Source organism: Arachis stenosperma, chromosome 2 (assembly GCF_014773155.1).
Source record: "Arachis stenosperma cultivar V10309 chromosome 2, arast.V10309.gnm1.PFL2, whole genome shotgun sequence".
NCBI classification, from domain to species: domain Eukaryota; kingdom Viridiplantae; phylum Streptophyta; class Magnoliopsida; order Fabales; family Fabaceae; genus Arachis; species Arachis stenosperma.
In genome coordinates, this window is record NC_080378.1 from 104,277,514 (window position 1) to 104,345,068 (window position 67,555).

The 67,555-nt window shown below is 37.5% G+C and overlaps 3 protein-coding genes across 3 annotated transcripts; 1 reads left to right on the forward strand and 2 right to left on the reverse strand.

Moving 5' to 3' along the window:
* The first annotated feature begins 28,506 nt into the window (after nt 1-28,506).
* Nucleotides 28,507-31,671, forward strand: LOC130960419 (pentatricopeptide repeat-containing protein At1g63150-like). The gene has a single exon (XM_057885809.1). The coding sequence runs from the start codon at nt 28,630-28,632 to the stop codon at nt 31,288-31,290; it is 2,661 nt and encodes an 886-aa protein (XP_057741792.1). The 5' UTR covers nt 28,507-28,629; the 3' UTR covers nt 31,291-31,671.
* A 14,248-nt stretch (nt 31,672-45,919) lies between these two features.
* Nucleotides 45,920-52,043, reverse strand: LOC130960211 (solute carrier family 40 member 2-like). The gene is made up of 8 exons (XM_057885541.1): nt 51,741-52,043; nt 51,137-51,287; nt 50,394-50,590; nt 49,755-50,213; nt 48,956-49,127; nt 48,152-48,289; nt 47,328-47,438; nt 45,920-46,236 (listed from the first exon to the last, which is right to left on the reverse strand). Exons 1-8 carry the CDS (start codon nt 51,866-51,868, stop codon nt 46,090-46,092), a joined length of 1,503 nt encoding a protein of 500 aa, XP_057741524.1. The 5' UTR covers nt 51,869-52,043; the 3' UTR covers nt 45,920-46,089.
* Nucleotides 52,044-55,368: 3,325 nt separating this feature from the next.
* On the reverse strand, nt 55,369-60,394 carry LOC130959932 (uncharacterized). Its single transcript, XM_057885343.1, has 4 exons — nt 59,648-60,394; nt 58,517-58,586; nt 58,327-58,414; nt 55,369-55,626 (listed from the first exon to the last, which is right to left on the reverse strand). Exons 1-3 carry the CDS (start codon nt 59,861-59,863, stop codon nt 58,365-58,367), a joined length of 336 nt encoding a protein of 111 aa, XP_057741326.1. The 5' UTR covers nt 59,864-60,394; the 3' UTR covers nt 55,369-55,626; nt 58,327-58,364.
* Between the last annotated feature and the right edge of the window lie 7,161 nt (nt 60,395-67,555).

The following is a 67,555-nucleotide window of genomic DNA, read 5'->3' on the forward strand; positions in this document are numbered from 1 at the left end:
GACGTCCACGAGCTTCGATCTGCAAGTGTAAAGGCGATGTCGTAGAGGAAAAGAGAATGGACGGCCAAGAGCTTTGAGCTAACCCTCTGTTTGTCACTGCCGGCGACGAGGCACCCTCTGGCTGACAAGAAGAGTTCGGCGACGGCGGAGGCGGTAGCTGCTGTTGCTGCTGTTGCTGCTGGCTGAAAGAGAAGAGGGGCTGCTGGCTCAGAGCGAGTGAGAGGAGGGGTAGTGCCGTAGTAGGTTAGGATTTTTTGCAAGGTTCTGAAAACCAAACCGGTCATCGAACCGCTTTAGTTACTGGTTTACTGGTTTATAGGTTCAACCGATTCGACCGTGGTTGAACCGAAAAAAGTATTTTATAATAAAATAGTAAATAAAATATAAATAAACACACCAAACCTATATGACCTTATCAATTTATAAACTCAAGTTTTTTCAAAACACTCTTAAAATATATATTTTCAAGCACTTTTGTCATTATCATCTTCAACTTTACACTCATCACTCAATTAAAAAATCCACAACCCTAATCCTCTATTATTTCTTTTGGAAAAATAAAATCCAGGAAATCATAGCTGTAAGTAATTGAGAATATTTGTGAGACTCAACACCAAAACATAGAACAAGTATACATATAGAGCAATACCAAACAATCCAATTCTCAGTTCCATGAATCATAAACAAAAGGGTGTCTAAATATCCACAGAATCAATCAAATTCAGCATTAAAAAGCATCAAAAACCAAATTTTACAATTAAAGAATGAAGTAAAAAGCATTAGAAATGAGTTGCTTGAAGCCTTGAACCACCGTCTTCCGCATAAGAGAAATACACTATCATCATCATCATCACTCCCAAGACCTCCAACAATAGCATCATCTTTATGATTTCCTTGCTCGAAATCAATAACATGGGATCTGCTGTTTGTTAATTTTTTGAAAGCATCAATTTGGTTTAAAATTAAAAAACAACAACAGATAATCACCCTAAACTCTGAAATCAATAAATCTATCAACAAAAATTCAAAAATAGCACACGCAAATTAAAAAATAGCAGCAGCAGAATAACAAATCTCAATTACAATATCACAGCAACCCACTACCCAATAATCTCAACAAATAACATCCAAACAATTAATCATGCTTCAACAATTAATCATTTAATCATGCTTCAAGCAAACAGTTTTTCAACAATTAATCATGCTTCAGCAAGCAATCAGCTTCAACAATTAACATGCTTCAGCCTTCAAGCAATCAGCTTCCACAATTAATCATTTAATAATGCTTCAAATGGGTGTTGACCCGTATACGAATGATGTTGCTGAATGAAATGATGTAGAACTAACAATTAGTCATACTTCAAGTAATAACAGCAAGGTTTAGAATTTAGAACTAACAATTAATCATACTTCAATAATTATTATTACAACAAATTAGATTTATACCTAGGGTTAGTGGAAGACATGGAAGAATGCAGCTGGCGGCGACAAGAACAGTGGTTGGGGTGGAAGGGTCGAACAGAGCTGGCACCGGCAGGAAGACACTCACGACGGCAACTGGCGCTGGTGGTGGCTGCGATTTTGACGGCTAAAAGGAAAGCTGGTTGCGCGAACGGAAAGCTGCCGCCATGGGTCTGTGCAGGTGAGTGACTTCCACAAACCTTACGACAGTGGCAGTGGCTGGACGGAGTTGCGCCGGAAGCTCGCGGTAGAGACTGAACGTGGTGAGAGCGAGAGGTGAGAATGGAGGGCTGGAGGGGGGCTCGAGAGTGGGTGCGTGCAGTGTGGGTGTCTGGGTGAAAGAGTCTTAGGGTTCCTTTTGGGGGCAAGTCAAAACGCATTTTTTTTTGTCAAAATTTAAAAACCGGCTGGGTCACGGTTCGAACAGAGCTGGCACCGGCAGGAAGACACTCACGACGGCAACTGGCATTGGCGGTGGCTGCGATTTTGACGGCTAAAAGAAAAGTTGGTTGTGCGAACAGAAAGCTGCTGCCGCGGGTCTGTGCAGGTGAGTGACTTCCATGAACCTTGCAACAACGGCGGTGGTTGGACGGAGTTGCGCCGGAAGCTCGCGGTGGAGACTGAACGTGGTGAGAGCGAGAGGTGAGAATGGAGGGCTGGAGGAGGGGCTCGAGAGTGGGTGTGTGCAGTGTGGGTGTCTGGGTGAAAGAGTCTTAGGGTTTCTTTTGGGGGCAAGTCAAAACACGTTTTTTTTTTGTCAAAATTCAAAAACCGGCCGGGTCACGGTTCGAACAGAGCTGGCACCGGCAGGAAGACACGCGCGACTAGGGGTGTTCGCGGTTCGGTTTGGTTCGGTTTTAAGGGAAAAAGTCATCCGATCCGAACGCTTAATTTATGTGCGGTGCGGTTTGGATTGGATGAAATTTTTTTGGAAATTCGATCCGATTCGATCCGATTACAAGTGGTTTGGATCGGTTTGGATTTGCGGTTTTTTAAATAAAAAATAAATACATATAACACGTCTCAACATCAAATTTTAAATAATCAACAATGACATAACAAGTTTTAACAATATCTTAAAAAGCCAACGATCACATAACAGTAGAAATAAAATTATAGGTTAGTTAAAATAAATAAATAAATAACATTTTGAACATAAAATATTTATTAAATAATAATAATACATGAATAATAGAAAAATGTATAACAAATTGAACATGTTATAAGTATAATTGTAAATATAATAATAAAATAATAATATTATAGCACATTGTGCGGTTTGGATTGGATTGGATCGGTTATAAAAAGTAGATCCGAAATCCAATCCAATCCAGCGGTTTGCAAAAAATAGAATCCAATCAAATCCGAATTAGTGCGATTTTAATCGGTTTTCGGTTTGGATCGGATTGGATGAGCGGTTTAATTTGAATCGGTTTGGATTTGAACACCCCTACTCGCGACGACAACTGGCGCTGGCGGTAGCTGCGATTTTGATGGCTAAAAGGAAAGCTGGTTGTGCGAACAAAAAGTTGCCGCCGCGGGTCTGTGCAGGTGAGTGACTTCCACGAACCTTGCGACAGCGGCGGTGGTTGAACGGAGTTGCGCCGGAAGCTTGCGGTGGAGACTGAACGTGGTGAGAGCGAGAGGTGAGAATGGAGGGCTGGAGGGGGGCTCGAGAGTGGGTGTATGCAGTGTGGGTGTCTGGGTGAAAGAGTCTTAGGGTTCCTTTTGGGGGCAAGTCAAAATGCGTTTTTTTTTTTGTCAAAATTCAAAAACCGGCCAGGTCACGGTTCGGTTCGACCGACCGATTTTCAGTCGGTTTGTCGGTCTAATTTCGGTCTTTAAATTTGACGGGTTTGCCTATTATCCCAACCGTGTTTACTAATGGTTCTCGGTTCGAACCGATTTTCAAAACATTGGTTTTTTTGTAAGGGAGGGGGAACCGGGAAATTAGGTATTTCCGTCTTTATATGATCCATTTTTTTTTAATTATAATTTTGAAAACCGTTAAAAACCGACCAATTTTATCAGTTCACCAGTTAACCACAGATTCGACCGGTTCTTTCACCGATTTTTGTCAGACGGTTTTCCACATCAACCGAACCGGCTAGAAGACCGATTCCTAATTAACCCGGTGGAACCGGCCAGTCCAGTTCAGTTTTCAAAACACTGGTTAGAAGTTAGAATAGACTCACTAAAAGTAATTTTTTACGCTTTTGATTTATAAAAGTAATAGTATTAATGTCTGGTGTAATTTTCAAAACTAAATTGCAGCTTTCTAAGAAGCTATTTAGGAGCTTATAGCAAAGTTAAAAAAAAAATTACTTCTCTCATAATACTACTACTTTTTATCACATTTCTATAAAATACACACTCTTAAAATAAAAAATTCAGACACAAAATAACTTATTTATAAACTACTTTTAATATAGTTATTTATTGTTTAAGCTATTTTTTAAAAAGAGTTTAATTAAACTATTTATCCAAACTGAGCCTAAGAAGATAACTGAACATATTTTATATTATAACATTTAAATACAAATTTTTTCAAATTAATAAATATTGTAAATATAAGGATTTTTTAAAATAAATAATTTAATTCTTTTTTTTACCGAAACATATAATTTGTAGCGTATTTACCAATTTATATCACATTAATTTATCTCATTTACACTATGAATGCATCTCATTTACACTGTAAACGAGATGTGTGTATTATTATAAAAACAAGAATAAATACTATTTTGGTCCCTAAGGTTTAGGATTAAAATAAAAATCGTCCCTAATCTAATTTTCGATTTAACATAGTCCTAACGTTTTATTTGGTATTAAAATCATTCTTTCTATTTATTTTTTTTGATAGAAATGCCCTTTTGTTTGTTACGGGTAGTTATGATGATGCGTGCGCACAATGTTGTGTTTTTCTATACTTTTTCATATAAGAAATAAATGCATAATGCTTAATTATGAAGAGTTTTGGTGTTCAAATTGGATATTACTTTGATCCTTTTTATTTCATGATTCTTGTAGAAAAATTTGAGGAAAAGAGAAGCAAAAGCACAAGGAGGAACTAAGAATTGAAGACAAGTGTAAAGAGAATTCGTGGATGCTGTTAACTCTGACCTCTTTGTACTCAAACAAAAATAACATGAGTTATAGAGATCCAATTGATGTGATTTCAGTGGCAGTAGAAAGCTAACTTCCAGAGCTTTCTAACGATGTATAATAGCATATACTTCTTCTCCAAACTATTCGGCCATATTGGCGCCTGACTTGGTGAATCCCAAATTAGGCGCCGGAGGAAGACAAAAGCTTATAATGCGTGCTGCCAAGGCAACGCCTAACTTGGGATTTTCCAAGTTAGGCGCCAGGAAGAACTTAAGCATAACTCCATTCGGCCAAGGTAGCGCCTAACTTCACTTTCTTGAAGTTAGGCACCAGTTCAAAAGGAAGCAGTGGTCTCATTCATCCAATTGAAGTTGTACGAAGAATTTAATTAATTTTTTATTAAAATTTTTATTTTAATTATAAATAGGAAAATATATTATTTAGTTTTAGAAAATATATTTTACATTAATTAAGATTAGATATAAAAGAAGAAGAGATCTTGACCTAGGGCCTCTCCAAATTTTAATTCCGCACTTTTACACTTTTTTTCTGTTAGGGTTTGTTTTCTCCATGAACAATTAAACCTTCATTGTTAAAGTTAGGAGCTCTGTTTATTTCTATAGATTGATATTATTACTTTTTCTATTTTAATTAATGTCTTGATTCAGTTCTAAGGATTGTTCTTATGAATTTGGGTGGAATGGAAGTATGACCCTTATTCTACATGAGTTCTTGTGAATCTCGAAAGAGTTATCTCTAGAGGATCGTCTCGCTTGAACAACAGCTTGAAAGCAAATTCCTCCTAAATTGCTAATTACATGAACTAATTAGGATATGTGACATAAAATCCTGTTAACTCTGGGTAATTAGGGTTCCTGTGGTTATGAACCAGTTTTGAACTTAACCCTCTAATCGGAATCAAGTGACCAAGGAATTGGCGGTTGATGAATGTTAGAGGAGACTAAAAAGATCTAAAGAATTAGGGTTTAGTCACTTATGGTGAACCATGGAATGAATCTTGCATGATTCAAATAGTTGGTAAGAAATATTAATCCGAAAATTTGAATATCTCTAACACCTTAACTATCATTATCATATTATTTTCTTAACCAATTTTAGTTTATTTTTATTTAATTTTCTATTTTTATGTTATTTGCTATTAAACCCCTAAATTTTGATTGTTTGACTAGAATAATCAATTGACTATTGTTGCTTGATTCATTAATCCTCGTGGGATCGACCCTCACTCACCTAAGGTATTACTTGGTACGACTCGGTGCACTTGCCGGTTAGTTTGTGGTATTCAAATTCTGCACCAAGTTTTTGGCGCCGCCGGGGATTAATTGTGATTAATAACTACGATTTGATTGATTACCTAGATTAGACTTTTTTTTGTTTAATTTTCTTATTTTACTTTTACATTATATTTTTTCCTTTTTCAAATTTTTTTATAAAATAAATGAAATTAAAAAAACAAAATTTAAAAAAAAAGAAAAAATTAATATCTCTTTTTGTTCTTTCTTCTTAACTTTTATGTTTACTACATGGTGCATTTAATTCTATTTGGTGTTTTGTGCTAGGAAAAATAATAGACAGAGATCACATGATTTACTACTCACACCTAAGGAGTGATTCATATTACTGTGGATGGAGGAACTACTCGAATTTTGGTTGAAAAAATCAAGACTAAAGAAACTTCAGTGCTCCATGTTCCAACTATTAAGAACCACCATCTCCATATTCATATCAAGAATCACCACCTCTCTATCCATACCAAGAACCATTATCTTTCTACTCATAGCAAGAGCCACCATCTCTTTATTCATATTAAGAACCATCAGCTTTTGAGCTTGTCATGAAAGAATGCATACATGATATAAGGATGAGTTTCAAATATATAGAGAAATATGTGGAGTTGATTATCAAACTTACAATGTTGTTGACCCTGTTTTAATCAAATGTCCCAATGGCACTAAAACAATTACCAATATTTGTGGAACAGTTGTGCTATCATAGGATTTTATTTTAACCAATGTTTTTTATGTTCCCTCTTTTAAATTTAATTTAATCTCTGTTTCAAAGGCCACTGCTGTTCACATTCTTAATAGAGTGCCTAGTTCTGTTCATAAGAACCTTTCCCCTTATCAACTTCTTTTTAACAAAATGCCAAATATCCAACATCTTAAAATGTTTGGATGTCTTGCATTTGCATCAACTTTGGTTGCTCACAAACAAAAACTTGACAAACAATCACGAAAATGCATTTATTTGGATATACAATCTGGCACTAAAGGTTTTCTTTTAATGGATGTTCATAATAAGCAATTCTTTGCAAGTCGAAATGTCACTTTTTATGAGCATATTTTTTCTTATGTTGACTCACAAAATACTGCATCTTCATCTCATTCCAGCCATACTTTACCTATGCATCCTCAAAATACCGCTTCTTCCAATGATAGCACATATTCTCATAGTCTAGATAATTTCATCATTCCTGACATTACATCTAGTACCCCTCCCATACACACATAGCATGATACATTTCATTCATCACAGAATCATGATAATGCCATAACAAGTGATATACCACCTCCCACACAATCCACAACTAGTGAAAGTGCTTGTTCATACCCTGGGTCGAGCTGTCCGACCCGGGATGTTCGACAGACAAAGCAACCGTCCTCTTCAGGACAGGACAACCCGACCTCTCCTCAAAGAGCTCGGCCAAGTTGACGATTGGATTTTTGACGGTTTAGAATTTCACAAATGAATTCTCGTTGCAAGTATAGTCTCTAAACCAATCGCTAATCCTTTCATACAAAAAGTTGTTTGTCACTAAAACAAACCCCTAAATTTATAAACCGAAGTATTGGACCTCGGGTCGTTCTCCCTAGGATTTACAATAAAGTGTTTTGTTATTGGTTGTGAGTTATATTTGGGGTTTTAGAGGAGAAACATGAATAGTAAATGGTAAGAAAACTTTATTAACAAAATGGTCTTGGCAAGATTTGGTTGTCAAGGGTCTTCATCATTATCACTAGCCACAAGTATGGTAGTTGCAAGGATTAATCCCACTTAGTCATCCTTAAATCAATTAACAAAGGAAAGTCAAGCGAGTTATATCAATCCTAGTCCATAAGTCCTAGCTTTCCACTAATTGGATTAATGAAGGCTAGAGTTAATGGCTATCAACTAGCAATCAATTGGACACTAGTGACTCAAGAAATCCTAAGTTACCTTCTCAAGCCAAGAACATAAAATCCTACTCTAACATCCTCTCAAGCATTTCATCAAACACTTGGAGGGTAATGAAAGAAAGCATTTTTATTTGTAAGAATAAAAGGAATCAACAACCAACAATTACAAAGAATTAATAAAACAACAATCAACAACATCACAATCACATGAACTATCTCAAATTGCATTATTAAAAGAAAACAAAAGAACAAGAATATCTCAATTACAAAACCTAGAAACAAAATAAGAGAAATTACAACAAGAGGATAGGGATAGAAAGAAGAACCAAAGTGTAGCAATCACCACTTGAAGGTAGAAGTAGAAGGAGACTTGAATTAAACCTAGAATTATGAGATCCTAATCTAACCCTAATTCCTAATCCTAGAGAGAAGTGAGAGCTTCTCTCTCTAAACTAACTCTAACTCCTAAAACTAAGCTAATGATCAAAAATATCTAAAAGTATCTTGATTCCCCTTCAATCCTTGGCTTAAATAGCATCAGAAATGAGTTGGATTGGGCCCACAAGGCTTCTAAAATCGCTGGCCACGTTTTGCTTTAAGTGAACCAGGTGGCAGCAACGGCGCGTGCGCGTACTTTGCGCGTGCGCGCCACCATACGTGTAGTAACTATGGCAAATCTTATATCGTTTCGAAGCCCCGGATGTTAGCTTTCTAACCCAACTAGAAACGCATCATTTGGACCTCTGTAGCTCAAGTTATGGTCGTTTAAGTGCGAAGAGGTCGGCTTGACAGCTTTCCGGTTCTTTCATTTCTTCATGAGTTCTCCAACTTTTCATGCTTCTTCTTCATTCCTTTAATCCAATCTTTGCCTCCTAAATCTGAAATCACTTATCAAACATATCAAGGCATCTAATGGAATCAAGGTAAATTATATTTATCTATTTTAAGACCTAAAAAGCATGTTTTCACTCTTAAGCACAATTAAAGGAGAATATACAAAACCATGCTATTTTATTGAATAAATGTGGGTAAAAGGTGATAAAATCCCCTAAATTCAATACAAGATAAACCGTCAAATTGGGATTTGTCAACCTCCGCACACTTAAACCAAGCATGTCCTCATGCTTAAGCCAAGAGAAAGCAAAGGGCATCAACATTTATTCTAGGTAAATGAGCTATATGCAACCTAAACTATATGAATGCAACTAGATGCAAAATGGTTGTACCTACTTGGTTAAAAATAAATCAATCCTCCAAGTCATACACGCACAAGTAGGGTCAAGATCATATAACGATTCATGAATCCTACCAATTCAAATATAAAAATTGAAGTTCAAATAGACTTGCAAGAAGAAAGCTTATGAAAGCCGGGAATCATGAAATTGAGCATCGAACCCTCACCGGAAGTGTTTGCACTCTAGTCGCTCGGTGTTTGGGGTTGATTCACTCAATTCTCCCCTAATCATGCTTTCTAAGATTCGTTTTTTATCTAACAATCAACAATTATTCAATGCATGCATACATGTATCATGAGGTCTTTTCTTTAGGTTGTAATGGGGCTAGGGTCAATGTAGGATCATATATGGCTAGTGGACTTAGGATTTGAATCTTTGATTAACTTAAACTTTCCCACCTAACCTATATAATGACCTATACAATTAAGTACTGCCCTAACTACCCATTCCTCACTTTTTCACATACTCATGCATTTTCTTTTCATTTCACAACACTTATGCATTGATTCTTATTTGAGCATTACTTTGGGGCATTTTGTCCCTTTTTTTTATTTCTTTCTTTTTCTTCTTTTTTTCTTTCTTTTTCTATATTTTTTTTCTTTTCCATATTGTTTTTTTCTTTTTTTTTTCATTTTCTCATTTTTTATATACAAGAGCATCAATGCATAAGGTTTTACATTTGATCAATACATGAGTATGTACCCAATTCCCAATATTTACACTAATAATACAAAACTACCCTTTTATTCACCCAATGTCCCAAGGTTCCCACACATGAATGATACTCACACACACTAGCCTAAGCCAATCAAAGATCCAAATTAAGGACATTTATTGTTTTTCGCTTTAAGCTTGTAATGTGCTAAAATTAAGAACAAGTGGGTTAAGCGTAGGCTCAAAATTGGTTACAATGGAGAGTAAAAGGTAGGCTATTTGGGTAAGTGAGCTAATGAAATGATGGCCTCAATCATATAAATACATGAATACACAAAATAATGGACATAAAGAATCAAACAAATCAAAGATTACAATCATAGAAAGAGAATAATGCACACAAGAAGGAAAATAAGTGGTTATAAGATGTAACCACACCATTAGGCTCAAATCTCACAAGCTTGTGTTCTTAGCTCAAAAATTCATATTCCACAAGATATATATAATTCAAGCAAGTTCTATGAAAAGTTTTCACTCAAATCAATTGGTGCCCTATAGATAGAAATCTTGAAAAATTTCATTATTTTGACTAAGCTTATTGTGTATATATATGCAATAAGGATCCTAAAAACCTAAAATGAAATGCAAAAGTGTTGGGATTAGAAGTTTGTCACCCAAGATCGCCGAACGGTCAGACGACCTCCCCACACTTAAAAGTTTGCACCGTCCTCGGTGCACGCAAAGGAGAGCAAGGTGGATGGGTTGCTACAATTGATGAGCTCCTTCAAAAGGTTGTGCGGATGACTTGTTTGTTGCCCCATTTAGAAACTTTCCTTTCCTTCCGTATTGGTGGCCAACCCAAAAGGAAAGAAAGAAAGAAAATTAAGCCTATAACAAAGATATCAAGGCAATTAGAACATAGGCGGGGGCTAATGCCAAATAAGAGTATGATTCCCTACTACATGTTAGCTAAGCATGTGAGTGAGAAAACAATGTAAGCTAAGGCATATCATTAAGCTCGATGCAAGAGTAAAGTTAAAGCATGAAGAGTGTATTGAGCATCAAGTTCAAATGAGAAGAAGTGGGTCATGAAAGACAAGATGAGGTCATATCAATGCACAAGGACACAAGAGTCATACAAGATGAAGCATTGATTTAAAAGTTTCATCACCCAACAATATCAAACAAGTCAAGAAGCACCAAAATAATGTAAGGAAATCTCAACAATTAAGTCTAAGAATCCAACACCATTATTAAAATGACTTTAAAAAAAACGAAAACATGCTATAAAAACTAAATGAAAATGGGAAGAGTAGAAGTATGCGAATGTGATAAGCAAAAGAAAATGGAAGGGGAGAAAAAAAAAACTCCTTTTTTTTTTTACCGACGCGTGCGCGTCATGCACGTTTACGCGTCAATGGACAGATTGGTTGAAGGACGCGTACGCGCCAGGTGCGCGCACGCGTGCATCGAGTTAGGCCGGAGGCATAGTGTCGGCCCAAGTCTGGCACAACTCTCGGGTAAAAGTACCGAGAGTGCAGATTGTGCAATCGACGCGCGCGCGCACAGTGCGCGTGCGCGTGCATGCCAATTTAAGATCATGTGCGCGTACGCGCCGGGTGCGCGCACGCGTGCATAGACTTGTGCCTTAGGCCCAATGTTCGCACAGTGCAGGCCTAACTCTCGGGTTTTTGGCCGGAGGTGAAATTTTGCATCCACGCGTACGCGTACAGTGCGCGTCCGCGTGGATGGTCGAAAAATGCTCAGGTGCGCGTACGCGTTAGGTGCGCGCACGCGTGGATGGTGTTCTGTTTTTCAAAATTTTTCTAAGTTCTTGCACCAATCCAAGCCTTTCAATCCTCCAAACAACTACCAAAACACCCTAAAACCTTATTTATCATATCATACTTCTAACTAAACTTAACAAACCAATAAAAACATGAAATTAAACTAATTCTACCAATATGTACAAAGAAAGAAAATGAAAAGATGTTACCATGGTGGGGTGTCTTCCACCTAGCACTTTTAGTTTAAGTCCTTAAGTTGGACATTTGAGGAGCTTATTGTCATGGTGGCTTATGTTTGTACTCATCCTTGAATCTCCAAGGATCTTTGCTTCTCAATTGGTTGACAGAATTTCCAACCATCTTCACCAAACTTGGGTGAGGTTCTCCCCAAGATATGAGCTCCCAAAATTAGTCTTCATGTTGTGATCCGGGATCCCATATCTTATTTTCACACCCATCTTCTAGTTGATCATCATGATTCAACTTGGGTGGTAGGCATATAGAATTCTCCTTTATGTACCAAATTCTCCTTCTAGATCCATACAATTTAGCATTCCTCCAACCATAGTATTTATGCCTTGAGGGTTTAACCTTAATGAGCCTAACATTCTTTTTCCAACCATTACACCACTCCCTCTTACTCTTCACTCCACAAAGAGCTCTAAGTTGACCATCATTTTCAATCAACCCATATTCAAGTGAGAAGGTGAAGCTTAGGGATAGAAATTTTACCCACTTGAATGTTATGTTAGGTGATGGTGGCTTGGGAAGGGGGACCTCCCCACACTTAGCCATTGCGATGTCTACGCTCTTGTGCTCTTCCCTTGTAACTTCCACCTCTTGACAACTTATATCAACCTCAACCTCTTCCTCTTGGTAGCTTCCTTCCAATTTAATATTGTCTTCGTGGCTTACCAAGGGTATGGGAGGTGAGGTATCTTCTTCCTTACCCTCTATGTCAAGCTCAATGGGAGAGGATTCAATTGTGGATAGGAACTCATCAATAATTGAATCCATCTCTTGATCAACCTCTTCAAAGTCTTCAACCATGATGTGCTTTGGAGGTTGCGCACCCTCCTCAACATCAATGTCAAGCTTCTTGGAAGAGTTTTCCATGATGCTACATTCCCATGGACTCTCAACGTCTCCTAAATCTTCAACCACTTCTTCCTTTTCTTCAATAATCATAGGCTCCTCCAATTGCTCTAATACAAAATAGCCTCCCTCATTTTCCACCGGATTTTTCAATCTCTCCTTCATGCTATGATCTTCAATGGATTCTTCACATGTGGCCACGGAAGCACCTTGAGTGTTCAAAAATTTGTAGGCTAAGGTAGACATTACCTTGGTCAAGTTAGTCACAAACTCTAGGGTGTTCCTTTGCATATCCGCTTGTCCTTGAAGTAGCAATGTGAGGGAGTCATCTATTGGGACTTGGGGTGGATAAGAGGGTTCATTATTTTGGAGAGAGGGTTTATAGTAGGAAGGTGGTTCTTCTTGGTAAGGGTATGGAGATGGTGTGCATTGAGGTGGTTCTTGAGAGTAATTGTGTTGAAATGGTGGTGGTTCCATGTATGGTTCATATGGCTCATAAGGTGGTGGGTATGGTGGATAAGGATTGGGGTCATATGGAGGGTTTTGGTGATAAGAGGCTTGTGAGTATGGTGGAGAGTTATGTTGAGGATATGGTTCATAGGCATATGGTGGTGGTTCTTGAAAGTCACAAGGAGATTCACCATAGCCATTGGATTGGTATGCATCATGGAATGGCTCTTCTTCATAGTGCATTGGTGGGGGTTGTTGCCATGAGGATTGATCATAAGCATATGGTTCCTCCCACCTTTGAGTGTCCCATCCTTGATACACATCTTCATTATAGTCCTCATTTCCTACAACATGTTTATAACCAAACTCATAGCCAAGGTGAGAATTCATGATAGCAAGAGCAAATAAGAAACAAAAACTAATAAGAGATAATGAAACAAAATACTAAGACTAGCAAAGACTAACAAGCAATAAAAAAAAATCAGGCTATTCACAATATTCACATATATACAATAACCAATAACGCAACACCATTGCAAATCCCCGGCAACGGCGCCATTTTGACGATTGGATTTTTGACGGTTTAGAATTTCACAAATGAATTCTCGTTGCAAGTATAGTCTCTAAACCAATCGCTAATCCTTTCATACAAAAAGTTGTTTGTCACTAAAACAAACCCCTAAATTTATAAACCGAAGTATTGGACCTCGGGTCGTTCTCCCTAGGATTTACAATAAAGTGTTTTGTTATTGGTTGTGAGTTATATTTGGGGTTTTAGAGGAGAAACATGAATAGTAAATGGTAAGAAAACTTTATTAACAAAATGGTCTTGGCAAGATTTGGTTGTCAAGGGTCTTCATCATTATCACTAGCCACAAGTATGGTAGTTGCAAGGATTAATCCCACTTAGTCATCCTTAAATCAATTAACAAAGGAAAGTCAAGTGAGTTATATCAATCCTAGTCCATAAGTCCTAGCTTTCCACTAATTGGATTAATGAAGGCTAGAGTTAATGGCTATCAACTAGCAATCAATTGGACACTAGTGACTCAAGAAATCCTAAGTTACCTTCTCAAGCCAAGAACATAAAATCATACTCTAACATCCTCTCAAGCATTTCATCAAACACTTGGAGGGTAATGAAAGAAAGCATTTTTATTTGTAAGAATAAAAGGAATCAACAACCAACAATTACAAAGAATTAATAAAACAACAATCAACAACATCACAATCACATGAATTATCTCAAATTGCATTATTAAAAGAAAACAAAAGAACAAGAATATCTCAATTACAAAACCTAGAAACAAAATAAGAGAAATTACAACAAGAGGATAGGGATAGAAAGAAGAACCAAAGTGTAGCAATCACCACTTGAAGGTAGAAGTAGAAGGAGACTTGAATTAAACCTAGAATTATGAGATCCTAATCTAATCCTAATTCCTAATCCTAGAGAGAAGTGAGAGCTTCTCTCTCTAAACTAACTCTAACTCCTAAAACTAAGCTAATGATCAAAAATATCTAAAAGTATCTTGATTCCCCTTCAATCCTTGGCTTAAATAGCATCAGAAATGAGTTGGATTGGGCCCACAAGGCTTCTAAAATCGCTGGCCACGTTTTGCTTTAAGTGAACCAGGTGGCAGCAACGGCGCATGCGCATACTTTGCGCGTGCGCGCCACCATACGTGTAGCAACTATGGCAAATCTTATATCATTTCGAAGCCCCGGATGTTAGCTTTCTAACCCAACTGGAACCGTATCATTTGGACCTCTGTAGCTCAAGTTATGGTCGTTTAAGTGCGAAGAGGTCGGCTTGACAGCTTTCCGGTTCTTTCATTTCTTCATGAGTTCTCCAACTTTTCATGCTTCTTCTTCATTCCTTTAATCCAATCTTTGCCTCCTAAATCTGAAATCACTTATCAAACATATCAAGGCATCTAATGGAATCAAGGTAAATTATATTTATCTATTTTAAGACCTAAAAAGCATGTTTTCACTCTTAAGCACAATTAAAGGAGAATATACAAAACCATGCTATTTTATTGAATAAATGTGGGTAAAAGGTGATAAGATCCCCTAAATTCAATACAAGATAAACCGTCAAATTGGGGTTTGTCACAAGTCACAGGAAAGCCCAAACGAAGGGCCCAAATAGAGGAACGCGCCCCAAATCTAAGGGCAGCCCAAGCCCATAGAGATAAAGGCGGTTCCCTTAAAGATGACATCACTTCAAGATAAGATAAAGATAAAATAAGATAACTAACTTATCTTATCCGCAGGAGGCCACATCTCACCATTATAAATACACTGGAGCACCCAGGTATAACTCATACTCTGATTCTACTCAATACCTGCTTAATACCCTTGCTAACTTAAGCATCGGAGTCTCTTGCAGGTACCCCCCACCCTCCGGGGACGAAGGATCAGCACCATCACCAAGTCCAACAAGTCAGACACACCAACTCCAGCCGATACCCACCTGCCGGACACGTCGGTTTCGACCAACACAGACGATCTCATCCAAGATTGACCTACAGTTTCAGGTAACCCTCGGAACATTGGCGCCGTTGCCGGGGATCCTGGAAGTCATCCCATTAACATGGCGGATGACCATGACAACGACCACGATTCAAGTTTGGAAGATAGAACGCCGCATAAAAATGCGGACACGATACTCAAAGATACTCCAGAAACCAATGGCGACAAAAATTCATCAAATCCAGGAGTAATAGAAGCACTTCAAAATCGATTAGAGCAACTTGAGAAAGAAGCCCAACATCGACGTGAAAAAGAAGAAGATCTACGCCGGGAGATAAGGCGGCGCAGAGAACTAGAAGATAAGCTTGTAAAACTCGAAGCCGATCTTAAAATTAAAGCTACTCGATCCTCCGCAGAAGATAGCTCTCAGAAAGATCAAGATCCATTCAACAGAGAAATTATGAAAACCAAAATTCCAAAAGATTTCAAGCTTCCGGATATGACTCTATATGACGGCACCTCGGACCCCAACCATCATCTCAGCAACTTCAGAAGTAGAATGTACCTCACTGATGCCTCAGATGCAGTTCGCTGCAAAGCCTTTCCAACAACTCTAACCAAAACAACCATCAAATGGTTCGACAACCTACCTCCAAAATCCATCTCGAGTTTCGACGACCTGGCCAAGAAGTTCCTGGCCCGATTCTCCATACAAAAAGACAAAGCCAAACACGCACCTAGCCTACTAGGGATCAAGCAAGGAGATCGGGAGAGCCTTCGCAACTACATGGAAAGATTCAACAAAACATGCATGGACATACAAAGTCTTCCAACAGAAGCCGCCATTATGGGCCTCATAAATGGCCTACGAGAAGGACCATTTAGCCAATCTATATCAAAGAGATACCCGACATCCTTAGACGAAGTACAAGAACGGGCACAGAAATACATCAATATGGAGGAAAATTCTCGACTTAGCGAAGCCTCAAGGTTCGGTTCTGCCTACCGAGATAAAGAATCCAAGAAAAAGGAGGATCGCTCCGGAGAGAAAATCAAAAAATATCATAACTATACTCCTCTTAGGGTATCCTTGGTAGATGTTTACAAAGAAGTCTGCCATACAGAGAAAATCCCTCCAGCTCGGCCACTTAAAGGCAAAAGAGGAGGAGGAAATCGGAATGAATACTGTGAGTATCACCGACTTCGAGGGCATTCCACCAACGAATGCTTCGACTTGAAAAACGTCATAGAAAAACTAGTAAGAGAAGGAAAGCTAGATCGGTTTTTGGCCAATCGGGATGACAAACCAAGAAAAAGAAGAAGGGATGAGGATGTTGGACGATCTGAACGATTACCTCGCACACCGGAAAGACACGTTCACGTAATACACGGTGGATTTGCTGGAGGAGGAATCTCCAAATCATCCCGAAAGCGACACCTCAAAGAAGTATACCACGTCGAAGGAAAAAAAGGAAGCCCCAGACATCCCAGCAATCACGTTTACCAAGAAAGACGCATCCGGAATCATCTCGGGACACGACGACCCCATGGTCATTACGATCATACTGGCAAACGCCAACCTTCACCGTACATTAATTGACCAGGGAAGCTCTGCTGACATCTTATTCAAAAGTGCCTTCGACAAACTCGGTTTAGAAGAAAAAGAGCTAAGAGCATACCCGAACAGCCTGTTCGGACTAGGAGATGCCCCAGTTCAACGGTTGGGATACGTATCACTGCATACAACCTTCGGAAAGGGAAACCAATCCAGAACACTCAAGATAGACTACATCGTGGTCGACGTAAGCTCAGCCTACAATGCCTTAATAGGTCGGACAACGTTAAATCAACTCGGCGCAATAGTTTCAACCCCACATCTATGTATGAAATTCCCAACTGCAGAAGGGATAGCTACAATAAAGGCAGATCAAAAGATGGCACGTCGCTGTTATAACGAAAGCCTAAACCTCCGAGGTGAAGGAGGAGAGTTCCACACAATCGAGCTCGGTAGAGTCCAGAGGCGAGAAGAATTCCGACCACAACCCGAAGGAGAAGTAGAAAGAATCCAGATCGGAGACACCTCGGATAAAACAACTAATATTGGCACGATCCTGAAAGGAGACATAAAGGAATCACTAATACGGTTCCTACGAGATAATGTTGATCTCTTCGCATGGAAAGCTGCCGACATGCCAGGTATTGATCTCGAACTAATGAGCCACAAATTGGCAGTCTATCCGGGATCCCGGCCGGTACAACAAAGACGAAGAAAACTTGGACCAGAACGAGCTCAGGCTGTAGAAGAACAAGTACAACCGCTACTTGAGGCCGGCTTCATAAGGGAAGTCAAATATCCACTATGGCTAGCAAACGTCGTCTTGGTAAAAAAGTCAAATGGGAAGTGGAGAATGTGCACCGACTACACCGACCTCAACAAAGCCTGCCCAAAAGACCCCTACCCACTCCCAAGCATCGACGCTCTAGTAGATGCTTCATCAGGATATAAGTATCTCTCATTCATGGACGCATATTCAGGGTACAACCAAATCCCTATGTATCCACCAGATCAAGAAAAAACCTCGTTCCTAACACCGAAAGCAAACTACTGTTACATCGTGATGCCTTTTGGTCTCAAGAACGCAGGAGCTACTTATCAAAGGCTAATGAATAAAGTTTTCTCAGATCACGTCGGAAAAATCATGGAAGTTTATGTAGACGATATGTTGATAAAGACACAAAGCGAAGATACATTGTTATTCGACCTGACTCAAGTGTTTTACACTATCAGGAAACACAACATGCGGCTCAATCCCGCAAAATGCACCTTCGCAGTAGAAGCCGGCAAATTCTTGGGCTTCATGCTCACACAAAGGGGGATTGAAGCAAATCCAGACAAGTGTCGAGCCATACTCAACATGAAGAGCCCAACCTGTATCAAAGAAGTACAACAACTCAACGGGAGGTTGGCCGCTCTATCCCGATTCTTAGCAGGAGCTGCGATAAGATCTCTTCCCTTCTATGCTACTTTAAGAAAGGGAAAATAGTTCGAATGGACGACAGAATGTGAGCAAGCCTTCCTAAACTTCAAGGAGTTCTTAGGACGACCACCTATCCTATCTCGACCACAAGAAGGAGAACCGCTCATATTATATCTCGCAGTAGGAAGCCGGGCAATAGCCTAAGCACTAGTCAGAGAAGACGAACATGGGCAAAAACCCGTCTACTTTATTAGCAAAGCACTACAGGGATCCGAGCTGAACTACCAGAAAATAGAAAAGTTTGCCTACGCTCTGATCCTCACATCCCGGCGGCTTCGCCCATATTTCCAAGCGCATACCATTAAAGTTCGAACCAACCAACCCATAAAAGGGATATTGCAGAAAATAGATCTAGCAGGAAGAATCCTACAATGGGCAATCGAGTTGTCCGAATTCGACCTCCAATACGAGGCGCGTACAGTAATCAAATTGCAACACCTGGCCGACTTCATCGCAGAATTTACAGACATCCCGAAAATCCCCATAGAGTGGAACATATACGTAGACAGATCCTCGAATAAAACAGGAAGCGGTGCGGGTGTGATAATTGAGAGCAACCAAGGAACTCAACTTGAGCTCTCCCTTAAATTCGGATTCCCGGCCTCAAACAACTAGGCAGAATACGAAGCACTATTAGCCGGTCTGAAGCTGGCAAGGGAGGTTGGAGCTTGGAAACTCAACATCTATAGTGACTCACAAGTCATCACCTCACAAATAATAGGAAGCTACCAAGCCAAAGATCCGACCATGAAGAAATATTTGGATAAAACCAAAAAACAGCTCGGACAACTCGGGAAATATAGGATCCACCACATACCTCGTGAGCAAAATGCCCGAGCTGACGCCCTTTCAAAATTAGCCAGCACCAAACCAGGGGGCAACAACAGAAGCCTCATCCAGGAGGTATTACAGAACCCGTCAATAGCGGAAGAAGAAAGAATCCTGGCCATAATAGGTCGGGATCAAGGATGGATGACCCCCATAATAAACTACCTCAAAACAGAAAAACTCCCTACAGATGAAAAGGATGCAAAGAGGCTGAAAAGGGAGGCACAGTACTACACTATCATAAACAACACGCTGTACAAAAGAGGGATATCAACACCTTTACTAAAATGCATACCAACTTCCAACACAAAGGAAGTCTTGGAAGAAGTACACAGCGGCATTTGTGGAAATCATCTCGGAGCGCAAGCTCTCACCAAAAAGATACTCCGGGCAGGATTCTATTGGCCAACTCTACAAAAGGAGGCTACAGAATTTGTAAGGACATGCCCACCATGCCAGAAGCATGCCAACTTTCACATTGCCCCACCAGAAAAGCTCATCAGCGTGACCTCACCCTGGTCATTTGCGAAATGGGGACTCGACCTTCTCGGACCCTTCCCACAGGGATTGGGACAAGTAAAATTCCTCATAGTAGGAGTAGACTATTTCACAAAATGGATCGAGGCAGAACCCCTGGCCAACGCCACTGCACAAAGAAGTCGAAAATTCCTATATAGGAACATTATTACGAGGTTCGGGGTACCATACTCCATCACCACAGACAACGGTACCCAATTTACAGAGGCAGGCTTCAGAAAATTGGTGGCCGACTTGAACATAAAACACCAGTTCACCTCCGTCGAACATCCCCAAGCCAATGGACAAGCCGAAGCGGCCAACAAAGTCATATTGGCCGGACTAAAGCGGAGGCTACAAGAAGCAAAGGGAGCCTGGGCCGAGGAACTTCCACAAGTCCTATGGGCGTATCGAACAACCCCCCATTCTACTACAAACGAATCACCATTCCGACTAGCATACGGAGCGGAGGCAATGATTCCAATAGAAATCGAAGAAGGATCTCCGCGAGTAGTCCACTACAATGAACGAGTAAACTCCCAACTTCAGAGAGAAGAGCTCGACTTGCTACCCGAAATCCAAGAAAGAGCTCGGATCAGGGAAGAAGCTCTAAAGCGACGAATGGCTTCCAGATATAATCAAAAGGTAGTGCCGAAAAGTTTTGCAGAGAATGATCTCATCCTAATCAGAAATGACATTGGAACAACTCGACCCGGAGAAAGAAAGCTGGCAGTAAACTAGAAAGGACCCTACCGAGTCATTGAAGTACTGGGGAAGGGCTACTACAGACTGTCCGAGCTTGATGGACGAGAGCTTCCTCGATCATGGCACGCCTGCAACCTAAGAAGGTACTACAGTTAGAAAAGGTAAAGGATCTCACTAAATGGATGCGCTCTTTTTTCTGAAAAGGTTTTTTAATAAGGCACCATGTCGAGACCTAGATCATACCCGACTTAAAGGAACAAGGAAATTCCCACATGTATATATTTGTACTTTTTCTTTGAATAAAGTTTATTTAGATATTCTACAAGATTCCAAGACGCATTAATCTGAAGTATTCATCGTCCGATTACAAAGCAACAGGTCGGCAGAAAGTGAAAAACAAATTCACTGCGCGACCACGATAAAGACAATCGTCCGATAAAGGTGAAAACACGATTCACCCAAAAGACGATCTAAAGACGCCAACCATTTTCTACAAATCGGCAAAGATGAACACAGAATAATGTAAGAAGTTATCGAAAGCAATCCAAAAAAAAAAGAACCTGACGAGGTCTTACGGATAGCTAATATAATAACTTAAAAGACTGGCCGACGTTCAGAAGTCGGACCAAGTCAACCTAAGTTATAAGTAAACCCTGGAAAGAGGTCTGGCCAACCCTATTAAAGAGGATTACTTAAACTTAGAAGGGCCTGACATAACAAAAGTCAGTCCCAAACTAAAAAGTTATATAAGTAGTCCCTGAAAGAGATCTGATAAAGATCCAAGAAAGAGGATTACGCTATAACTTAAAGGAGACCGACATAACGAAGTCAGACTCCTGCTACTAAAAAGATATGCAAGTAACCCCTGAAAGAGATCTGATAAAGATCCAAGAAAGAGGATTACAGATATAACTCAGAAGAGACCGACCTAAATGAAGTCGGACTCCTACGAACAAAGTAATCCCTGAAAGAGACCTAACGAAGGTCCAAGAAAGAAGATTACAGAAATAAAGGGAATCAACACAAAGAAATCAGTTGGAGAAACACCAAAAATACCTACAAAAATGAGAAAACAAGTCGGATCCACACAAATACAGAAGGATCCAAGCGACAAACGATAAGCACGAGGCAATCCAAAAAGGTCAAAATTGCAAGGACCAACATTCTCAGAAAACAGAAGAAAATATCAAAAACCTTGATATAATCTACAAAGTTTTAAAGCCTCGGAGGCCATCAAAAAAGGATAACGAGCTACTTTTGTTTTTCAAAAGGTTGCCAGACAAAACAACTAGAAAACGTCAGCAAATAAATAAAAAGTTTTAAGAGCCCACAAGCCGGGCCAACTAACATGAGAATCCAGAAAAAGATCAGCAAACATCAGGAGCATCTTTGGCAGTATCAGGACAAGGAGAAGGAGGACGAGTCTGAATAGGCACGGCATCTACAGTTTCATCCTCCCGGTTCAGAACTTGGCAATCCGAATCAGGTGCAACCGGGGGAGCAGAGGTAGTCGACACTTTGGCAGAGGACACAGGAGGAGGATCAGCGTCATCATCACCCTCGTCATCAGGGACAATCTTGCCATCTCTGACAACATTATCTAAACTGAAAAGGGTAAGATCGACCTCGGGAGCAATGACCCGAACTTGCTCCTTCAAGTTCTCGTAAGCAGCAGTCACGCTACCGACAAGATGACCTTGGAGCTTAGAATAATCCTCCCGAGCACTGTCCAACTCCCCCCTCAGACGCATCACCTCCCGATAAGTTGTAACATAACTATCTTTATGCATCAGAGCTGTGTCCTCGGCCAACCTCAAAGAAGCCGCCAATAAAAGGGAACTCGCCTTCTCATTCTCTAGGTCCTTCTCTAACTTGGTCACCTTTAATTCGAGCTCCTCCTTCAGCCCCTTCATCCGGTCAAACTCTTGCTTTGCCTCCTCCATAAATGCCTTGGTGGCATGAAGAGGGAGACTTTGAGCAGTCCGGTGTATAGCGGCCGCCATAAATGCCATCTGCACGTGATTCCGGGCCATAAATTCCAAATGATGGAGGATGGACACGTCATCCATCGAAAGGGTACCATAGGGCCCAATTTGTTGATCTATGAACTCGATGGCATTGAAGTCAGGGGCATTAAGGTCGAAGGGCTCAACCGTCTTTTGCTTCTTACTTGGAGGGGCAGCAGATGGAACGGCAGAAGCAGAATGAGGATCCACCAAGCGGACCCGAGGTGTCGGAATCGCTTTCTTCACTATAGGGGAACTCGGCACTGATGGCTTCTCGCGCACTTGGGAGGACCCCTCCCCAGCCGCCTTGGCGGCAATATTCCTGGCAGCAGTCGCCTTCTGCGCCCTCTTAAAAGCCTTCATGGATTCGTTATTCTTCATTGCCTCTGCAAATAAAACAGAAGTCAAGCTACAAATCGAACAAGTCGGAAATACAGCTACAAGTAAAACATAAACAGATAGCAAAGAAAACACAAGATACCCAGTTCAGTTCAAAGAAGAGAAGGATTGGTTAGAAATTTCTTTGTATCAAGATGGGGAGGCTGACCCCAGCGCTCTTCCAAAATAGTCACAAAGGCCCGCTCAGCCTCATCCAACATGTCCCAAGAATACCTGGAGACCCTCACATCTTTTTGCCATTCCAGGGGAAAGGCAGGCTCATCATTTTCGTCCAGAAAAAAGGGCCGAGCTCCTTCAACAGCTCGGACCTTGAAAAAGTAGTTTTTAAAATCACGGAATGACTCGTCAAACATGGAAAAGACCTTCTTTCCTTGGGTAGAGCGAAAGGAGACCCAAGCTGCCTTCTTTTTTACCACTCCGGGATTAGTCAAGACAAACAGATAGAAAAAGAGAGATTGGGAAGCAGGGATACCAAAACCATTGCACAACAATTGAAAAATCTTTATAAAATCCCAAGAATTAGGGTGAAGTTGAGAGGGGGCAATATTACAAGACCATAACAGGTCAGTTTCAAATTGAGTAAAAGGAAGAGTAATACCCAGCGGACCAAAGAAAAAGTCATAAACTTAAAAGAAAGGGCGACCATCAATGAAAAACAGACTCTCTCGTCAGAAGAAGGAGGTACAAGTTCATAGTTCTTCTCATCACCAGAATTGCTACAGAAACTATGAAACTGCCTAAGCTGAGCACAAAACTCAGAATCAGCCAGTGAGACACACAGGAGAACCATGGAGTCCACCCAATCGGCCATACCCGCAGGAACCTGGGAAGGCATCTCTACAACGTTATTTCGGGAAGACATGAGGCCAACTAAATCCTACAAAAAGAAAAGAAAAAGGGGATTACTTAGAAACATCTCGGACATGGGTCAAAACATCTCAAACGGACGGATTAACCAAAAAGAGAAAAACCCCAAAACTCAAGAGAAGAAGTCTTGGAGCATCCCTTGGAGGCAGTAAACAAGAAGGGTCCTCAAAATCATTTCTACAATCTACATCTCGGCACTCATCAGAATAAAGTCCAGAAAAGAAAGCGAAGGAAGCAAAAAAAAAAAAACGCAAAAAATCCACCCTTCTACAGTTTATCAGGAAAAGCATTACTCCTACAGTTTACCAACACTACTGCTACAGTTCATCAGAACACCAAAAAGACCAAAGGAAAAACAGCAAAAGCACAAGCTTTTCAAAATCAAGCAAAAATCATCATCCAAGACACAAACAGAAACAGTGGCAACATGCAAAAGAAAAAGATTCGCACCGAAAAAGAGAAAAAACCATAGCATGCAACAAGTCAAGCACAATAAAAACAGAAAGATCCAAACTTTTTCCAAAAGGAAGATCAAAAGGAAAACCCCATCGCAAAATCAGAAAGTAAACAAGGAAACACGAAATGGGACTAACCTGGAGAATAGAAGAAAACCTCGAAGAAAGCTGAAGAGTAGAAGCAACAAAGCCACCCCCTCGAAAGTGGAAGAATGCAAAGACAGAAGGAGAAAATATGGAATCAGCCCTCTTCCGAAAAACGCAGTAGCAGAACAGACGAAGAAACTACAAACCCTGGGCGAGAAACAGAAAATGAGAAAGCAAAGGGAGGAGTTACGAAGAAGAAGTGAAGAAGAGAAACCGTTTTTTGATTGAGAGATTCAAAATAAGAGCCAGGAGAAAACGGGGCAATTAATACCAATTAATGAAGGTACTAAACCCTTTCACGTTCCCAAAGCAAAGCGCTGATATAAAAACGCGCGCCTTTAGAGGAAAACGTTCTACATTCAAAAGATTCTACAAAAAGAAGAAATCGACAAAATGCTTGAGTTCGGCTTCATCATGAAAGGACCGAAGTCAAAAACTCGACCTCAACAGAAAGACCGAGCTCAAGCAGGGGCACTGTTCATACCCTGGGTCGAGCTGTCCGACCCGGGATGTTCGACAGACAAAGCAACCAACCTCTTCAGGACAGGACAACCCGACCTCTCCTCAAAGAGCTCGGCCAAGTCACAGGAAAGCCCAAACGAAGGGCCCAAATAGAGGAACGCGTCCCAAATCTAAGGGCAGCCCAAGCCCATAGAGATAAAGGTGGTTCCCTTAAAGATGACCTCACTTCAAGATAAGATAAAGATAAAATAAGATAACTAACTTATCTTATCCGCAGAAGGCCACATCTCACCATTATAAATACACTGGAGCACCCAGGTATAACTCATACTCTGATTCTACTCAATACCTGCTTAATACCCTTGCTAACTTAAGCATCAGAGTCTCTTGCAGGTACCCCCCACCCTCCGGGGACGAAGGATCAGCACCATCACCAAGTCCAACAAGTCGGACACACCAGCTCCGGCCGATACCCACCTGCCGGACACGTCGGTTCCGACCAACACAGACGATCTCATCCAAGATTGACCTACAGTTTCAGGTAACCCTCGGAACAGTGCTATTCTGAGAAGGTCTACAAGGGAAAGGCATAGACCAAGTTATTTTGAAGATTATCATTGTATGCCTACATCCACCTCTCTAAGTCATGACCAATTGTCCACTCCTCAAAGGTATCTTATGTCAAATTATCTATCCTATGATTATTTATCTCAGTCACACAAAGCTCTTTCAATCACAATTACAACAAATCCCGAACCAATATCCTGTAAAGAAGAAATCATTCATGATTGCTGGAGACAAGTTATTAAATCTGAGTTGCATGCTTTGGAGAACAGCAACACTTGGAAGCTCACCTCTCTACCACAAGGAAAAAAGGCATTTGGGTTCAAATGGATTTTTAAAACAAAATACAAGTCTGATGGGAGCATTGAAAGGCATATAGCCAGATTAGTCACAAAAGGGTTCACACAAACTCAGGGTTATGATTACTTTGACACTTTTAGTCCAGTAATTAAAATGACAACTCTTCGAGTGCTTTTAGCCATTGCTGCAAGTAAGAACTGGTACCTTCACAAACTCGATATCAATACGGCATTCTTACGTGGCGACCTACTTGAAGAAGTCTACATAAAGGTGCCTTCGGGGCTGAACGCTCCACCAGGGACAATTTGCAAGCTTCAAAGATCACTATACGGCCTCAATCAAGCAAGTCGCCAATGGAATTCAAAACTATGCTCAGTATTGATCCAATCCGGTTACACTCAATCACAGGCAGATCATTCCTTATTCACTAAATCAACACAAACAGATTTCACATCAATTTTGATCTATGTAGATGATCTAGTAATAGCAGGGGACACATCAATAAAATTCAACATATCAAGAAGAAGCTTGATGATCTATTCAAAATCAAGGACTTGGGAGAACTCAAATTCTTTTTAGGCATGAAGGTTACACGAAGTAAGCAGGATATAACCCTATATCAACGGAAATACACCTTAGACTTGTTAAAAGAGTATGGATTGTTGCATTGTAAACCAACCAGCACTCCAATAAACTACTTTACACAACTCTCTAAATCTACCGGTACACCTTTGGAGGATGTTAAGCCATATAGAAGACTTATTGGAGACTTATCTACCTTACAAACACAAGACCTGACATATGCTATGCTGTTAGCAAGCTAAGTCAGTTCTTGGATTATGCTACTGATGAGCACTTTAGAGCTGCCCTGCACATCTTAAGATATCTAAAGCAAGCTCCATCTAAAGGGTTACTATTTGATTGCAGTTGTGATTTGTCTTTAAGAGGCTTTACCGATTCTGATTGGGGAACTTGCCCTGACACTCGAAGATCCGTGTCTGGGCATTGTTTTTTCTTAGGAAATTCATTAGTCTCATGAAAAACTAAAAAACAACAAACCATAGCTCGCTCCTCCTCCGAAGCAGAATATCGAGCCATGGCATTGGCCATTTGCGAAGGAATTCAGCTCACCTATATTCTAAATAGCTTTATAATTACGTTGGTCAAGCCCATGACACTGTTCTATGATAGTTAGTCAGCAAGAGATATCGCATCCAATCCTATGTTTTATGAAAGAACGAAACATATAGAGATTGATTGTCACAAGGTCAAAGAGAAAGTATAAGATGGAAGCCTAAAGTTAATGCCAATTCCTTCTAGAAAACAGATAGCAGATGTTTTGACTAAGTCACTACCTCCAGGACCATTAAAAACCTTATGTAGTAAGCTAGGCATGTACAACCTATACAATCCTAGCTTAAGGGGGATGCTGGTGTGTGACATATATATAATATATTATTAGTTATTAAGAGTTTGATCAGTAGAAATAAAATCCATTAATTTAATTTGATAGCTGGCTAATTACTATTGGCTAGATAGTGCTGTTAGTTTTTGTTTTGCTATAATCTCGTGATTCAGTTGAAGCTATAAAATTGGAATTTTAGTCATTATAAGGGGTGTAATCTTTTTCATCTAACAAGAATTTTGATTTTCTCATTCTTGCTTTTTTCTTCTCTTGCATCATAATCTGTGGCTTCGAACAGGTTTTCTCATATTGCTTTGTCTTTACCTTTACTTTTTGAACGCACTTTGCCTTCTACTTTACCGATACACGAGTGTATCCGTGGTACTTTTATTTTACTCCTTTTCAGGTTTTTTGTTTAATAATTCTTTTAATATATATAATCCACCTTGAGAGTTGTACCACTTTATTATCACTGACTTATGACTTAAGGTGTTACATATATAACAGGTCCCAATATCAAATTTTAAATAATCAACAATGACATGGCAAATTTTAACAATATCTTAAAAAACCAATAATAACTAAAAATTGAAATAAAATTATAGATTAGCTAAAATAAATAAATAGATAAACTTTATTTTGAATTCACAAAATATTCACTAAATAATAATACATGAATAACATCAAAATCTATAACAAATTGAACATATTATAAGTAAATTTTTAAATATAATAATAAAATAATAATATTATAGTACATTGTGCGGTTTAGATTGGATTAGATCGATTTTGAGAAGTAGATCCGAAATCTGATCCAATATGTATAGTTTGCCAAAAATAGAATCGAATCAAATCCAAATTAGTGCAGTTTTAATCGATTTTTCAGTTTGAATTGGATTAAATAAGCGATTTAATTTAAATCAGTTTGGATTTAAACACTCTTAATTTATAGTATGATGTTAAGATGTGGTTGTCAAATACTCAAATTGTATAGTTTATTCACCAGCATAGTCATTATTCTAAAAATCATATTAAACTGACTGGTTGGACCAATTGAATTAATAATAAGAAACTAATACAATCAATTCATATAAAAAAGGTAAAGACTCAAATATAGTTGTATTTATATGAAGTTAATTATTAATAATTATTAGACGATTTAGTCAATGATTCTTAAATATCTATTTTACATGAAAACAACAGAAGGTGAATTTTCACCTATAAAAAATCATCCATTTTAAAAGTTGAAGTTGAATCGGAAAATCGTGCGAGAACCAGTTGGTCGAATCGAACCAGAACTCGTCTGGTTTTCAAATCTATGCCAAAAAAAAAAAAAAAAACTGGTCGAAGCATGACCAAGAGAGAAACCCTAAGCCCAGGGTTCTGTGTTCTCTCTTCCCCTGCCTCTCTTGTCTTCGGCAGCCACCGTCTCACCTTCTCCAAGCCAGCCGGTCCTCCGACGGAAGCTCCGAATGTCACATGTCACTACCTCTCCTCTTCTCTCTCTCTTCAACAAGCACCACCATCACCACCACCACACTCTTTACTCTCTCACTCTCCTTTCCCTCGACCTTCGATTCACACACTCCTACACGCCTTCTTCTTCTTCTTCTTCTTTCGAATGCTGTGATTATTTGAATCAGTTTCTTCCATCGGGGACCTCAAATTTCAAGCCTTTAAGCATAATTACTCCAAGGGAACGCCGATTAGTACTTGTGGGCTTCTCCCACATAATAAAGAACAACCAGGGTTTTATATTGAAGGATTTCTCTTTACGCTTGTGTCCTTTCTCTCTCGTCAACATCATGAAGTTGATGCCCACCCATGATGCTGCTTTCGCATTCTTTAAGCTGGCTTTGGGAGACAACCATGATTCCGACGAGGTTGTTCGGTCTTGCTGTGTTGCTGCGCATGTTTTAGCGGCAAAGAAGCTGCAGGTTCTTGCACAGGACATGGTTTCTTGGCTCATTGCGAGGGTTGGACCTAGTAGAAGAAAGGAACTCGTGCAGTTAATTTGGAAGAACCATTCCTGGTATGAATCTGATTTTTCTGTCTTGAACACTCTTATGAGGGGCTTTTTGAATGTGGGAATGAGTTTTGAGGCTTTGGATATTTTGCATAAGATGAGGGTTGTAGGTGTTTTTCCAAGTCTGTCAGCAATTACCATTCTTATAAAGTTGTTACTTAGAGTTGGTGATTATGGTAGTGTTTGGAAGTTGTTTAAAGATATGCTCTGTATGGGGCCTCGTCCTTCTGTTATCACGCTTAATGCGATGATTTATGGGTTTTGTAGACAAGGGAGACTTGTTATTGGAGAAAGTTTGTTGCATTTGATGCCCAAGTTCGGCTGCCGGCCTGATGTTATTACCAATAACATTCTTATCCATACTTACTGCACAAGGGGGAAGACTTCGGTGGCGGTTGATCGTCTACATTCGATGATGGAATGCGGTTGTGAACCCAGCATTGTCACCTTCAATACCATTATGCATGCTCTTTGCCGGGAAGGAAATGTGGTTGAGGCCAAAAAGATCTTTGATGAAATTCTTGACATGGGTGTGACTCCCAATATTTCGGTATACAATACGCTAATGGATGGATATGTTAAGTCGAGGGAGGTGGGTCAAGCGTACTCGCTCTACAAAGAAATGAGGACTAAAGGCATTTCTCCTGATTGTGTGACTTTTAACATTTTGGTTGCGGGGCAATATAAATACGGGAGAAAAGATGAATTGAACAATTTTTTGAAAGACTTAATAGTACTAGAACCGTTTCCGGATTGCTCGTATAGTGATGTAGCAGTATCATGGCTTTGTTGGTCTGGCAGACCTGATGAGGCGATGAAATGTTTACAAGATTTGCTTGAAAAGGGGCTGACTGTTAGTGTGGTTGCGTTTAACTCTTTAATAGGAGCCTATAGCCGGGAAGGTTTAGAAGACAAAGCTTTTGATTGCTATCAAATTTTGGTTAAATTTGGCTTCACTCCCTCGTCGTCTACGTGTAATTCTTTGCTTATGGGTTTGTGTAGGAAAGGGATGCCACACGAAGCCAGGACACTTTTGTATAGGATGTTAGAGAAGGGTTTTCCCATCAACAAAGTTTCGTACACATTGCTTTTGGATGCATGCTTCAAGATGAATGAACTAGATGAGGCTCTATTTCTCTGGACAGAAATGAAAGAGAGAGGTATCTATCCAGATGCTGTTGCCTTTACCGCCTTAATAGATGGATTTGCTAAAGCAGGTATGGTTGAGAAGGCGTATGAAGTGTTCTTGGAAATGTCAAATATAGGTTTTGTTCCTAACAATTTTGCATACAATTCTTTGATTTGGGGGTTTTGCAAGTATGGGAATATGACTGATGCTGTGATCTTGGAGAAAGAGATGAGGTTAAAAGGACTTGTTCCTGACACTTTTACCTACAACATCATCATCAATGGATATTGTAGACAGGGGAAAATGAAGCCTGCAGTTGATGCTTTTCTCGACATGCACCAGATCGGTGTGACACCAGATATCTTTACATTTAACATATTGGTTGGAGGATACTGCAAGGCATTTGACTTGGTTGGTGCCGACCACATTGTTAACCGGATGTACACAACTGGCATCAATCCAGATATCACAACCTACAATACACGCTTGCACGGTTACTGCAGGGTTCGGAAAATGAATCAAGCAGTTATTGTTTTGGATCAGCTTGTTTCTGCCGGTATAGTTCCGAATACAGTGACATACAACACTATGATGGGCGGTATTTGTGGTGATATATTGGATCGCGCTATGATTCTCACCGGAAAGTTACTTAAGATGGGTTTCATCCCAAATGTGACTACAACTAATATACTCTTGTCTCACTTTGTTAAGCAAGGGATGCCAGAGAGGGCCTTACACTGGGGTCAGAAGTTAAGGGACATATGCTTTGATTTCGATGAAATTTCGTATAGAATATTCGACAAAGCATACCGTTTGATTCAGGATGATGTTCCTCTTGTGAGCATAACCTATGAAAAGAGTCTTTTTCTGGATTTCCTAATGTTCATTGCATTTGACTATTTTTCAAGAAATAGACCTCATGGAACAGAGAATGAGAATAGTGTAAAGATCATTGAAAGTCTATTTCCTGCTTTGTGAACTAGACTTTGTTTCATCATTATTGTCCTTGAAAATCCAAGGATTCGTGTAACAATAAGTAGCAGTCATTGACTATTATAGCATTATTTGAAATAGGTTGTTGCTGAGAAACATCTTGATTATCCTTTGTTCTCTGGTTTTTATTACTTTTGCTTGTTAGGTTAAAGTTGCTGTCATTGACTCAGAAGAGGATAAGGGATATGGTGAATGTTTTGGTACAAATAGTTATGTTCACTATGAGAAATATGCATGAGATGAGTCTGTAATCTTCTGCATAATCTCTCTTTATTTGTTGTAATGGTAAAATGGGGACTAAAAGCTGGAAAAAAAGGAATATCTTTTTGAGGGAGAGCCAAGATAGGGAGGCTACGCAAGAGCTTTTGCATTTTTTATTTTGGGCAATTTATCAAAATAAATAATTTAGCTTCCAATTTTACCAGAATGCACATTTTACAAAACGGATAATAAAATGCATTTTTTTTATAAATTATGTAAACTGTGACAGAAGACTCACGGTTTACAAATGAACGTAAACTGCTATAGGGGTCTTGAATTTAAATGCAGCATATTAAGAGATTTTGCATCTTGTATATGATTCTTAGACATTTTGATAATGAGAAAGTATTAGGAGCTAACTTTTTTATCCAACAAATTAGCCAATAATTGAACATTAAAAAAACCTAAACTAAAAATAATAAAAGCATATAAAATTCAAATAAAAAGAACATTTAAAAGAAAAATAACATAAAAATAATTTAAGATATATAATTTAAGATTTATAATTAAGAATTTAAGGTGGCTGATGATAGCCGATGGTTAGTGATGAGTGAATGAAATTGTAGTGTTTTGAGAAATGAGAAGAAATAAAAAAAAATACTGTTCATATCTTGGCCCAAAACACAAGCCAGACTCAAAGTAGGGAAGGTCCAGAAGACAGCCATCAAGTAACCAACCTCCTAAGAGGTTAGACAAAATGTCACTAAGCGATAATTCTCTCCTGAAAGAGTTATAACCAATCCCTACTATCTCTCACTTACTTCTAGGAGAGAGATTGAAGAACTGAAGATTGATGGTTTAGAAGTTATAGTAAACTCTCGTTGTAAGTATAGTTATTAAACCAAGCAATCAACCTTTCTTACAAACGTTTTGGTTGTCACAAGTAACAAACCCTTTTGAAATTGATAACCGAGTATTTAAACCTCGGGTCGTCTTCTCAAGGAATTGCAGGAAGGTATGTTCTTATTATTGGCTATGAAAAAGGTAAAATTGGGAGTTTTGGAAATAAGGAAGAAGTATGACAAGTAATTCAAATGACAATTAAAATAAATAAATAACTACAAAATAAACTCTTGGCAAGATATGAAATTTCAGAAGTCCTATCCTAGTTACTCCTATAAGAATGGAAGTTAATCCCACTTAGTTAACCTTTGCGTAAGCAAGGGAAAGTCCAGTGAACCAATTGGTTAGATTTCCCAAGTCCTAGCCAAATCCTAAGGAAAGACTAGAGTTAGTGGAATTCCGGTTAATTAGCCGACATAACAATCAATCATGAATTGTTGATAACTCAAGAGCTTCCAGTTAATCAATTAAAGCCAATAGTAAATAATCTAAATTAAAATTAAAAGCATTCATGTAAATAAAGCAATCATAAATCTGACATATATCAAATTACGTCTAAACATAAATTCAAGTCATAACATGGAAAGGTTCATAAGCCAATTGGGCAACATAATTCAAATACAAATAAAAGTATTAGAGTAAATAAAAGTAGAAAATAAATACTGAAGGAACATAGAACCTGGAATGAAGATGAATTGAACTAAACTAATAGAAATCCTAAAATCCTAAATCCTAAGAGAGAGGAGAGAGCCTCTCTCTCTAAAAACTACATCTAAAACCTAAAATTGTGAGTTATGAAAGCTTCTTCTTTTCGGAAGCATTCCCCCACTTCATAACCTCTGGTCTGTGCCTTCTGGACTTGGATTTGGGCCGAAAATGGTTCCAGAAAATGTTGGAATCGTTTTCTGCAATTTCTGGTGCGTGACATCTATCACGCGTCCGCGTGGGTCACGCGGTCGCGTCATCCTGAGTTTTCCATGTCACGCGGCCGAGTCAGTCATGCGTCCGCGTCATATGCGTTTCTCTCAAGACGCACGATCGCGTCAGTCACGCGATCGCGTCACTGCCGTTTCGCGCTGGCATGCGGCCGCGTCGCCCATGCGGTCGCGTCGCTGCCAGTTTCTTCAACAACTCCGTTTCAAGCTTTCCTTCCATTTTCGCATATTTTCTTTTCATCCTTTAAGTCATTCCTGCCTTGGAATATCTGAAATTACTCAACACAAGAATCACGGCATCGAATGGCAATAAAAGATAATTAAAATTAATATTTTTAAAGCCTAGAAAACATGTTTTTCACATACATCACATAATAAGGAAGGAAAAGTAAAAACATACAATTTCACATGCATAAGTGGGTAAAGGATTGAATAAAACACTCAGATTCAGCACAAATTATATCACAAAATATGGGTTTATCAGAGATCTCAACAATCCCTGGATAAAGGGGATGGTTATTCACTATCAATAGTGGAACTATACCAATGTTGGTTATTGGCTGATCACCTATAAATACACTGACATCTCTTAGGTATATTTAAGATCCAATTTACTATAAACCTGCTGGTAACCTTACTAACTTAAGCATTGGAGTGTCTTGCAGGTACCACCCCGCACCTCCTCACGAGAAACTCGGACAAAGACTATCTGACATAGGACAAGTCGGACACTGTCTCACAAGGAGTCTGGATCTCACGTTCAGGCTTAAATATAATCCAATTTCAGGTAACTGATGAGTAGATTATTGACGGTTTAGAATTTCACTAATGAAATCTCGTTGTAAAATATAGTTTATAAACCAAACAATAATCCTTTCATACAAAAAGTTGTTTGTCACTAGTACAAACCCCTAAAATTTATAAACCGAAGTATTTAAACCTCGGGTCGTTCTCCCTAGGAATTACAATAAAGTGTCTTGTTATTGGTTGTGAGTTATTTTGGGGTTTTGATATGAAGCATGAAAGATAAATGGCAAGAAAGTAAACTAATGGCTAAAAAGGTCTTGGCAAGGGTTGGTGGTCAAGGATCTCTATCCTAATCACTAACCACAATATGAGAATTGGCAAGGATTAATCTCATTAAATCATCCTCTAACTAGTAGTAAAGGAAAGTCAAATGAGCTATATCAATCCTAGTCCATAAGTCCTAACTCTCCACTAATTCAATTAGTGAGAACTAGAGTCAATGGATCCCAATCATCAATTACTTGGACATTAGTAACTCAAGAGGTCCTAAGTTACCTTTCCAAGCCAAGAGTATAAAATTCTACTCTAAAATCCAACCAAGCATTTCATCAAACACTTGGAAGGCATAAAAGGAAAGCATAGTAAAATTGCAAGAAAAGTAAATCTACACTACTCAATTGCAAGGAATTAAACAACAACAAATCAAATGAACACAATTATTATGAATTACCTTGATTGAATTGAAAGAGAGTAGAAGAAACAAAAGTAGATCTACAACAAAACACAAGAACAACATAAAAGGAAATTGCAACAAAAGAATGGAAGAAAGATGAATGTAACTACAAGGAATTGAGAGATAGAGGTAGAAGAAAGCAAAGATTAAAACCTAGATCTAAGAACTAATCCTAATCCTAATCCTAATTCTAGAGAGAAGTGAGAGCTTCTCTCTCTAGAAACTACTTCTAAACTAATCCTAATGTGTGTGTAATGAATGGAATCCCCTTTTCTCTTCAATCCTTGGCTTTAAATAGCATCTTTGGCGCCAAAGTTGGTTGCAATTGGGCCCCACAACCCTTCAGAATTCGTTAGTTGCGAATTCATTAAAAATCATATATCAGCACCGACGCGTACGCGCACAGCACGCGTACGCGTCCATGGGGTGATTCGCAGGTGCGCGCAAGCGCCAGGTGCGCGCGCGCATCCATGGGCGAGCTCAGCTTCTTTGACTTTTCATGATTTCTCCACTTTGCATGCTTTCCCTCTTCACTCCTTTGATCCATTCCTAGCCTTTTCAATCTGAAATCACTAACAAACATATCAAGGCATCTATTGGAATCAAGGAGAATTAGATTTAGCTATTTTAAGTCCTAAAAAACATGTTTTCACATCTAAGCACAAATAAGGAGACAATCACAAAACCATGCTAATTCAATGGATAAATGAGGGTAAAAGGTTATAACATCCCCTAAAATCAATACAAGATAAACCGTCAAAACGGGGTTTGTCAGTAACCCTCGGAACATTGGCGCCATTGCCGGGGACCTGGAAGTTAACACCCCATGGTGGACGATCACTTTAAAGACAGACGTACAGCGTCTGAATCAGAACCAGAATACCAAGAGGTAGGCAACAATGACCAAGCCATCGTGATACCCCTTCAGAGAACAGAAGAACCACATGGTGAAGTCACCTCGAACAACCCTCCCTGTAGAAGAATTAATTTCGAGATTCACCACTTAGAGGATGAAGATCAACCCCATTCTACCGAATTTATGGGACTACTGCACGGACATCACGGCCGACTTGAACAATTCGAATAGGAGATAGAGCGACAAAGGGAGGAAGAGAGAAACCTGTGGAGAGAAATTAAACAACAAAGAGAGCTGACGGAAAAGCTCTTAAATCTGGTATCCGACCTTCGAGGTAAGAACCGACATACAGCCCAAGAAGACACCCCACTTGGAGAAAAAGACCCTTTCATCGAAGACATCACCGGGCAAAGGTTCTTAGAAACTTTAAAAGCCTTGACATGAGCCTTTATGATGGAATGACCAATCCGAGGCACCACTTAAGCAACTTAAAGAGTCAGATGTATTTGGCCAATGCCTCAGATGGAAATCGTTGCAAGGCCTTCCCAACAACCCTTACCAAGTCAGCCATGAAGTGGTTTGATAGTTTGCCACCTAGGTCGGTCACCAGCTTCGACGACCTCGCAAAAAAAAAAATCCTCACTCGATTTTCAATTCAAAAAGACAAGGTCAAACATGCACCTAGTCTGCTAGGAGTTAACTAAGAGATCGGAGAATTTCTCAGAGACTACATGGAGAGATTCAACAAGGTGTGCCTTGAAATCCAAAATTTGCCCCCTGAAGCAGTAATAATGAGGTTGGTCAATAGTCTCCGAGAGGGGCCTTTATCCCAGTTCATCTCAAAGTGGTATCCGACCTTTTTAAACAAAGTACAGGAGTGAGTCGAGAAATACATCAACATGGAGAAAAATGCAAACTACGAGAACTTAATCTCCGACAAAATTCAACCTTATCAAACTCGAGAAAAGGAGAAAGAGCCCAAAAAAAGGAAGAATACAACTCGGAGAAACCAAGGAGGTATCACAATTACACCCTGCTGCGAGTTTCCCTTGTGTATGTTTATAGAGAAATTTGCCATACCGAAAAACTTTCCCTCATCGTCCAATTAAAAATAAGAAGGGTGGAAGTCGTACTAAATATTATGAGTACCATAAGCTATATGGACATTCTACAAATGACTGTTACGACCTAAAATATGAGATAGAGAAGTCGGTCAGGAAAGGTCAGTTGAATAAGTATCTCATAGAAAGGTCGGACAGTCAGGAAAAGAGGAAAGGGGATGAATAAGACACCGGACAAATTGATCAGCCCACCCAAACTCCAGAAAGACATATCCACATGATAGTGGATGGATTTGCCGGAGGAGGGATAACTAAGTCATCCCAAAAGAGACACTTAAAGGAAGTCTACCAAGTGGAGGGAGAAATTTCCGACTCTCCAACCATTTATTTCACAAAAGGAGACGCACAAGGTATAACACCCAGACATGATGACCCCGTGGTAATCACCATGATACTTGCTAATGCAAATCTTTATAGGACCTTGGTGGACCAAGGAAGTTCAACTGACATTTTATTCAAACCTGCTTTCGACAAGCTAGGGTTAGAAGAGAAAGAACTAAAGGCATACCTGGACACCCTCTTTAGGCTAGGGGATACGCCTATCAGACCATTAGGCTTCATTTTCCTACATACCACCTTTGGTAAAGGGATAAGGTCCAGAACCCTAAGCATCAACTACATTGTTGTTGATCTAACTTCACCATACAATGCCCTAATAGGGCGGACAACCTTGAATCGACTAGGAACCGTTGTCTCCACCTTTCACCTCTGCATGAAATTTCCGATGCAGGAAGGGATTACTACTGTAAGGGGGGATCAAAAGTTAGCAAGAAAATGCTACAATGAAAGCTTGAATCTGCGTGGTAAAGGAAAGAAAGTCAATTTGATTGAACTCGGCGGAGTCCAAGGTAGAGACGATCTAAGACCACAACCTGAAGAAAAGACGGAGAAAGTATAGATCGGGAATGAATTTGGAAAAACCACTAACAAAGGAGTGAAACTAGGAACAGATTTGAAGGAAGATCTCATCAGACTCCTTCGCTTGGAAAGTTCCGACCTCTTCGCTTGGAAAACATCCGATATGCTTGGGCTTGATCCTGAACTCATGACTCACAAGCTCACAGTGTATCCTGGATCCCGACCTGTTCAGCAAAAAAGGTGTAAACTCGGGCCTGAACGAGCACAAGTGGTCGAAGAACAAGTTGAAGCATTATTAGAAGTCGGGTTCATCAGAGAAGTTAAATACCCATTATGGTTGGCGAATGTGGTGTTGGTGAAAAAGCAAAATGGGAAGTGGAGAATGTGCGTTGACTACACCGACCTCAATAAAGCTTGCCCAAAGGATCCATACCCTCTCCCCAATATTGATGCTTTAGTAGATTTATCTTCAGGATATCAATACTTATCTTTTTATGGATGTATATTTGGGATACAATCAAATTCCGATGTTTAAGTCAGATCAAGAGAAGACGTCATTCATCACTCCAAGAGTGAACTACTGTTACGTAATCATGCCATTTAGTTTAAAAAATGCAGGGGCTATATATCAGATTGATGAACAAAATGTTTACGCCTCACCTTGGAAAATTAATGGAGGTGTATGTAGATGATATGTTTGTAAAAATCAAGGAAGAAGCAAATCTCCTATCTGATCTCTCACAAGTGTTTAATATGATAAAGAAGTACGTAATGAGATTAAATCCCAAAAGTGCACCTTTATGGTAGAAGCAGAAAAATGTTTGGGGTTCATGCTCACACAAAGAGGAATTGAAGCCAATCCTGACAAGTGCAGAGCTATTTTAGATATAAGGAGTCCGTCCTATTTAAAAGAAGTCCAACAGTTGAATAGCCGGCTTGCAGCACTATCTAGATTTTTGGCAGGATCAACTTTACGATCCTTGCTCCTTTTTTCACTACTCAAGAAAGGATACCAATTCGAATGGACTTTAGAATGCAAAGAAGCTTTTCAAGAATTTAAGAATTTTTTAAGTCAACTGCCCCCTTACTCGGCCAAAGATAGGAGAGGAACTCGTATTGTACTTAGCCGTTATTGACAAAGCAGTAGCTTCAGCTCTAATACGAGAAGATGAAGTCGGACAACACCCTATCTATTTCACCAGCAAAGTCTTGCAAGGACCAGATTGAGGAACCAAAAAATTGAAAAATTTGCATATGCCTTAATTCTGACTTCTAGAAGGCTCCAACCTTACTTTCATGCACACACTATAAAGGTTTGAACTATCAACCCATGAAGCAGATTTTTCAGAAAATAGACATAGCAGGTCGAATGGTATAGTGGGCCATAGAGTTGTTCGAGTTTGACCTGAAATATGAAACTCGAATAGCCATTAAGACCCAATATCTCACCAATTTTCTGGCTAAATACACTGGAGACAAGGCCAGGATCCCCATAACCTAGAACTTATATGTAGACGGATCCTCCAATAAAGTCGGGAGTGGCGCATACATCATCTTGGTCAATGAAGAAGAGACTAAAATAGAGCTCTTCTTAAAATTTGAATTCCCTGCTTCTAACAACCAGGCCGAGTACGAAGCCATGATTGCAGGCTTAAAACTTGCCAAAGAGGTTGGAGAAACAAAGGTCATAGTCTTTAGTGACTCTCAGATAGTAACTTCTCAAATCAATGGAGAGTATCAAGCGAAAGACCCCAATATGAAAAGATACTTAGAGAAGACACTTGAGCAAGTCGGACAATTCGTTGAGACTGAGGTCCGACATATAGCTCGGGAGCTTAATAGCAGAGTTGACGCCCTTTCCAAATTGACAAGTACTAAGCCAGGAAGAAATAACAGAAGCCTGATTCAAGAGACTTTCCAAGAGGCATCAGTCAGCAATTTGGATAACAAATCAGACATATTACCCATCTCCTGTATTAACTTCGAATGGATGACTCCCCTTATCAAATATTTGAAATTCGACATCCTTCTCGAGGAGCAAAAGGAAGCCAAAAGAATCTGAAGGGAAGCACAAAACCATACTTTGGTACACAATGTCCTCTATAGAAGAGGGATATCAACATCCTTGCTCAAATGTGTCCCAACTTGCAAAATTGAAGAAGTCTTGGAAGATATACACAATGGCATATGTTGGAACCATCTCGGAACTTGGTCACTAGCCAAGAAGGTAATACGAGTCGGGTTCTTTTGGCCGACTTTACAAAAAGATGCGACCGACTTTGTCAAGAAATGCCCCCTTGTCAGATACATGCTAACTTCCACATCGCTCCCTTGGAGGAACTCATCAGTGTAACCTCCCCATGGTCTTTTGCAAAATGGGGGGTTAGACCTACTTGGGCCTTTTTCTCAAGCCCCCTGATAGGTTAAGTTCCTCATCGTGGGGGTAGATTACTTTACCAAATGGATTGAAACTGAACCACTAGCTACTATCACAGTAAAAAAATAACAGAAATTCCTGTACAAGAATATTATTACTCGATTTGGGATCCCACATTCCATCACCAAAAATAATGGTACTCAATTTATCGACTCTACTTTCAGGAGCTTAATGGCGAGCATGAAGATCAAACATCAATTCACATTGGTGGAGCATCCCCAAGCTAATGGGCAAGCAGAGACAGCAAATAAAGTCATACTAGCTGGATTAAAGAGAAGGTTAAAAGATGCAAAAGGAGCATGGGCAGAAGAACTTCCACAAGTCCTGTGGGCTTATCGGACAACTCGACAAATGGGGAGACACCATTCCGACTAGTATACAGGATAGAAGCCATAATCCCTGTCGAAGTCAATGAACGAAGCCCAAGGGTAAGATTTTATGACGAGGTAGGAAACATCCAAGCCCAGAAAGAGGAACTCGAGCTCCTCTCAAAAGTCCGAGAACAATTTCAGATAAGAGAAGTCACGCTAAAACAAAGAATGTCGGTCAGGTATAATAAGAAGGTCATTCGAAGAAGCTTCACCACAAGCGACTTGGTCTGGATAAGGAATGACATGGGGGTAACCAAGCCGGGCAAAGAAAAGCTCGTTGCCAATTGGAAATGAACTTTCAAGATAGCTGAGGTCTAAGGAAAAGGCTACTACAAAGTGTCTGACATGCAAGGGACTGAGTTTCCTAGGGCATGACACGCATGCAACATGAAGAGATATTATAGCTAGAATCGCACCTCGCTCCCTGATGTGCTCTTTTTCCTGACTTCATGGTTTTTTCTCCAGAAAAAGGTTTTTCTGAAGAGGGTTTTAACGAGGCATCAAAGCGAGGGCTAAGGGCAAAAAAAATTACCACCCTTAGTAGCAGAAGCATCTTGTAAATTCTTTTTCATTAATGATAAAGTATTCTTAGATTCCATTGTTTATTGTACGACACGCACCAATTTAAGCTCAAGAAAATGAAAAAATCAGTTGTCCGACCTAAATGGTCGGCAAGATAAAGCGACGAGGTACAAATCGGTGTAAAGAGATTATACACGTTGATCATAAGAGCCCGTGTTCTACGACTTATAAGTCAGACGATGTTTGGGCCTCTAAAAATGTATCGCAAAAATAATCTAAGTTCCAAAATGTCCAACTTCTAAAAAGAAATTGGTCATCCGAGTACGGTAATAGAAAAATCTTAAAAACAAATTCTAAGTTGAATACCCTCAAAAGGTGATCACTCCCAGCATACAAAGAAGCTTTTTATAAAGCCTTGCAACAGTTAAGATAAAAAATTAAAAGAAATACCTATGAAGAAGGTATCCAAAACTTGTTAAAAGCCCTTAAAAAAGGGATTAGCATCTATAAGAGTACACAAAAAACATACAAAAATATAAAGTGTTCATAAAGGACCCACAAGTCGGGCCTAAAAAGAGCAACTAAGAGGGATCGATAAGAGGGTTCTGATCTTCAAGAGTCACATCGGCAGAGATTTCAAATTGAGGAGAAGAAGTCGGCATAGTTTCCTCGGTGGCCACGGTTTCAGGTCGAGGAGAGGAAGTCGGCATAGTCTCCTCGATCGGAATGACTTCAGGCTGAGAAGACTCCCCAAGGGGCTCCCCTAAAGCCTTCAAATTGGACATATGAGCGTCCCCTTATCGAGGAGGAGGGACGGTCTTTCCGTCAATCACGACCATGTCGGGGTTAAGAGGAGAGATGTCCAACTCGGGAGCAATAACCTGAAGTTGAACCTTCAAGTTTTGAAACATCTCATCCATTCCCTCAGCGACCGACTCCTCCAACTCGACATATTGATCCTTAAGTCGGTTCACCTCCTCCTTCAGATCCTAGTTTTCTCCAAAAACTCAGGTATAATTTTCTTCAGTTTTCTTCTTCAATCATTCAACCATAGCATAAGAAGCCACAGATTGCTTCTCTTTTTCCCGAGCTTTAAGGAGGTCGGATTCCAGCCTAGACTTCTTCTCCTCCCACTACTTCTAGGGAGCCCACCTTGGCTTGTAAAGCCTCCAAAGAGTGCTGAGTAGCACCCAAGGGAGTCTTTTCAACTCCCTCAGCAAAGTAAAACATATCCCAGCTGTCCAAATTTCGCCTCGGACCAAGACTTGGAGATGGTTTTTGATAAAAACATCATCCATTGCAATAAAGCTATAAGGAAGGATGTGTTTTTCACAAAAACTCACCCCATCGAAACCAGTGTCATAAACACTAACATTTCCAAATTCTGAAGTTCTTCGTTTTTTAGAACTTGGCTCCGAGAAGGGTGGGACAGGAAGAGTAACAACAAAAGGAGGAGGAAAAGGAGGAGGAGGAAGAAGGGATGCCGACTTAGACTGAGAAGAAGTGCCCGAGTCTGACTTAGTCAGAGAAGGAGTATTCGACCTCCCCGAGTCGTGAAGCTGTAGGGCTCTAGCTCTAGCATTCCTTTTAGCCTCTTGAACCTTCTGGTAGCCTTCGAACTGCTTTTCATTTTTTCTGCACAGAAACACTGAGAATTAGAAACAACTCGGTTCAAAATCAAGAATCTACAAATAATAACAACGGCTACCTAGCTCGATACGAACATAACTCGGCTTCTTGAGAAGGAACTTCTTCGTATCAAGGTTTGGAGCCCGACCCCAAGCCTCTCGGAAGAATTCTACTATATCCTCTTCAGCCTCATCCAAATCTATCAGATTATACTTATCGACAGGAGTTGACTCTACCTAGTATAGTTGGAAATGAGGTTCATTATTTTCATTTAGGAAAAATGGATGGTGACCCTCAACAGTTCGAACTTTAAAAAATAAGTTTTGAAATCATGGAATGACTCATCAAAAATAGAGAATACTTTCTGGCCTTATATAACTTAGAAAGAAATCCATTGTTGCTTATTAGTAGAACTGAAAGGTCTTGTGAGCTGGAATAAGAAGAAAAGATCATCAAAGAGATCGAAAAATCAAGCTCATGACTCACGAGCTGGTAGATTTTCATAAATTCCCAGGAGTTCGAGTGAAGTTGGGTGGGAGCCATTTTACAGAAAGACAAGACATCAATTTCAAAATTGGAAAACGGAAAAACCACCCCAAGTCGGATAAAAAGGTAGTCATACATGAAGAGAAAGTGAGGTTCCGATGTGGTAACTTAGTTAAAACATACCTGGTCTTCTGGATCAGGGGCCACTATTTCATACTTTTCCTCGTCATTCCTAGAGCTACAAAAACTATGGTGTCTACGAAATTCATCTACAAACATATTATCTACTACGGAAACTGCAGAAAGGACTGAGATATCTACCTATCTTGACAACTCCTCAGGAACCTTGGACGACATTCTCGAGAAAATTGAACGAGACATATAGAAGAGATATACCTACATTATAAAACAGAAATCATCACTACAAGTGGGAAACATGTAAAATGCTTTTTTCAGACAAAAATCAACAACAAACACAGAGGGGGCATCCCTGGGAAAAATGACATTGTTTCAGAAGCCAAATAATCTCATTTAGGGGCATCACAACACACAAAGAAGACGACAACAGTGTAATAAAACCAAAAAGAAACGCAAAAGAAAAAATTTTCATGAAAGTATAAAAGTCAAAAGCTACGGAAACAGCAAGTCCAAACACAGTAGCACTTGTTTTTCAAAGAGAAAAATGAAACTTCAATGCAAGAAGAAAAGGCGAAAAGCTTGAGAAAGAAGTTTGAGAAAGAGGGAAGAGAGTAAATTTCAGAAGAAACGAAAAATAGAAAAGAGATGAGGGATGAGGTATTTATAAGATCTAAGAGGCAAAAATGTAAAACCACCCCCTTATTTAAAAATGTGCGCGGTTACCAATGTAACCACACTCCATGTGTCAAAATGGAAAGCCAACAGACGCAACAGTTGACGTTCCGAAATTACGTCGGGTTTCTGACTTAAAGACGGAGACCTAAAACCCGATGTGATAACCCTACCTATCAACACCTGTTCAACTTCTTACATGCTTGTATCCGACCTAAGCAAAAGATCGGACTCAAGCAGGGGCACTGTTCATACCCTGTCCCAAAATACAAGCTAGGCCCAAAGCAGAGAAGGCCCAGAAGACAGCCATCGAGTAACCGACCTCCTAAGAGGTCGGACAGAATGTCATTAAGCGATAACTCTCTCCTGAAAGAGTTATAACTAATCCCTACTATCTCTCACTTATTTCTAGGAGAGAGATCTCAACAACCCTTGGATAAAGGGGATGGTTATTCACCATCAATAGTGGAACTACACCAACATTGTTTATTGGTTCATCATCTATAAATACACTGACATCTCTCAGGTATATTTAAGATCTAATTTACTATAAACCTACTGGTACCCTTACTGACTTAAGCATCGGAGTGTCTTATAAGTAACACCCAACCTCCTCACGAGGAACTCAGACGGCGACTATCTGACATAAGACAAGTCAAACGCTGTCTCACAAGGAGTTTGAATCTCACGTTCAAACCCAAATATACTCCAATTTCAGGTAACCTTCGAAACAGGTACAAAAATAATTTCAAATAATGTGATTTTTATTTTATTTTCTTTAATTTTATCATACTTCTTTTGCCGGTCTAATGATTGTTAGCCGAAAATATTGGCCGCAATATTTAGTTCCTTAACATTGTTGTTTATTAATAAATGCTCAGCTATGTTTGATGATCCGAACGTTTACATTTCCTTTTCTTAAATTAAAAAGTGAGATATTTTAATATTTTTTATGTCTGAGGGGTTGCATTTGTTTATAGGAATGAAACACTAAAATAGAGATATAAAGATACAAAATCGTATTTAACAGAAAACATATGAATAGAGATATTATGTTCAAAAACACTAAATTAATATATTTTGTGTCTATCCTAATAGAAATACTAGTAAGAGATACAACTTATTTTTTATATTTTCTTTTATTATTCTTGTTAATTTGTATAATTATATTGTTTATTATTATATTTTTTTCTCAAATTTTTTAATAAAAAAATAAAAATAAATTAAATTTTCATAATTTATTTTAGTTTATCACTAAATAAAATATAAAAATACAAAATTTTGTATCTCTATCTTTTATGTTTTATTCTCAGTATCTTATTTTATCCTATTTTCATAAATAAATACTTATCCTATTTTCATAAATAAACGCAGGCTAGCATACTAGTATAAATACACGGATAATTCTGCTATACATGTGTCTATATTATGATCTGATAATGATGTTGCATCTTCCATTAGCGTTTACATGCTATGTTATATTTTACTCTCATCCTTATCATTTACGGCTGTCAAATTTATGGACTATTTCTTTTTAGATTAAAATAAGTAGCTAATTTTTTTTAATGCATAAAATTTCAAAGATTTACTTTTGTACATAATATTAGATATTTTGCAAGGACTAACTAAACAATTGATTTTTCTCTTGTTTTGTCGATATTGCCTGCGAAATAAAATAAAAATAGCCAACTTTTTAACATACTTAAATCTTGTTTCAAATAAATTAAAAGTATTTCTTTGTAAAATTTAGACAGTTTTTAAATTTAAATACCGAGACAATACTAATACTGAAAGCATGATCTTAATATAGCTGGATAATCTTAATAGCAATATCACTCAATCACCACAATTTAAAAATTGACTCTATTTAGGTTAGGTCAAAATCCCATCTACCAGTAGATAGTGTGTAAATAGACACAATGTCTCATACAATGTATGTACATAAAATATTAACTCATTTAGATTATATTTAATAAATGTCTTAAGAAAGAAACAAAAAAAAAAAACATTACATCTATTTTTTTGCGTTAGTTTTAACGGACAGAAAATTAGACAAATTTTATCACCGAACAAATATATTTTGTCTGTTTCATATTTATATCTGTCTCTTTCTCTAAACAATTTGTATCTTCTAATATCTTCATATCTGTTTTGAAAGAGTTATGAAATAACTCCTTAAGATGCTACTCTTATGAAATATTTAACCCACAGTATCCGATCGAAGTGAAACAAATGCCGGCGCACGCGATACACGTGGACGCAGTAGAGGACAGCAGCCAACGTAACAGCCAAATATGACAATAAAGTCAATTTCCAAAAGTCCTAAGACACAAGGAAGAAAGAAACAAGATCAGAACATTTTATGAGGCATCAGATTCTTTGTAAATAGAAAAAAAGTTCTTTGAACAAGTAACTCACCATAAGAAGCTACTATGATGTACGGACAATAACACGAATTACACAATACGGGGATGCACGAATTTTAAATTCTTATAAAATACGAAGACACTAGATATCTATAAAACATAAATTATTTTTTAGTTAAATTATAATGATATTTTGATAAATTAATTTTTTAACTATTTTTAATGTCTTTTTTAAATTATATAAAGTATTTAAAATATTTTTTATTTTAATAAATAATAATACATATTATTTTTAAACTCATTTCAAGAATACATATTAAAAATAAGACTGGATACGTGATGGTAGGTGTGTTCAAGCAGAGAAAAATCTTTTAGTTTTTATTAAGACACGGTTGGACACAAAAGACATGCATGTCGGACGAGTGTTGATGAGTATCGTGTTCAATAAATGGAAAGTGTCTGTGCTTTATACATAAGCTATAAACTATAAAGCTGCTATAATTGGAAATATTAATAAGGATAAACTTTCACAACTGTGAAGCATCAGATTCAAATAAAAGAACAGCTGGTTTTAAAGATTCTATGAAGAAATAAATTGTTAGGCCAAAGTCAATAGTATTGTGAAAAATTTTTAATTTTTGCAATATGTTTATCTAAATTGGCCACAACATAATCCTAATAGGTAGCAATAGAGTCATGCCATCAAGATAGCTAAAAGTTGAATTAGTTTTTCATGAGTCAGAATTTAGCAATTTTAAATTCTAAATATATAAATTTTTTCACACCATAACAACCTGATAATCAACCGTAATATAAATCTAACTAATTTGGTTCATAGAATCAATTCATGCTAGAATCAAATATATAAAAGCAGAAAAACAAACAAATAATAATAGTTACTTCTATTTTCAGTAATGTCATTCTAAACATAATTTTTTTACCTTGCCAAAATAGGAGTGCCAATTTCTATTCCAAAATAAAATTAATAGAAAACACACATTTTAAGGGATGTGCATGAATTATTTTATAGCAGTGAAAATAACTAACCCGGGGATCCGATATTATGATTCCCATAATATAAGCCAATAAATCCATGACAGCTTGAAGTGAATTCTGAACTCCTCCAACAACCAAACGATCTGATTCAGGAACAAGGTCCTATTTAAGAAAATTACATAACAAGAAAAATTTCAGGCTAAGAATAATGGAGATGATAATGAAGAATTAGAGAACCTGTCCTATGCTTCTATTCATCAAAAGACATGCACTTAAACCTAGATGCCACACTAAACACATTTTTATAAGATAATAGAGACAAAATTCTAAGTTTTCCATCTCGAGACAATTATTAAAACTTCGGTTAAACTATCCATAATCTATGTATCTATTCAATTTTAATATTTTAAAATCTACTATCTTGAATATAAGAGAAGTAAAATATGTTATTGGTAAGACTTGAACTCAAGACTTATAATTTTAGTTAGAAAATAAAATACTTACCATTATGACTAATTTCATATTTGTTATTATTATATACATTTACATTATAGAAAAATAGACAAGGTTTAGAGAATATACTAGTTTTATTGAATTATTTAATTATTATCAGATCAACTAGTTTAATTAGTGACTCAACTATTAAACTAGCGACCTAATATTAACCTAGTATTTTAACCACATTAGTTACCAGTTCGGTTTTGATGACAGAAGAATACAAAAGACATATCTTCATTATAGATGATTTTAAGCCAAATTTTACATGAACATTAACCAAAACCAATTTATTAGGAACTAAATCTCTTTTGGTAGTTTAAATAAGTGCAAGTTGTACTAATTAATTTCAGAGAATAGGGGGTCGCTGATATCCTTGCCTGCATTTGTTGAAGTACAGATAAGTCAAACATCCACAACCCAAGCCTAGATAAAGCCACACTTGCCATCAAAGTATATGATGATATATTTCCACTATGGATCCATATGGCAGCTACACATGGTAAGAGGCAGGTCCACTGCATTCAAATTGTACATTAACATTCACAACAAAGATCAACAGGAGTAGTTACACTTAAAAGAAGAATAACAGTTATTTTTAATTTGCTCGCGTGTTCATAGCGAAATCAAATGGAATAACATTTTACAATTATTCACCAACACTGAATTGGTCGAGTGGTAAATAAGTTTGTTTCCTTCCTAGTGGTCTCCGGTATGAGTCCTCGCAAGGAAGAATCCTAGTATATAGTATTGAGGACATGTGGTCCAATGAAATTTGTGAATTCGTCTAAAAGTATGTTAGGATTGGATGCCGAAAACAAAGGAAAAAATGATGTTTGCAACACTTTTTATGTGCGGTTATTGCTAAAGGTGCATACAACTAAGTTGCCTAACACAAACATAAAAGAGTGGGGTCCATGTTAAGGCAAATTCGACAAGAATTTGAAAAGCACCATAGAATCTCCATTTATATACACCTCTCTTGTATATCTTTTCTTTTTATGGAATAAAAGATAAATTTTTTATCTTCTCTCACTTCTTATCAACCATTTTAAAACCAAAAGTAAAAAGTGTGCACAAAGATGGTACATGTAACATTAGTTCAGACAAAGACCATAATAATTGACAACCATTCAGAACATGACATTTATACAGAACACTTTTAAGTATTGGTAAGAATATACCTGAGACCAGATAGACCAAAGTCCAGTTCTGATAGTTGATATCTGAGATTGTAGCACAGGATATGCAACTGTTGCACCAATTCCAATTACAGCACTTATTCCTCTTCCAATTCCAATGATATATGCAGGTATGCCTTCCCATTCTAATGTGGCTGTCATCAAAGTTCCAAAGCTGTGACAAAGTAATTGGTGTTTCATCAGTGATATATAGAATGCATGTTTCTCAAGGTGTTGATGACTTTGTCCAATGAATGATATACACTATATAGCACTGTAGAGAGAGATGTTGCTAACACAGTTTTTTTTTTCTTTGATGAATCAAACATTTATTTCACAATAGTTGAATACTTGAATTGGAAACACAACTCTCCAAGAGTGCTATTGAGTAAAGAATTAAATAAACATTTCAGCTGGTCAAGAGGAGTAAAATATTTCTAACTAGCAACTAGCATAATGCTTTGAGGTAAAAAAATTTGAGTGCAAAAGAGATTCATTTTAGGGAGACAAAATTCTGTTTGTCATTTTTCCGTTTCATAAATAGATAAAAAGACGAAGTTGCAAAATGAAGATAAAATTCTATGATTTTATCTTCCTAAAACCTCACCAAATAAAAGATTAGTGCATTGAGCCATCCTTTTTTCACTCTTTCTATAAATTGGTAAAATACTTTAAACATCAACGGAAACAACAAATTGCTAAAAAATAAACCTTTTACTGACCCTTTTTAGTGAAAAAGGAAAATGAAGGCTATATACCCTTATAAAATTTTTTCCTACAAAAATTGTTTGTGAGATTTCACCTTAGCACAGTGAAAAACAACAAAGCCAGAGCTATTCCAGGAATGACAACTTCTTGCTGCAAATAAACTCTCCATGCAACAACATAAGGTATCTCTGAGATCCACTCACAAAAACTTTTGCTTCTTGATATATCATCCACTTGTGATGAGTTACCTTCCAAAGTTATTTCATTCCTTTCCTCATCATCACTTTGTAAAATCTTTGCCACCCTTCTTTGGTTACTTTGTTTCAAAGCTGGAATTCCATTGTATACAGAACTGAAAAGCCAGTACTCCACCCAAACAGATACAGTGTTCCAGAGTGCTAGAGTTATAGCCGATGCCTTGAGCGACAAGAAACTTATTATGAAGCCAGTTATAACCGGAGCGAGAAGCTTGCATGTTAGATCGATGCGCCTTGTAACCGAATTCATTTTTGTCAGCAATTCCGGTGGTTCACCTTCTGATATAACCAACAACCTGTACAATGGAAACTACGGTAAAAATATACCTCTTTTTCTCACATTGACATTTTTTCAAACAGTTTTACTGCATAGAAAATGATGAGAAAATTAAGAATGTAAGATCTAAGATCCTTAACATCAATACTAGATTTAAGGCAACAGAACATTCCTCTGTAAAAAGGGTTAATAACATTACCAGTCTCTTTCGATTAAGATGGTTCCGGCGAGCGTGGAAAGCACACTAATGCCTCCACAGACATTGATTAACACAACCAGCTGTATGAAAACTAAGAAATTTGTATACTTCAAAGACGAAGAGACAAGCAATGTGATCACCGCGACGCCAGCGATAACAAAAGAGAGGTTTTGTGTCACCAACCACAATTGCAAAACCTGTAGAAAAATTATGGAACAAACTCAAATAACTAAAGAAACTCCTGTAACATATAAACTTGTTTATCTTCTTTTGTTCATAACTCACTTTTGAGAAACTTTCAATATAAATGTAACATATATCAAATTAGAATTCTTTTTGCCGTTCCTTTGTATCCATTACTTTCATTTTCTTGTTCATAACTCGGCCTATGTTTACATAGCCGGTCTCAAGTCTGGGAAAAAAGATCAGTCTGCGACAACCAACGTAAACTTGTATCACATCCCAATGCATGGTCAGGATGCAATGTCATCTTTAGATCAATGTAGGATTGTGTTAGGCCTGCAACAGCCAATGTAAAACTTCGTCGCATCCCAATGCAAGGACAGGATGCTATGACGTCTTTAATCCATGTAGCCGACCCCAACTAGTTGGAAAAAGGCTTTGTTAATTATGTTAAGTATCATTTTCTCGTTCATCTTTATATCAATGTATTTAGATACCGTATCCAAGTGATACACAAAAGAGTGACAAGCGTGACATAGCTATATCGGCCGGAAAATTACCTTGACATAAGATAACCTATCAAGCCATCTTCCGATCATAGGGCCGAAAACCGCGGTGGAGGCAGATTCAACAGCACCATATATGGCTGCATAGAGCAATGAGTCTGGCCATATGTTTATCATATACAAACCTACAGAGAATTCCCACATCCTGCCATAAAATAAATGAATTAATAAATCCCTTCTCTTAATTAGTTTCGCTAGAAAATGCTGAAAAAAAAAAAATCACATTGCACCAATAATTTTGCAAATCTAAATCCAAGGCATTAATGTAACCACCGATCATGCGAGTCACTCCTTCGTTATGTGAAAATTTGGTAGATTCTTGAATCGATATACATAAATACAAACTATATCCAAATACATTGATTCAATAATGTAACGAATTAACTAACTTAGGTTAGTCACTGTCATTTAGCTCACTCGTGCACTTAAACATAAATCGAGATTCGAAAAGAGCATCTCATATTCTATTCATAAATTTATTGTTCCATTAGAGAATCAATTTCAATTCAAAAGTCAAAACTAGTAGAGTTTAGTCCCAATTAAACCCTCTAATCTCTTCTAAGAACTAAAGCAATAATGAAAATAGAAGAAAAAAAACCTGGTGCCCCATCTTGCTAAGAAGTGACCAAAATATAATTTAGTGATGAGAGAAGAAGAAGGGTGGTGGTGTTGATGTGGTGGTGCCATGAGAGGCTCCCTCAAACTCAAAGCCACGTTTTCTTCCATATCTTACACACCGCAACCCTTCGACTAACAGATGTGTCATGCACGAACGAGTCCCAAGTGGCGAATTCCTAACCAACCACCATGAATTTAGCTTCAGTCGTTAATATGTGTATGTGTTGAGTTTTTCGTCAATAAGGTTCTTACTTCTATCATTCAATAAGTTGATCATTTTGGCGGTTTAGCATAGCATCATGTGTTACTTATTATTATATTAATAAATGTAATTAATTTAATTGTGCTCAAGGTTGTTGTTCTAAAGCGGGTGCCAAAAGTTATTACAAACAAAAAAAATAACAAACCTGTATATCGGTAAAAAAAAATATTAGTCAAAAACGGTTAAAATTTATTTTATTTAATATTTATTAATTATTTTAAAAAAATCATTAATTACCGTATATTCATATATTAGAAATTAACTTATTATAATAGTATAAATAAGGTAAGCACGTATATGTATAAATAAGGTATTATGACGACATTTAATTTATGTAGTTAATATTATTATTGGGGGGGTGGGTTATTGATTTTTATTTTAGTAAAGAATAGAAACAAAAATATGCATAACTCACATAACGGGGATATTATTATGTAATTGTATTTTTTTTTATCAAAAATAAGGAAACTCGAATTTGCGATTTCTTAAGATTTAAAAAATATAAAAAAAATTATGTCATTTGAATTATAACTCATTGAATATGTAATTGTATTTCTTTGTGCTTCTAAAAGATGCACCTTATTGTAAAAGATTATTGTATTCATTATAAACGTCATTGATCGAAATATTGATCTTAATAATTGAATCATGTTAAATTAATATGACACAAATAAAATATTTTTTTTGTACAACATTGACTTTTGCTATATTCATTTAATTAGTGTCATGCAGTTCAATAATTTTCAAATATAAAATTAAATTAAAGAAATAAATCACAATAATAATAATAAGTTGGAATAAGGTAGCTGATTTTACTGAACTGTTATAAAATAGAATTAAAGTAATAGTTGGGGTGACATATTTAATTTAGGTAAAATTTATAGTATCTATAATTTGGTATTTAATTTTTGTCTAATTTATTTTTTATAATAAATTTTAAATATTTAATAATTATTTATTTTTATATTTTTAAATTAAATATTAATTTTTAACTCTATATAATAAATTAAGCAAATATGTTTAAGTACCATAGCGATTATTTTTAATTTATAGGTATGATCTGAGTGAGAATGAGACAAGGAACAAGTCCATGTGTGATCTGAAGTGAAGTCACGTAAACGATAACCTTGCATCTTAATAACGACAACAAAATAAAATAAATGTGACATAAAGTTATCATAGTTCATGGATCTTTCTGGAATTTTGCTACATAACCATCGTCACAGCTATATTTTAACATCAGTGTTTGATTTTTGAATATGGACAATGAAAGTGGAGTCACGACTCCCGAGTGTTGACTTGTCATGGATTTTAAATGGAAAAAGAATCTTTTGCATTACTTAATTGTATATATTCCATTTTAAAATATACTCTAATTATTTGATATTAATAATAAATATATGAGAAATTCTTGAGATTGTCAGTAATTTTTAATATTTTTTATTATTATTTAATTAATATAAATATTAATTTATTTTTAATAAATAAATTATATTAATTTATATTATAAATTTTAAAAAATATAAATACAAATTATATTGATTTATGTATATAAAATTTTAGTAAATATAAATGTAATATTTTTATAAATATAGACATAAATTATTATTGATTAAGTACTGATAAAAAATAATAATATTTAATAAACATATAATATTATAAATATATTTATTTATATTAATTTTATCATTAAAATATGATTTATATATTTTTTTTGTTTTTTACTGTATTTTTATTTCAACCCAACATGCTAATGCTTAATTTATCATTCGTTAATGAATTAATACATACACAAAATGTGATTTAAACTACACTTATTTAAAAGAAACAATCGACCCACCCAAATTGATTTTTAATACATATATAATTTTTCTTTTTGCGTTATCATTTGAAAATAGAAATTTATTACGGTACCATTATTTTGTTAAGGAGTTTGATAGTCCTTATATAATCAATGTTAACATTTGATCATAGCTTTCATAATAAATTTCAAGGATTTGGATCTTCTAAATTTTGAATTTTTATTTTAGAGAGTAAAATATGATCTTTTACTATTGAATAGTTTTTTTTTTTCATATTTACTTTGACCCCACCTACCAAATAAATTGTGAAAAATCACACTTTATTCTCTAAAGTAAAATTCAAACGTTAGAGGCCAAATCCAAATTTTAAAACGTAATTCTAAAAATAATTAATAATTTCAGTTAATATATTATGTTGCAAAATTTCGGCCACACAAATAAAGATATTGTAGTTTTATAATGATATTAACGAATCCTCGGTAAGAATTTTACATAAATATCCTTAACTCATATTCTTAATATTTTCATGAAATACACTAAACCGGTAAACCCTCGTTGAAAATGTTTAACTAATGTTCTCGGTTAGCTAAACCCTAACAATAATAAAAAAATATTGTTGCTTATTTGGAGATTTATTTATATTATTTTTTATGAAATCAACCGGTGTCATGTATAGTTGGTTGAGGTGGTATTCTTTTATAGAGATTCTGAATGGGAAGCAATACTTGAAATAAGAAATTAGCAAAAGTATCCGTTAAGATTGCCAATAATTGATTAATTATCCATATGATAGTTGTTAATCAACTAAATTCATCGCTTAAAGCTTGATAAGCCAATAATTCTGGGCATGAACTAATGTATTTGCTTTTTTATTATTAGCTAGACTACTAATGAGTTATGACTAGACTTTCTGAATTTACAAAAGAGTACACTATTATCACATTACTGACAAAAAAAAAAATTGCTAACGATAAATAAACATTCAAAAGATTTAAAAATGTGACAAAAAAAATTAAATATTAAATATATATTCTAAACAAAAATTTTAGAAATTAAATTTTGATGCAACTGTTTACAATTATTATTAAAAAAAAAAAACTTTTCATGCTTAAAAATTAATTATTTTTTGTTAAGTGAAATTTAAAAAAAATTATTACAAATGACAATATTTTTTTGAAAATAAAAAGAAAAATTTAGAGTTTAAAATTTGCACCGAAATTTTTTATACACCTTCTATATGCTACAAAAATTTAGATTAAATAAATAAGCTATTTGTTAAATATAAATTTTTTTTGTTATTTATAAAAAATATAATATTTATTGTTTCTTTTTACCGTATTTTCAAATCATTCAAAGTTTATTTAATTGTTCTGAAGACATTTTCATGTTAAACAAAAGAATTAAAACTCTACAGCATTCTCCCACGCAAGAATTAAAAAATAAAAAAAAAAATTAGAGGAAGCTACAACTTGTAAGTGATGAAAAGAAAAGGGAGCAATAATAGAACATATATATAATCGGACAACCTTCAACAATCAACAAAATTATATAATTAACAGAAAAAAAAACTTATATTTAAGTAAATTGCTGGGTAATTAAAGTCCTAACCACATAACCCAGAATGATTTTTACACCTGTCCTCCAAACTAGGAGCATTAATTTTCTTTTCCTTTACTATTTTTCCCCCTTCTTTTTTCATAAACCAAAAGGAATAAACAAATCATCCGAAAATTGAAACCATATATGGCAAGGTAAACTAAGTTACATCAACATACACAATGGGATGAGAATGCCAGAGACACCTTCACAAAACAACAAAACACAACATTAATACACCAAGAAAGGGAAATGTTATCAAATAATAATAAAACAAATGAATAAGAAAGAAAGAAAGAAAGAAAGAAAAACTAACCGTATTTAACTATTTACTTTTATGAGTTTAATTTTGATGCACTAACGGTATAAAACGTTTTACACAGTCGTAGAATCACATCCGTTCTTTTGGATGACCATTCACGCGGTCAATGTAAAAGGTTGTTATTTTTGCTGATGTGCCGTTACATAATTGAATGCACGTGTAAAACTACCTTACACTGACAGTGCAATAAAATTAAATTCTTACTTTTATACCCAAAAATAAAAGGGATATATAGAAGTAAAAGAGTAATGCAAATAAAACAATTCTTTAGTGAAACACTTCACATAAAACATGATGTTGTCTGTGTTGCCCTCAATTTTAGAGATAAGTGTCTGTAACATTGTCTAACCATAAAGGAGAAAAGTGTAATTTACCATTTGAGAAGGAGCGATATGCAACTATATAGTACTAATCTTTCTAGTATCCATGATTATGCAACCACTGTTTTGAACCACTATGGAGTTTAGTTGTGAAAACCATTCATAAGAAGCTCCACAGTTGCCTAGAGACTATTCCCACTACCATATCACTTCTTTGTACTAATCAATTGTAACTAACTAACTAACCTTTCTTTCTTAACTAAAACTTGCTATTGATAATTTCATTCATACTATTTGGAATTGTAACAAGAGAATGAAAATTAACAACACTGCAAATTCAGGACCTGCCCTTCTATCCAAAAATTAAGGGTGCGTTTGGTTTGCATTTTGATTTTCTGTTTTTATTTTCAGTGTTTTCTGTTTTCTGAATTTTGTGAAGAAAAAAGTTTTTACATGAGATGAAAACAGGAAATAGGATTTTATTTTTTTCACTTTTTCCTTCACAAAATCCAGAAAACAAAAAAGACTAAAAATGAACGCAAACCAAACGCACCCTAAATATTCCGATTTCAAATGGTGGAATCACTTTCTTCTCTTTTCATATTTCTTGCAATCAGTTGCCTCACAAACAAGAAATTGTTGCTTCAGACGTCTTTGCCAGATGCTTCATAACATATCTCTCAGATTTAATACAAGCAAGAAGAGCATGATTTACGTATAAACAATGTCACTATAGACATAATATATGATAAAGCTCAATAGTGTCGTTTGATTTATGTAGCCAACTCCATCTAGTGGAATAAAGCTTTGTTGTTGTTCTTGTTGTATGAATATTAAAAGGCCATGAATGCACCATATTGTAATTCAACACTAGTGTCCCACTGTTCCTAAATATGATTGACTCGTTCATTCGAAATTGAAGATTTTGTGTATATCCATTTTAAACATAAAACATGAATCCTATGCAAGTGATCCTACTAGTACTCCACACAGGTTTTATATATCCACTATCAAAATTAGACTAAGGTTCCATGATGGCAGAAATGAATTATATCATTTGTATACCTAAAAGTCAGGATCCGAGGACATCCAGCTCCATTTAAGGGTGGAAAATAAGAGTTTGAGCTTTTTGTAGTAGAGACCACAACAAAATCTCTGGATGATGCAGTGGATGTTGGTATGAGGTACTTGAGTGTTAGTGTGTACAAAGAACATCTCTCTCGATACCAAAAGTACAACATTTCATCACATCCAATGAATAAAAGAACAAAATATGCTTAATAAAAGTATCATACTGGACAAGGATGACAAGGAAGTCAAAAATTTCAGATCTAATCAAAATTATTGGAATAAGCAATAGATAACAGTGGTTATGATAGGTAACCACTCTTGGAGATCCACATTTTGTTATATACTAAGCTAAATTATCCAATATCCACAGGGTAACAGATAAGCCAAGACTATCTAAGTTGCACTATCACCTATGTATACAAAACCAGAATGAAATTTTTTCTCTGAATACTGTTGAATTAGGTCAATTTGGATAAAAAGAGAGATTGAGGATGATCCGCATGCCGAATCAACTAGACCTCGCCTACCATTTTTTATTAGATTAATTTATTTCCCCTCAACTTTACAAGTAAGATGGTGACAGGTTACATCTGTAATTCCTGAAACGCCTCTTCCATCTAGATCGAGACTTAGCAAAACGACATGCCAAATTACTTCAAGAAAATTTCCGATGAAACGTGTGAGTAAGGCTAGACCTAGATCCAGAAATGTATACAGCCCCAAACATTTAATCTTGTAAAAGGTGAATGTACACGACATGAACATAAGGCTTTACTAACAACACAAAAAAGAAAGATTGAAACTTGAGGTTGTTCTAACAAGATATTCCAAAGCCAGCTTTTAGCAACATCTTGAAGCTAAACCTAATCAGCAAGAAGTGTCTACCACATTTAACCTTAAGTTCTACTTTTATATATTAAAAAAAAGGAAGAGGTGAATTTGTATGACTGTCTAACATATTAAGTCTAGAAAGAAAGCTGTTATGCTGATAATTTTGTAGTCATAATATGAGATGAAACAATCAATAAGAAGATAGGTGTGTTAGATTCCCATCAGAAATATTTGAATTCCTATAAGAGTTGACTCAAAGTACATACAAGACACGACATGTGGCAATTTCTTTCATTATGATGTCAAAAGTGTCACAAGCCTAAGTCACATAAGAGAGCCATCAGAAATTGGAATAAACTCACCTTTCACAATTTCAGACACGAAACCAAATTAAATTTCCTTAAGAATCCTCCTTCATTTCATCAGAATCAGAGTCACTAGCATTGTAACCTAACAAAGATGCATTAAAATAAAGTACATTCACAACTAAACTCTTAAATAGAGGAAAATAAAATGAAGCTGCCGACAAAAAAAAGAACTGAGAAAACTTACCTGGACGCTTATCACCAACTTTCCAAACCGACGAACGAGTCTTTGATGCTCTGGTCAGCCAAACTCTTCCCTTAATTGCCAACAGATAACATCAGTCTTGGAAACCGAAAGTCAACAACAAAGAAGCAAGTTCACATATTCCACGCATGGTTTAATTTATTAATTATCATCAACAGCTACACCATTGCTCTTTATGATTAAACTAATGGAAGGGCAGAAAATATCTTTTCAACATTACAACTTATGATCTGGACAAATAGTGCATACAAACTAAATGCATATTTGTGTATGTTAAAACCTAAATAATGTGGTAAAACAAATGAATGAGTTCTAATATTATGACAAAACTCTATCCCTTGCCCCAAAAAGGGGGATAAAAATATCAAGCTGTTACTTACTTCCATGATGGAACTTTTACATTGTTATCCTAGAAATGTGTATAAAGTATAAACACACCTATGCATTCAACTATAATACACTAGTGTACAATTGGCTACAGATCCTCACTAGTATTAAGACCAAAAAAATTAGTTACATGCTCCTTTTCTTTCTGATTTCCAACTTATTCTTCACATTAAAGTAAAACAACAGGGTTGGCTTGTTTAAGGCTCCAAGCACTCTATCCCCTACAACACCAAAGCCCAACAACCACAAATTACAAAACCCCTAATCTGGTGAATCCATGTACAGATAAAAAGACTAACAAAGACTGAAAAACAAAAATATACAAATCCAACTAATCGTTATATTGTCACATCATTTGAAGTTTCTTGCCACCACTATCTGGATCTGAACCCTATTACTAGAAATCCAACTAATCCGGCTCGAAGAACTGTCATTGTCACTCCAAGCACAGTATTTTTTTCATCCCTAAGATTCGAATCAAGAGTCGAGATCTCTAAAAATGGTACGAGCAACTGGAGCATGCCTATCACTTGGTTATCATTCAAAGTGTTTGATGACTCTTGTAATAACTAACTCAAATATCACAGTATATGATTCTATATGATAACATTAATATCCTAATGATCAATAGTGCAACACATTTCGTACAATGTATCAAAACTAATCTAAAGAAAGAAAAAAGCATGCACAAAAAAGAATTGAGAGGAGGAAGAAAAGACACTGTACCTTTTGGGGATCTTTGGGAACACCATAACCACTACAGTACATCTGACCAAGCAAGACCTGCATGCTAACATCTCCAGCTTTAGCTTCCTTCATTGTATCCCTAAACCACCTCTTAACACAATCTGCCACCACCTCTGACAACCGAACCCTCCCACTACTACTACTACTACTCTCTTTGTTGTTGGTGTTGGTGTTGGTATTGCTAGTGCTCTCCATTGACAACAATAATAACAAACCTTTTTTTTTTTCCTTTTTTGCAACCACTTTTCTGAAAATTCAGAACTTCAAAGTGCAGAAGAAGAAGAACGTGGAGGGAGGTAGGGAGGGTTTGGATTTTTTGCTCCGGTAACTGATGGAGAAAAATATTGGTAGCTTTTCAGATTGAATTAAAATCAAATCCAACAATAAGAATCACACTAGAATTGCAAATGGGGTTCTGAAAGTTCTCTTTTTTTTTTTCTTTTTTTTTTGCCCTTTTTCACTTTTTTTTGGGGTTTTTTCTTGAGGTGACTCACTCCAATGCTATCTGAAGATCATGTTTTTATTGCGGGTTTGAATGCTTTTTTTTTTTGTTCAAAATAATTATTTATATTGAGTAGTAGCCAAAGAGAGAAGAAGACGACGAAGAAGAACGGAATTGAGAAAAGAGGATTCAAGACATGGAAGGTGGTTTCCGTTTGTCGCCGCGGGATTACATCTTCATACGACGTCGTTTTCTGCATATATCCAGATCTTTTCCAGCACCAAAAACCGTCAACACTGTTGTAAAATAAATAAAAGAATAAGAAGATATAAAATAGAGAAATATAAATATAGAACTCTAGTAATAATATTTATCATAATTATTATCTTAATATAATAGAGATTATTATTATATCACTAATATATTATAAACTTAAGACTTTCGGATAGATAGAGAAAAGAAAAAATTATTATTATAATATATAGAAGAAGGAAAGAGTGTTTTATTATTATTATTATTGTGTGTGTAAAATGCATCTGACGATGTCTGCTATTTATATATGTAAAGTGACTCCATTTTCAATCTTCATTTATTGGATTTTGTCTTGTAAAGAGATTCATTGTCTTGAGAATGATATCTACCTAAGCCATACGTGGTCATCCATCTTTATCACAACACTCCCCTTGGATGACCATTTAGGATTATTACCTCGTTAAAATCTTACTAAAGAAAAATCCAGTGAAGAAAAAAGAGTACAATATCCTTTAGTGATGGGGACTGCCTCATTAAAAACTTTGTCAAGAAAAATTCATTGGGAAAAAATCTGACCAAGGAAAAAAGAGTACAGTCTCCCGTTCTTGCCGACATCATTTAATGTCTCGAAATCGGCGCATCCCAATCTCATGTATCAATCTTTTAAAGGAGGATTTTGGAAGTGACTTTGTAAATAAATTTGCCAGATTATCACTTGAGCGGATCTATTGAATATCAATTGTCCCTTGATTTTGAAGATCATGAGTGAAGAAGAATTTAGGAGAAATATGCTTTGTTCTATCACCTTTGATGTATCCGCCTTTAAGTTAAGCAATGCATGTCGTATTATCTTCAAACAGGACAGTTGGAGCTATCTTATGATCAATCAGTCCACATGATGACAGAATATATTGGATCAGACTTCTGAGCCAAAAACACTCGCGACCAGCTTCATGAATCGCTAGTATTTCGGCATGATTAGAGGATGTTGCAGCAATCGTCTGTTTCGTGGACCTCCATGATATAGCTGTACCCCCATATGTGAATAGGTATCCTGTTTGAGATCTCCCTTTATGTGGATCAGATAAGTATCCAGCATCTGCATAGCCAACTAATTATGACTTGGATCCATAGGGATAAAACAATCCCATATCAACTGTCCCATGAAGATATCGAAAGATTTGCTTGATTCCACTCCAATATCTTCTGGTTGGAGAGGAACTATATCTTGCTAGTAAATTCACAGCAAATGATATATCGGGTCGTGTATTATTAGCAAGATACAATAGTGCTCCAATGACACTAAGATATGGTACTTCAAGACCAAGGATATCTTCATTCTTTTCTTTAGGACGGAATTGATCATTCTCCACATCCAAAGATCTTATGATCATTGGGGTACTCAAGGGATGTGACTTATCCATATAAAATCTTTTCAAGATCTTCTCTGTGTATGTTGTTTGATGAATAAAGATCCCATTTTTTATATGCTCGATCTGCAGGCCGAGACAAAATTTAGTCCTTTCAAGATCTTTCATCTCAAACTCTTCTTTTAGAGTTTTTATAATTATTGGAATCTCTTCAAAAGTCCCAATGATATTTAAATCATCAACATACACATCAATTATAATAAATCCAGATACAGATTTTTTTATGAAAACGCATGGACAGCTATCATCATTCTTGAATCCATTTTTGGCCAGATACTCAGTAAGACGATTATACCACATTCGTCCAGATTGCTTTAGACCATATAAAGATCTTTGCAATTTGACTGAGTATAACCCTTGTGAATATTCATTGGATGGTTTAGATATCTTTAGTCCTTCAGGAACTTTCATATAGATATCCCGATCTAATGAGCCGTATAAATAGGCTGTTACTACATCCATTAAATTCATATGCGGTTTATGATATGCAGATAAACTGACCAAATAACACAATGTTATCGCATCCACTACAGGGGAACACGTTTCTTCACAATCTATACCGGGTCTTTGTGAAAAATCTTGTGCCACAAGTCGGGCTTTATAGCGCACAACTTCATTTTTCTCAATTCGTTTTCTCACAAATACCCATCGGTATCCAACAGGTTTTACATCTTCTGGTGTACGGACTACAGGTCCAAAGACTTCACGTTTTGCAAGTGAGTCCAACTCAGCTTTCATGGCTTCTTTCCATTTTGGCCAATCATTTCTTTGTTGACATTCTTCAACTGATCTTGGCTCAAGATCCTTACTTTCATGCATGATATTTAATGCCACATTATATACAAATATTTCATTGACAATTGTCTTATTTCGGTCCCATTTCTCTCCTTAAAAGATATAATTTATCGAGATCTCGTCATTTTCACAATTTTCACGTACCTGAACGTCTTCTGGCGTTAAAACTATATCAGAATTTTGGACAACTGCAGGTGTCTCTACTATGTCTTTTTCAATAGGAATAGTATTTACCTCTTTTTGTTTTCGAGGATTTTTATCTTTGGAACCGACAGGCATGCCACGCTTCTAGCGTGAATTTGCTTCAGTGGCTATTTGTCCGACTGGGATATCAATTCGAATTGGGGCATTTTTCGCTGGTATATAAGATTTGGTTATCCTCTTTGTATCAGAAAATACATCAGGCAATTCATTTGCTATTCTTTGCAAATGTATAATCTTTTGAACTTCTAGTTCACATTGCCCTGATCGAGGATCTAAATGCATCAATAATGATGCATTCCAATTAAGTTCCTTTTCAGGAAGCTTATTCTCTCCCCCTAATGTTGAAAATTTTGATTCATCAAAATAACAATCTGCAAACCGGACTTTAAATACATCTTCAGTTTGTATCTCAAGATACCTCACTATAGAGAGAGAATCATATCTAACATATATCTCCAATTTTCTTTGGGGTCCCATTTTGGTGCTATTAGGTGGTGCAATGGGAACATATATCGCACACCCAAATATTCTTAAATGGGAAATATTTGGCTGCTGACCAAAAACTAATTGCATAGGAGAGAACTGATGGTAACTCGTTGGCCTCAAACGAATAAGTGTTGCGGCAAATAAAATAGCATGACCCCAACCGAGGTTGGGAGATTTGTTCTCATAAGTAAGGGTCTAGCAATTAATTGGAGGCATTTAATAAGTGATTTTGCTAACCCATTTTGTGTGTGAACATAAGTTACTAGATGTTCAACACTTATTCCATTAGCCATATAATAAGCATCAAAAGTTTGGGAAGTAAATTCACCAGCATTATCAAAACGAATTGCTTTGATTGGATTTTGTGAAAATTGTGCTTTTAATCGAATAATTTGAGTCAGTAATCTCGCAAACGCCAGGTTGCGAGAAGATAATAAGCAACATGTGACCATCTCGAAGATGCATCTATTAGGACCATAAAATATCTAAAAGATCCACATATATTGCCTTGAATTTTTTCTAAGAATTCAGGGGACTTGTTCATACCCTGGGTCGAGCTGTCCGACCCGGGATGTTCTACAGAACAAAGCGACCGACCTCTTCAGGTCAGGACAACCCGACCTCTTCCCAAAGAGCTCGGTCAAGTCCTCAGGAAAGCCCAAAGAAGGGCCAAAATAGAGGAACACGCCCCAAATCCTAAAGGCGGCGCAAGCCTACAGAGAGAAGGGCAGTTCCCTTAAAGATAAGATGACCTCACTTAAAGATAAAGATAAGATAAGATAACTAACTTATCTTATCCACAGAAGGCCACATCTCACCAATATAAATACACTGGAGCACCCAGGTATAACTCATACTCTGATTCTACTCAATACCTGCTTAATACCCTTGCTAACTTAAGCATCGGAGTCCCTTGCAGGTACCCCCCACCCTCCGGGGACGAAGGATCAGCATCACCACCAAGTCCAACAAGTCGGACACATCAGCTCCGGCCGCTGTGCACCTGTCGGACACGTCGGCTCCGACCAACACAGAATATCTCGTCCGAGATTGACCTACAGTTTCAGGTAACCCACGGAACATTGGCGCCGTTGCTGGGGAACTTGGAAAGTCATCCCATTGACATGGCAGATGACCATGACAACGACCACGATTCAGGTTTGGAAGACAGAATGCCGCATAAAAACACGGACACAATACTCAAAGATACTCCAGAAACCAATGGAGACAAAAATTCATCAAATCCAGGAGTAATAGAAGCACTTCAAAATCGATTGGAGCAACTCGAGAAAGAAGCCCAACATCGACGTGAAAAGGAAGAAGATCTACGCCGGGAGATAAGGCGGCGCAGAGAACTGGAGGATAAGCTTGTAAAACTCGAAGCCGATCTTAAAACTAAAGCTACTCGATCATCCGCAGAAGATAGCTCTCAGAAAGATCAAGATCCATTCACCAGAGAAATTATGAAGACCAAAATTCCTAAAGATTTCAAGCTCCCGGATATGACTCTATATGACGGCACCTCGGACCCCAACCATCATCGCAGCAACTTCAGAAGTAGAATGTACCTCACAGATGCCTCAGATGCAGTCCGCTGCAAAGCCTTTCCAACAACTCTCACAAAGACAGCCATTAAATGGTTTGGCAACCTACCTCCAAAATCCATCTCGAGTTTCGACGATCTGGCCAAAAAGTTCCTGGCCCGATTCTCCATACAAAAGGACAAAGCCAAACACGCACCTAGCCTACTAGGGATCAAGCAAAGAGATCGGGAGAGCCTTCGCAACTACATGGAAAGATTCAACAAAACATGCATGGACATACAAAGCCTACCAACAGAGGCGGCCATTATGGGCCTTATAAATGGCCTACGAGAAGGACCATTTAGCCAATCTATATCAAAGAGATACCCTACATCCTTAGACGAGGTACAAGAACGGGCACAAAAATACATCAACATGGAGGAAAACTCTCGACTTGGCGAAACCTCAAGGTTCGGCTCTGCCTACCGAGATAAAGAATCCAAGAAAAGGGAAGATCGCTCCGGAGAGAAAATCAAAAAATATCATAACTATACTCCTCTTAGGGTATCCTTGGTAGATGTTTATAAAGAAGTCTGCCATACAGAGAAAATCCCTCCAGCTCGGCCACTTAAAGGCAAAAGAGGAGGAGGAAATCGGAATGAATACTGTGAGTATCACCGACTTCGAGGGCATTCCACCAACGAATGCTTCGACTTGAAAAACGTCATAGAAAAACTAGTAAGAGAGGGAAAGCTAGATCGGTTTTTGGCCAATCGGGATGAGGAACCAAGAAAAAGAAGAAGGGATGAGGATGTTGGACGATCTGAACGATCACCTCGCACACCGGAAAGACACGTTCACACGGCGGATTTGCCGGAGGAGGAATCTCCAAATCATCCCGAAAGCGACACCTCAAAGAAGTATACCACGTCGAAGGGAAAAGGAAGCCCCAGACATCCCAGCAATCACGTTTACCAAGGAAGACACATCCGGAATCATCTCGGGACACGACGACCCCATGGTCATTACGATCATACTGGCAAACGCCAACCTTCACCGTACATTAATTGACCAGGGAAGCTCTGCCGACATCTTATTCAAAACTGCCTTCGACAAACTCGGTCTAGACGAAAAAGAGCTAAGAGCATACCCGAACAGCCTGTTCGGACTAGGAGATACCCCAGTTCAACTGTTGGGATACGTATCGCTGCATACAACCTTCGGAAAGGGGAACCAATCCAGAACACTCAAGATAGACTACATCGTGGTTGACGTAAGCTCAGCCTACAATGCCTTAATAGGTCGGACAACGTTAAATCAACTCGACGCAATAGTTTCAACCCCACATCTATGTATGAAATTCCCAACGGCGGAAGGGATAGCTACGATAAAGGCAGATCAAAAAATGGCACGTCGCTGTTATAACGAAAGCCTAAACCTCCGAGGTGAAGGAGGAGAGTTCCACACAATCGAGCTCGGTGGAGTTCAGAGGCGAGAAGAATTCCGACCACAACCCGAAGGAGAAGTAGAAAGAATCCAGATCGGAGACACCTCGGATAAAACAACTAATATTGGCACGACCCTGAAAGGAAACATAAAGGAATCACTAATACGGTTCTTACGAGATAATGTTGATCTCTTCACATGGAAAGCTGCTGACATGCCAGGTATTGATCTCGAACTAATGAGCCACAAATTGGCAGTCTATCCGGGATCCCGGCCGGTACAACAAAGACGAAGAAAACTTGGACCAGAACGAGCTCAGGCTGTAGAAGAACAAGTACAAGCGCTACTTGAGGCCGGCTTCATAAGGGAAGTCAAATATCCACTATGACTAGCAAACGTCGTCTTAGTAAAAAAGTCAAATGGGAAGTGGCGAATGTGCACCGACTACACCGACTTCAACAAAGCCTGCCCAAAAGACCCCTACCCACTCCCAAGCATCGACGCTCTAGTAGATGCTTCATCAGGATATAAGTATCTCTCATTCATGGACGCATATTCAGGGTACAACCAAATCCCCATGTATCCACCAGATCAAGAAAAAACCTCGTTCCTAACACCGAAAACAAACTACTGTTACATCGTGATGCCTTTTGGTCTCAAGAACGCAGGAGCTACTTATCAAAGGCTAATGAATAAAGTTTTCTCAGATCACATCGGAAAAATCATGGAAGTTTATGTAGACAATATGTTGATAAAGACACAAAGCGAAGATACATTGTTATCCGACCTGACTCAAGTGTTTTACACTATCAGGAAACATAACATGCGGCTCAATCCCACAAAATGCACCTTCGCAGTAGAAGCCGGCAAATTCTTGGGCTTCATGCTCACACAAAGGGGGATTGAAGCAAATCCAGACAAGTGTCGAGCCATACTCAACATGAAGAGCCCAACCTGTATCAAAGAAGTACAACAACTCAACGGGAGGTTGGCCGCTCTATCCCGATTCTTAGCAGGAGCTGCGATAAGATCTCTTCCCTTCTATGCTACTTTAAGAAAGGGAAAACAGTTCGAATGGACGACAGAATGTGAGCAAGCCTTCCTAAACTTCAAGGAGTTCTTAGGACGACCACCTATCCTATCTCGACCACAAGAAGGAGAACCGCTCATATTATATCTCGCAGTAGGAAGCCGGGCAATAGCCTCAGCACTAGTCAGAGAAGACGAACATGGGCAAAAACCCGTCTACTTCATTAGCAAAGCACTACAGGGATCCGAGCTGAACTACCAGAAAATAGAAAAGTTTGCC

Bases quoted from the DNA above. Each gene is read 5' to 3' on its own strand.
- LOC130960211 (XM_057885541.1), bottom strand. From the start codon at position 51,868: ATGGAAGAAAACGTGGCTTTGAGTTTGAGGGAGCCTCTCATGGCACCA. The intron at 51,288-51,740 runs GTTTTTTTTCTT...ATTTTATGGCAG, and splicing joins TTAGCAAGATGGGGCACCAG to GATGTGGGAATTCTCTGTAG. The intron at 47,439-48,151 runs GCAAGGATATCA...TTTCTTAAATAG, and splicing joins CTGTACTTCAACAAATGCAG to GACCTTGTTCCTGAATCAGA.
- LOC130959932 (XM_057885343.1), bottom strand. From the start codon at position 59,863: ATGGAGAGCACTAGCAATACCAACACCAACACCAACAACAAAGAGAGT. The intron at 58,587-59,647 runs GTACAGTGTCTT...TTGGCAATTAAG, and splicing joins TTCCCAAAGATCCCCAAAAG to GGAAGAGTTTGGCTGACCAG. The intron at 58,415-58,516 runs GTAAGTTTTCTC...CATCTTTGTTAG, and splicing joins AGTTGGTGATAAGCGTCCAG to GTTACAATGCTAGTGACTCT.
- LOC130960419 (XM_057885809.1), top strand. From the start codon at position 28,630: ATGTCACATGTCACTACCTCTCCTCTTCTCTCTCTCTTCAACAAGCAC.